We start from the raw sequence: 60,948 nt of genomic DNA on the forward strand, positions 1-60,948 counted from the left end.
CCTAGCACGTTTTTTCCAGACGTGACAGCCCCCCCACCCCCACCCCACCCCCCGCCAACACAAACAGTCATACACACAGACGCAAACACACACACACACACACACACACACACACACACACACACACACACACATGCTTGCACTCTCTACTCTGAGGAATTTTCCCTCATTTCTCACAGCTGGTTTTCCATGATTGCTATCATCGGTGAGGTCTCCACTCGCAGTTGTAGTGGTGAAGGAACATATGGAAGTCCTCTCAGCAGCAGGCATGTCCTGGAACTAAACAAATGTTGACGTCCCCAATGTCACTGACCCTTTGGGCTTGTGTGTGTGTGTGTGTGTGTAACAGTTGTGTACTGTCAGTCAGCGTGTTACTGAAAGAGATTGTGTGCATGTGAGACATGTGTGTGTGCTCAACACGGGTAGAAGCATTTGAGACGTGTGTTTATATAGGTGTCATGAAGCAGAATTTGTGTATGTGTTATTCTCAGCTTTGTCCTCGCAGGGAGTGTTATTAGGGTGTAAGAGGGCCATGATCGACCTCATAAATCCTCTTGCCCAATCAGTAGCCTTGAATTCATATTGCATAAGTCTTATGTAATCTGATCACTTGGTTAAATCATGTAGCCCTCTTTATTTTTTGTTCTTTATTGATGTTTGTTGCAGTCTCTCTTGACATCTGATTATGCCATCACGGATATGTACTACTTTGTTTGTTTCTGAAAAGCCATTCATACCAAATACAACCAACAGCCATTAGTTATCTTATGACTTTAACACACATTAAGTGTGATGAGGAACTCTGCAACAATAGCCCATCTAGTGACACCTGTATCACGCCACCTCTTGCTTTCGCAGTGTTTTGCGGCCAAGAGGACTTCCTGTATTTGTCATACGTGCATTTCCCTTGACTCTGCTATTAAGCAAATATCCCTCCATTGTCTATGCTGTGCTCTGTGATGGCCTTGTCTTTTTTAAGTTGGTTAAATAGTTAAAAACCAGTGTTGCCTTGTGAAGTTATCAACACAGTTCTGTGTCTCTGTCCCACCCACCTCCATCCTTTGTCTGTCTCCCTTGCAGGTTAATTTAGCGTATGCCTATGAAACCAAGGATGCTCTATGTCTAGTTTTGACCATAATGAACGGTGGCGATCTGAAGTTCCACATCTACAACATGGGCAACTCTGGCTTTGATGAGCAGCGCGCCATCTTCTATGCCGCCGAGATCTGCTGCGGCCTGGATGACCTGCACAGGGAGCGGATAGTCTACAGGTGTGTGTGTGTGTGTGTGTTTGTGTGTGTGTGTGTGAGAGAGAGATGGATTGATGAAGAGTTTTACATGCCGACAACCTATAGTGAGGGATCCGACTGTGTCGGTGTGTGGATCTGGCCTCATTGTAATCTGTCTTATACTGGGCCCACCCTAAAAGAGAACAGCATCTCAGAGTCTTTCTCTTCTTCCTCTCTGTCCCTCTGCCAGTGGCGACACGTTATACCACGTAGACACTGTAAAGATGGTGAACAACAGTGCTCCGTGTGATACTAGACACTGTATAAAGGTGGTGGCCAACAGTGCTCCGCGTGTATTTTTAGCATGAGCAGTAAGCACATGATGGCCATTGCCATTTCTGCAAGGCGTTCATTAGAGCTGAGCTCTCCTGGTTGTTTATCGTTTCGTCCTACTGGTCGTCACGGTAGCTGGGCCCCATACAGTCAAAGTAATGTAAACATTCTCCCTCTTCATCTGCTTCAGCTTAACCTCTCTCTGTCTTTCTCTCTCTCTCTCTCTCTCTCTCTCTCTCTGGCTCTTTGCAGAGGGAGTCGCAGCACATGCATTAATGTATGACTCGTCAGATCAATATGTGATCTAGTTTGACCCTATGTGCTTGAATATGCACACATTTTTTGTGCCAAGAATATAAGACTGGATGTCTGTTTTTATTTAAACAATATCTTTACGAATGTTTCAGTGAAGCAAAAAATTGCATTACCTAAGTTGCTTTAATTATTATCCTTCATAATATGTATGAATAGAACTGAAATACTGAAACCGAACTATATTGCTTTAATTCACCTGCAGAGATTTGAAGCCTGAGAATATTCTACTAGATGATCGTGGTAAGATCTCCTTTCATTAAACCTGCATGGCATTTTCATCTTGCTGTCAAAACAGTTATTTTAAAAGGAGAACCTTTTTACATGTTTTTGTTCAGCAGTTATCCACAGGTTTGCAGAGGTTTTTTCCCTCTGTATAAACTTACAAAAGCTGCTCTTAGACAGTATGAACCTAAGGAAAGCTGTTGTTTCTGCTTCTGCAATGTGAGCAGCTCTAATCTCGTCATCGCCATCTGCCTGTCTGTCTCACCTGTGTGGGTGCCCTCCTCTCTCTCCCGCTCCAGGGCACATTCGGATTTCCGACCTGGGACTGGCTGTCCAGTTTCCGGAGGCTGAGACGATAAGGGGCAGAGTTGGCACAGTGGGTTACATGGGTAAGGTTCCCCCAATCTCACACCGTGGGTTACATGGGTAATGTTCCCCCCATCTCACATAGTGGGTTACATGGGTAAGGTTCCCCCCATCTCACACAGTGGGTTACATGGGTAAGGTTCCCCCCATCTCACACAGTGGGTTACATGGGTAAGGTTCCCCCCATCTCACACAGTGGGTTACATGGGTAAGGTTCCCCTATCTCACACAGTGGGTTACATGGGTAAGGTTCCCCTATCTCACACAGTGGGTTACATGGGTAAGGTTCCCCTATCTCACACAGTGGGTAACATGGGTAAGGTTCCCCTATCTCACACAGTGGGTAACATGGGTAAGGTTCCCCCAATCTCACACAGTTGGTTACATGGGTAAGGTTCCCGCATCTCACACAGTGGGTTACATGGGTAAGGTTCCCCCCATCTCACACAGTGGGTTACATGGGTAAGGTCCTCCCCATCTCACACAGTGGGTTACATGGGTAAGGTTCCCCCCATCTCACATAGTGGGTTACATGGGTAAGGTTCCCCCCATCTCAGACAGTGAGTTACATGGGTAAGGTTCCCCCCATCTCAAACAATGGGTTACATGGGTAAGGTTCCCCCTTTTTCACACAGTGAGCTAGGAATTACACTCAACATGGCTTCCTGCGAGGTTTGTCTAATAGATGTTAACTTAAATAGGCATGTGATCGTTCGTCTCAAAGAAAAAGAAAAAATAATGTAATGTAACATGTATTTGCTACATAAGACAAGTGTACTGGACTAAACAGTGACGTATCCCTCATTTTATATTTGGAGGCATTGATCGTTACTACTGTAGAATACTACTTAGCATCTTTGTGTGAAAGGACATGGAAGAAGGACGACCAGTGAAGGGGGAGCTGAAGAAAGCTTTCATAGAGCGTTAGCCTAGCACTGTCCATTGATACTCAGCATTTACCTTGCACTGTAACACCTAGCTGTTTAAGCTTAGTGTTGGTATAAGTGTTTATCTCCATTAGTCTTGCATGGTACTGACATTTGACCTCTGACCTTTGGGCAGCCCCAGAAGTGATCCAGAACGAGAGCTACACATTCAGTCCGGACTGGTGGGGGCTGGGCTGCCTGATCTTTGAGATGATCCAGGGCCAGTCGCCTTTCCGCCGCCGCAAGGAGCGTGTGAAGCGTGAGGAGGTGGACCGGCGCGTGCGCGAGGACCAGGAGGAGTACTCGGACAAGTTCGCAGAGGAGGCGAAGGACATCTGCCGAAAGGTGAGGCTCTCAGGGTTCACCTTCCTGATGCTGTTCTTCCTCTGCTTACTTGATGTAATTCTTTAAATATCACAACACACCGGCCCCAACACCACTAGACCACCATACGTCTTATTGGATTTCATACAATGAAGGCCACTTAGCTAGCATACTTCACCCTGTGCCACATGCATGATGCTGGTCAAAAGGAAAACAGATACTGGAAAGCCAATGTTATGTCCTGTCCGTGTGTCTTATCTAGTTTGCCTTCGTTGAGAGGCTGTAATATCAGTGCCGAGCGGCCAAGAAGTGGTCTAAATGACCTCAGTGTTCTCAAACTAAATGTGGGCTTGGGGTCAATGTACAACGCCATGTGAAAAATGGTATAAAAGCCACTAACTCTTTGCACGGGATTAGAATCTTGTCCAAAACACGATCGTGTGCCAGTGAAAACAACAAAAATTGACTGTTGAATTGTCAGACCACAAGAGAGCTAAATTTAACTTTGGTTCCCAAAACATATCAAGTATTTTGTTGTTATGAAAAACCCCAGTGACCCTCCTCTTCACAAACAAATAACATGCCAGCATACCAAACTAATCCTCGTATCAGTGTAGCCTATCTGTGACCTTACCGTCATATGTGACAGATGACCATAAAGCACTCTTTGAAGTAAAAGTGGTGTTTTTTTTCCCCATTTTTTTCAATCTCACAGTGTGGATCATAGACTAGCCAAATTCCACAACTAACATACACACACACCCTCACATACACATCAAACTGATCATGGATCATCATGTGATTCTAGGAGTTGAAGTACTATGCATGTGGTTGGTAAAAGCGGAGACAAGAATGTGTCTGTGGGACCCAGAACTCATTCACATTTTCCCTGACTTGAGACTAACATTCTATTGCAGTAGTCAACTTTGATGAAAGAACACTTTTTGGGTGAGCGCAAAACGGAGGAATGCTGAACGTGAAGCCACAAAGATGAGTTTGAACGGCCCCATGGGTATCCCCCAGAGATTAGAGAGATTTACACTTTGTTTATAAAAAGAGATCTGTGAGTGAGTGCAGGAACAAACCCCATGACAAACGAGAGAAGGGATGAGTGCAAACGAGCCTAAGTCACCCCTCAGGCCCTTTCTGAAAAAATTACTGCAGGACTGGGGAGGAGGGGTGTTTTTCATGTGGTGGGGGTTAGGGTTAATGGCTCAGTACTGTGCTCTGCGTGACGGCATGGAATATTGTGACCTCTGGTTCAGCACAACTAAAGTCTCCCATTGGGATGGCCTTTGACTTTGTAGCGATTCTACAAACTATCTTAAGATTGATATCATCCCTGACTTAGAATAGAATAACTCTAGAGAGAGAAAGTGTGTGTGTGTGTGTGTGTGTGTGTGTGTGTGTGTGTGTGTGTGTGTAAGAGAGAGAGAGATAGAGAGAGAGATAATTCATTATTAATGAATGAAAGGTAAATCATTATTTCATGTAGAATCTTGGTGTTCTTTCGTGTAGAATCTTTGTGTTGGTTCGTGTAGAATCTTGCCAAATGATGTGAGCTACCACCTCCTTAAATAGAACCAGTCAAAAGTAGTTATTGATTTTTGCAATGATTCAATGGCAAACTAAGGCAGGAAAAGTTTCTAGAAATGATTGTGGAAACTAAAATAAATGACTGAGGTCTGCCTCTCCACAAGTCATTTCTAAAACGTTGCTTCAGAATTATTTTGCAGTTAATGAAAGCTATGTTATTAGATGAACATACCTGTGGAGATATCTGTAGCAAATCAAATAGTTTAATAGTTTGCCTTTATCTTCAAAGTTATCTAGAATAATTCTCTTTTAGTCATCAAAATGTATACCTTTCTCCTGAAGTTCCTGTTTACTTCTATGATCAATCATGGTTGCGTCACTATGTGAGAAACGTTGCTTCAAATGCTTCCACTGATGCCAATAACAGTGGCGTGTTCTAATGCTTAAAGCTGTTTTCACACTTAAAAAAGGCTTTGGAAGATGACACTGCTTTGTTGTCCAAATGACATCATCATGCGCAACATCCTGTCTCAGACATCCTCAACAATGGAATGCGAGCCAGCATGTTCCCCCTTCCGTGAGAGTTTCCAGCGCTGGAACGGGTCATAAATTGCATCCTTGCCGAATGTATAGCTCCATTGCTGCTGCGTTTACGTTGATATCACATCATCGCATAAATCAGCTTTTTGGTCTTTCCTGAACTCAACAACATTTATGAAGTACTGGTCTGGGTGTGGCGTCTAAAAAAGAAAAAACTCACAGATTAGCACAGTCCCCTGCATGTCATCTCTAGCATCACCACACCATATAAGGGTATCCAAGAATAAACAAACAAAACAAACCCAAATAAACAACAGAAGAAACCAATATGGGTTGCGTGCATAGACCTGTGATATTACCATAGTACACTGACAGGGACAGAGCTGCCTGGCAATAAAGTGGGGCTGTTTGTAGTTAGGGGGGCTGAGCAAGGTCTGGTAGTCTCAGAAGAGATTTATACGGCCTCTTAATTGGAACTAGCGAGGGGAGTCGGCCCAGAAGGGTCTTAGGAGCGCTAGAGTCCACATAAAGCTGTCAAAAGGGGACTGGGATTAGAATCACACGAGAGCAACTGTATTTTACCTCAGGAGCCAGATATTCTATACTGGCTGTAGCACTCCGCTGACTAGCTGTAGCACTCTCTGTTGTGCCCCTGTAGTTTTGATTGTGGCCCTTATTTTCTATCTCTCTCTCTCTAAGATAGTAGCAATGCATTGATCATTTGAGTGTAAATGTAAAAATAAAAAACACAAAACACTCGGTAAGTACTCCACATTTGTGAGGGAAGCAAAACAAAGCTTTTCCTCCTTCATTTATAAGGAAATCCCAGGAAAAAATCACTGTGCTGCTCTTCTCTGAATTAATTTAGTGTTATCTTTGTCTTTGTTGACTCGTTGGGTTTCAGAACATCTGCTCAGCCAGGGAAGCCACTGTAGACGGCCAACAAGGCTGCACTCCAACAATACCCAGTCATCTGAGAAGTGAAACTAATTTGCTCATGTGTGGAGGTCTGTGCTATCCAGCGTACTTCCTGTTTTGATCAGTGTATGTGTGTGTGTGTTTTCTTTTCTCATTGCAGCTGCTGGCGAAGGACCCCAAGGAGCGTCTGGGTTGTCAGGGTGGGGGTGGGGCAGAGGTGAAAAGGCATGCCATTTTCAGGAACATCAACTTCAAGAGGCTGGAGGCCGGCATGCTGGACCCGCCCTTCTGCCCTGATGTGAGCCAGTCAACTGAACACTCACTCACTCACTCACTCACTCACTCACTCACTCACTCACTCACTCACTCACTCACTCACTCACTCACTCACTCACTCACTCACTCACTCACTCACTCACTCACTCACTCACACTCTCGCTCTCTCTCTCTCTCTCTCTCTCTCTCTCTCTCTCTCTCTCTCTCTGTCTGATTTATGTTATCACTGGAAATGTACTATCCACCATCACCTTCAAACAAACAATACATTAGAAAAAAATAAATGTAAGTTAAGGGAGAAATTACGGTAGCCTTTAAAAGTGCTATGACACCTGCTTCCTGGAAGTACTTTTGTGGATGAATTTGGGGACTGAGAACTTTTGCTAATTCATGGTTTGTTTTCTTCACAGCCCAGAGCAGTCTACTGCAAGGATGTTCTGGACATTGAACAGTTCTCCACTGTCAAAGGAGTCAACCTTGACCCCACGGACGATGACTTCTATCACAAGTTTGTCACGGGGAGTGTCTCCATCCCCTGGCAGAATGAGGTATTGCAGCTGTGAGAGAAATCAATTTAAGAAATAGATCACACACACACACACACACACACACACACACACACGCACGCACAATAAACTCCCAGAAACCAACACACACATTGGATGAAGTCCCTCTTGCATGGCTCAAACATTGTTTACATTTTGGGTACAATTTAACTACAAAGTGTAACTGAAAACAAACAAGTGTATACATACGTACAGACATGACTGTATTTGTGTGTGTGTGTGTGTTTATTCGGGTATCCCTGGCAGATGATTGAGATGGAATGCTTCAAAGAGATCAACGTGTATGAGCTGGATGGTGTCCTGTGCTCCGACCTGGACGTGAACAGGCCCAACCCGCCACCGAAGAGAGGCTTCTTCTACCGCCTGTTCAGAAGAGAGGCAAGTGCTAGCGCCGCACCGGCCACAGTGCGTGGGGGAGGGGGTTAAGGTATTTCTCCTTCTGTTTTCTCTCTCCTCCAGCCATCTTCTCCTCTCACTCATCCAGTCCATCATGCATGCCCGTGTGTCACCATGGCGAAGAAACCCCATATCCCCCCTAACCGCGACATCATACATGCTAACCTGTCTCGATCCATGTGTCCTTTTTAGTCTCTCAGTGCTTTTCACAAGTGAGTCTGTCGCGTCTAAACAAAGACCACGAGATAGCCTAAAAATGGAGACATGGAACCAGCAAATGTAGAAGTCTTCAGCAGGATTTATTGCAATATTTAAAGAGCAATAAAGAGAAGGATTCTAGAAAGGTTCTGACAAAATGAACCCGCGCTACATATTTAAAACCTAATCTGACACTCCCACTACAGCCCTGACTGGCTGACCCTTTAACCCAATCAAAATGCTCACCTCTAACCTGACTCCATGCACTCAGAAAGCTTCTAAACTGAGTCTAATGACCCACCCCTTTTTCCTCATTTGAAGCCGTCTTGTGTGTGTGATTAACCCTCAAACTAATTAAATGAATTATCTAACATTTCTTCTTACTCCTATTAAAATATCCCACAAGTCTCATGAACTGTCTCTCTGCTCCAGCGCGGTCTGCCGTCTACACACCACAGCCGCACAGCGCCCTGTAAGGATCATATGGGCATCTTGCGACAAGCGTTTCATCAATATGAAACAACAATGGGGAATCAATCTCTCGTTCTTTCATTCTTGACTCATCTCTGCCTAATCTTGCCTTGTATGTTTTCTTTTTCTGTGGTAATCATGTAACCATCTGGTTGTTGGTAACCAACTGAGTTTGTCCCTGAATATGCGTTAAGCAGTGTGCTAACAAGACGCTGTGAGCAATTCGACCCTGTATCTGCGTTAAGCAGTGTGCTTACAAGACGCTGCAGAGCAGATAAACTCTTCGATGGTGGTGTGGGGAGGTTGTGGACAGACGATCAGCTGCCTCCTCCACTGACTGTCTATCTCTCTGCCCGCAGGTGTGTTTTAAAAGTGGCTACAATGAGGAGGAGGAGGAGCCCTCGCGACTTTAAACCACTCCCTTTGCCCTTGCTCCACCCCATTGGTCAGCTGCCAGTCTGAACGCAGATCTTACAAACTCCATGAATGTTAAACTAACTGTATTTATGAATTGTAACAAAAGTGTATTATAATTAAAGAAAAAAGTATGAGTTTAAAGATTTTGTACATTTGTACTTGAATTATGTCTAGATGTATATTTTCACTAAAGGTTGTATTGTACAAAAAGCCATATAAGTACCACTTGAATGCATACATAGCATTGTTTTCTTTTATCACTTTGGAATGAGTATGAACATGTGTATTTAAGGAGATTTTTTTTTATAAAGCACAGTATGGTATTCATTGACTTTTTTTTAATTTTCCAAGGTAGCATCTGGCCTTTTGTTTGTATGGCCTTTTTTGTCTGTACTGCTTTTAGTTATTGTATAGTTTTCTTCTGACATTTGCCTGCATCAAGCTGCAAGTTGATTTGCCAATTAAGCCCAGTCGGGCCAGCTGTAATGTATCAAAAATGGCCAGTTAGGGCAAATAGATTTTAAGGGAGTAAATGCATTTCCCTGCTACCTTCTTGTAGGTCATAGAGTTAGTATTTGGTCCTTCTACATTCTTGTAGGTCATAGAGTTAGTATTCGGTCATCTGGGTCAAAGAGCTCTTTTAAGTAGACGTTTACTGCAAGTAACAAAAGATTGAAATCTAATTTTCTGTCTTCTCTTCTCTTTTTTTTTTTTCAAAGCTTGCATTGTTACATTCATTTTCATTTGTAGGACGCACAGGTGACTTATACTCTTGCTAGTTCAGACATACCCCAAGTCACTTTTAAAGTGTGTGACTAGAGAGATAACATGCCTCAGTTTTCAAGGACCATTGCCAGTATCTTTCCATTCTGGTAGTTCAGATACTTTTTTTTTTTAATGCGAGGAAGAGTGTGATGTTGCATGGCTGGCAAATCTAGACTTATATTCGGATGTAAGGTCAATGCACGTAATTTGACAACCATGCACATTGCAACAATATAACTGTTGTCCATGGACACTGCACAGAGAAACATTAGGTAGTGTACATCCTCTTTCCAACATTCCAAATATCCACAGGTTACTTACGATGAGTGTCTTTTCTGTATGTGCGGTTGCTAGTCCAGAAACTGACCCAAGAATGTTCATGCCTTAAATTAAAACCTGGAGATCTGTCATTGAGTAGATCTCCCCTGTGCATATTCTCTCCCTGACTGAAAAGAACCATGGTGTTGCTTATTTACAGGCCATTGTGTATTGATTGTGGTTGTTATGCATGACACAGACATCAGAGATAGAATATAGAATTTCAACAAGACTTGCAATCTCATCCCGCATATTAGCCCACTCATGCTATGCACTCTTAGTTCCACAACATGTCTGGACTACCTGATATCAATATTTGGTAAACTTTTTGAAGTAGTGCTGCATTAATATCCCTCCATGAGAGACAAATGAGTTTCCTGACTGAGGGAGGTATTTGAGGAAGTCATGTGACCCTGTTGTATTTACTGATCCAAGCTACTCATAGGGCAAACTTGACCTTACATACCCTATACATTCCCTCAGAATGTCCATCACCAACTTTCTTTTTTTTGTTCATTTTATAGCCTGTTTTAAATCAGGGGCTGAATAGCTGTGCATACTCCAAATGCCATCTCTTAGACATCACCTATCAGCACATCCTCTGCCAGGTCTTTCATTGTCCTTCTTCCTTTCGTAGGTTCCTTATCTTTTCTTCTGTCAGTCTCATAATACTGGCTGAGTTGTGTGAATTGAGTGATGTGGGATAAAGGCCTGTATCAGTGAGCTAACAGATTATATATTTACCATGACTGAGGCAGAGCAACTCCTGTACCTGTTGTTATGATCTGCAGAATACAAACTTATCTGAAAAGTTAGCCTTATTATTGAACCGGTAGACAGGAAACATCACAATGTTTTGTATGTAGTGTCTCATAATCAAGTAAATCTACCATCCCCATACCTGACCATTCACTACGTGTTAAGTGCTTCAAATGTTAGTTTGAAGGTGAACTCAAATTTTTTAAGCTTCTTCTTCAGGAACTAATGCTGACTTAGTTATCACTCACGATTATGATGGGCCGGCTCACACGAAATCTTAACTTACTTGGATAAAGCGTTGTTTTTGTTTTGTTTTTTCCTTGAAATGTCAATGTATTATAATTTTAATGCTGTGAAAAATCTGAAACTTTTATAACATTTTCTTTCTCTAGTTTAATCATGTGTGCATGTTGTACTGTATTAATGTCAACCAACTTGGGATGGCTTGCCCCTTACAGTGGGGGGTTCTTTGCTGTCCCGCTTGTAAATAAAACCTGGGGAATGACAGAGACAACTGGTCTGGAGTAAGCTGTTGAACCTGTCATTGAGGACGCACGTCTTCTCCCTCGGAGTCTTCACTGGACTCCCAACTCTCATTCAAAGGCCACATGTGCATTTGTTTCTGTGAAAATCTCTACGTGCTTTCACAATGTTCATAGGATTTTTTTGCTTATGAGAGGGGCACTGTGTGATTGCCTGAGGGAAAAATATATAAAAGAAAAACAATTTAAAAAACAACAATTTCATCTGAACTCCACAAAGAGACGCAATTGAGCTTTAAGATCCAACCATTGTGGTGTACAGCATTCCATATTTACACCTATTTAGTACTAAACGCTGCTCTATACTGCTGCTCAGTTGCTTTCCCCTCTACTGTCTGCAGGGTGGCCTGACTTGCCTGTCAAACATTACTCTGCTTCCATTATTATATCTTCAGAATGCCGTAGTACAACCTTCTGTCCTTTACTTCCTTGCATTTAAGGTCACAATACACAAGCATAGCATTGCAAAGATTAGAATAGGTCTCAGGTTTTTTTTTATGTTCGTTTTCTTTACTTCCATTAAAGTCAAATGCATCATCAAAGGGAATAATATCATCACTGTTTAAAAAGTTTAGCATATAGCACATACAAGTTTAACCTTTTAAACATATGTGCCAATTATCAACCTCTGTACTCTTCATAGCTTTGTTTTTCCCTTCCAACAAACTACATGAGCTTATTCCTATGTCCCCACACTTTGTCAGCAAGGAAGTCTGGCTTTATACCTGTTTGAATGTGTGCACAAAGTGTATTTTAATGTCTGTTAAAATAATGAAGATCATGATAATAAAAAAGTTGAATTTATCAAGCATGTATTGGTTGTACAATTCAGGTTCCTTGTCTGTAAACAATTATCTGGTGCCAACATGTCAGAACTGTTGGTTGATACCCATATCTACACAAGGAAAGCGGTTGGATTTTTATTTTGTAGTTGTACAGTAATGTCTCAACCACTGCAGTCAATGTAATTCTTGTTCTATCACTGGGTGTTGTACCATATCTGACATTTGTAATTATTAAATAATACACTGCCGTTTGTACAAAAGGAAAAGAAGAATACTGTGTCTTTATTTTCAATTCTAAATAACCTCAAATTGATCCGAAATGTACTGTAGACATGTTGTAAATGACTATTACAGCCAAAAATGGTTCACTTTGAATGGAAAATCCACATAGGCTTACAAGGCTCGTTCTCTGCCTCCATCCCTCCAGTGTTTCAAAGGTGCATTATGTTAGCTAATGCTAATTATCATCTTTCAAAGGTTTTATCATTACAAATTCATTGTCCAATTAAGTTTGTGTGGCTGGAAACTGTTGCACTTTTTGAGGAATCTTCTTTGGGCTACTTGAATATGTGGAGCATCAGCGCTTATTGTCTAAATTGGACAACAAAGAAAAAGCTTTTTTAAAAACACATCAGTCTATTGTCGTTCTAAGAAATGAAGGCTGTTTCATTAAAGAAACTGGCAAGAAAGTGAAGATATCTTCCAGAGGTGTGCATCTCATCCTTCACAGAACAGTTGACGTCGGCTTTAATCAGGATACATAGAGAAGCGGGAGGCCTCAGAGCATCACTGTTCCGGTGAATAAGAATATCTGAATCTCTAGTTTGAGATCTAGATGCCTTACAGGTATTCAGTTGGCAGTTGTGTTAAATAGTAGCCATGAAATATCAGTCTAATCATCATCAGAATGCTTGCTTTTAAAAAAAAAAAAAAAAAAGCCATTTCTGAGACTGGCATATACAACACCAAATCAGAAAAAAAGTTGGGACGGTATGGAAAATGCAAATAAAAAAAGAAAGCAATGATTTATAAATTTACCTTGACTTGTATTTCATTGCAGACAGTATAAACTACATTAACATGTTTTGTCTGGTCAACTTCATTTGGTTTGTAAATATACAAACACATTCCCAAAAAAGTTGGGACAGGGGCAATTTAGAGGTAGTAATGAGGAAGAATGATTAAATATTGATGTGATTTGAAACAAGTGATGTCAGCAGGTCATTGCAATCATGATTTGGTACAAAAGCAGCATCCAGGAAAGGCCTAATCCTTTAGGAGCAAAGATGGCCCGAGGATCGCCAGTTTGCAAACAAATGAGGGAGCAAATAACTTAATTGTTTAAAAACAATGTTTCTCAAAGAAAGATAGGGAGGGATTGGCTTTTTTACCCCCACGGTGCATAACATAATTAAAAGAATCAAGGAATCTGGAGGAATTTCAGTGCGTAAAGGGCAAGGGAACAAGCCTAAGATGTATAACCGTGATCTCCCATCCCACACACGGCACTACATTAAGAACCGTCATTCATCTAAAAGCGATATAACCACATTGCCTCAGAATTACTTTGGCAAACCTTTGTCAAGCACTAAAATACGCAGTTACATCCACAAAGGCCAGTTAAAACTTGTCAAAAGGAAGCCTTATGTTAACCATGTCCAGAAGTGCCGTCGACTTCTCTGGGCTCTGAGGCATCTGGGATGGACCATCACACAGTGGAAACGTGTATTGTGGTCAGACAAATCAGTATTTCAGGTTTTTTCTGGGGGAAATGGACACTCCAGACCAAAGAAGAAAATGACAATAAACTTGAACTTGAACTTGAACCATCCAGACTGTTACCAGCAACAAGTCTCAAAGCCAGGGTCTGTCATGGTATGGGGTTGTGTCAGTGCCCTTGGCAAAGATAACTTACACTTCCATGATGGCACCAATAATGCCAAAATGTACATAGAGATTTTGGAGCAACATGTGCTCCCTTTAAGATGACTTCCATAAGCCCATGCATATTTCAAAAAGACAATGCAAAACCACATTCTGCACACATTTCAAAGGCATGGCTGTGGAAGAAGGGTTTGCCGGTGCTGGACTAGCCTGCCTTCAGTCCTGACTTGTCCCCAATAGAGAATGTGTGAATCACAAAATGCGACAACGAAGACCCTGTACCATTGCACTTGTTTGCAGGAAGAATGGGACAAAGATACACCTCCAACACTTTCTCACTTGGTGTGGTCAGTCCCTAAACGTCTTTTAAGTGATGTGAAAAGGGATGGCAACACTATACAGTATAAATGCTTTACTGTCCCAACTTTTTTGAATCGTAATTGAATTGAGTGCTTATTTTGAAAACACAATAAAATTCATTAGGTAAAATATCAAATAATGTGCCGTTGTATTGTTGTTTTCAATGTAATACAGATCAAAAAGAATTTACAAATCAATATCTTTTTCTGATTTGGGGTTGTAAAAGGAAAAGACTAAACTGGACAAAACAAAACATACTGGGAGCTGGAGGAAAATTATTTAAAATATGTTGCAGACAGACAAGTCTAAGTTGAGGTGTTTGGATCACAGAGATGAAACTTGACAAAGCACAGAACAAATTCATAAATGCCAGAGGAGTGCTTAACACCATCTCTCAAGCACGTCAGAGGAAATATGAATATCAATATGTCTGGGGGTGCTTCGGTGCTGGTGAAATATTTGTAAATAGAAGGCCATAATTCTATTTGACAATAACTCCATGACCATGGCATACCATGTGGACAGCATTTGACTACAGCCCATTTTATCCTACAACAGATCCAAAGCATTGCTCCAAATTATGCTAGACCTATTCAGTGAAGAACCTGTGAAGCTGTAATTCCTGCAAATGGAGGATTCTTTGATGTAAGCAAACTTCCATGGCTATTTAAAGCAAGCTTTTGTTACTTTCCAATGGTAGGTCAGTGTAGGCCCAATATTAGATTATATTTAGGGCTGATGACCATCGAGGTGGCTAATATCATGTCCTCACCTACAAAACAATGACATTATATAACAGTACACTTTGTTTTGTCCAAAAACATATAGACAAAACCACTGAGTTGTGTCACACCCATGCTCTTATTATGTGATTTGGACACCCTTCACTTGGAAAGAAATAACAGTGTGGGAGAATTTACAGTCTACTGCGTTTAGCCTCTTGAGTCCACAGATCTCGCGCAATCAACTCCAATGCTTTCCCGTGGTTTGGTCAGAGCTCTTAAAAGACAGACATGCTATACATTTATGATAAAGGCTGACCAGCAGCGACATGGTGACGATAAAAAGCAAAAGCAAAAGCCCTGAACCCGTGTCTTAGCGCTCCAATCCTCTTCAAGCAAGGAAGATTCACGTTTCCATTGCTCATTAGAGCTGTCAATCAAACTGGCCTATTCTCTGATTGGTTGTAGTTTGTGGGTCGGCCTCCCAAGCTGTCACAACACTTCCTAGTGAGGCTGATGGTGTGCATCATCAAAGATGGCTTTCAGAGTTGGATGGTTCATCGTTAACGACCAGTTTATTAAGTGAGGCTTTAGCAGACAAATAAAAAGTCCTAGTGTTTATAGAAGACGGGAGCAGTGGACGGAAGCCGTCGCAAGCAGTGTCCATCACCTGCGACGCGCTACGGCCGCCTGCTTCCTTGCAGTATTTCTATCGTCACTACAGCTCATGCTAGCGGGATAGCTAGCTCATTTGTAAATATTAGCCAGCTAGCTAACGTAAGCGACATCTGATCCCGTTAAAATGGCCACCATGGAGAAATTGATGAAGGCCTTTGAGTCTCTCAAGTCATTCCAGCAACAACAGGGACCACCGTCAGCTGAAGAGCTAGTTCAAAAACAGTAAGTGAACCAACCGCCTAATGCTGTTTAATTTGAGGCCAGATAGCACTTGACTGGCTGCAGTTGTGGGGCAGGCTCAGAGACTATTAGCTTGAGAGGAAACTGCCTGTCAAAGGCAATATTCTCTTTAAGAGGTGTTCATCCCGTGTAGTCCTTTTGTCATGTGATCCTTATGAAGACGTTCCAGCCATTTGCAGCTAACAACCCACAAGTTTCTGATGTTTATCTGAATACATTTTCTGAAAACGTTTTTTTTTTTATGGGCCAAGGTTAGCTAACGTAACTGTTAGTTAGCTCCATTACAGCTTGGCTAACTAACTGTGGTATACGATGCACTTTTCGCACCCTTTTGGTTCAGTCTTAGTAACGTTTGCCGATCAGCTGCTGCAGAGTTGCACTTGCCATTGAACATGTGAACTTTGTGTCCGTAGTAAGAATTTCTGACGCACATAGCTTCTTAATTGAAAAATGACGTAATGCATCGGTTCGGTCAGCTCTGCGGTTTATCTGATAGCCAGCATGTATCTAAGTAACGTTGTCTGGCCAATGTGTTATGCCAGTCCCATGTCATCTGTACTTGTGGATGAATTTCACAACTAAACGGTCTTGATCAGACAGCAGGCAAGTTATTAGGGCCTGAGCTGCTGTAGGCAGCGAAGACCTATTGTTATTGTATGGTTTATTATTAGGGCCTGAGCTGCTGTAGGCAGCGAAGACCTATTGTATCCCTTAGTTTATTATTATTTTTGTTCTGTGCGAAACCTCCTGGAAAACTCACCGAATTTGGGAGGGACCAACTTACACGAATTCTAAGAACTTTTGCGTTCAAAGAATTTCGGGGCGGGGCAAAATGGCTCTGTAGCGCCCCCTAGAACCCCCTACAACACTGCAAATACCCCTATGCATTGGGGTTAGTTTGGCATAGCAAAAAAATGATTCTGCAAACTTTTTTGTCATGCCCAGACGCACCAAAAAGTGTATTGACGAAATGGTGGCAGGTCAACAGGAAGTCGGCAATTTTGAGCGGAACGTGCGTTTTTACCTCTTTTTGGCCCTTTTCACACCTCGCATCTGTAGGCCGTAAGGTGAACACGGTTTTCGTTTCAGCCCGTTCCACTCACTGGCATCTACACAATCTTTAGCTTATAAAAAAGAACGAGTCGTGGTTAGTTACCAAAAAAAAGTTCGTCGCTGATTTTCCAGTCGATTGTCTATATGGCTTTGTTTCATGCAGAACTAGAGACTTCAGAGCGTAATAAGATTTTTGTCGGGAGCCGTGCCACGGTTCGACACGTGATCATGCTACACCAATGAGAAGGCTGCATTTGTCAACAGAATGGAAAAATGGCGGCTCCCGTGTGGTTAGAAACATCGTTAAAGATAGAGGAAAACATCCGAACATCCTCAAAAGTGGGCTAAATTAATTCTAATTAGTGCTGTATAGATAGCCGCGTCCAAGAATAACAATGAGGCAAATATACGATAATGTTATTTTTATGTTAAGTCATTGACATCAAGTTTAACATACATGGGAATACCCATTACTGTGGATCTTACATGGACTGTGAACACCCACCGAAGAAATCAAGGCAAAGACTGTACTTCCTACATCAGCTGAGGAAGTTCAGCACCATCAGCTGTGTGTCCTGACAGCATCACTTGGTATGGGAACTGTACAGCCTGTGACTGCAGCACCGAATCATCAGAGCATCTCTCCATATTCTGCAGGAGACCTACAAGAAAATACCTACCTACCAGCGCCCAAGGTATTGTAAAGGATTCCTAACATCCTGACCATGGACTTTTCAAAACACTGAGGTCAGGCAAACGTCTCTGCTGCTACAAGACCAGAACAGAGAGACTGAGGAGGAGCTTCTTTCCTCAAGCATTCCTTATCCTGAACACACACAATGACTATAAAACATCAATTACACCTTTTTTCACACACTGCTCTTTAAACTCCCTCTTGCTATTTATGAAAAATATTTCTTGATCTTTCTTTCTTCACACTCGCACAGAAAAAACAGTAGTATTTTTATGCATGTGACAAATAAACCTCCATGTATCAATAAAAGGCAGTAATTGTAAATACCAATGACCATCTGTTTGTTCATTCATTCATTCATTCTTCCACAAATGAAAACAACACTAATGAACCATAAAAACACTCTTTATGAAACATGAAATATGATATATAAAACTGTACAAAACTGAATAAGAAATAACAGATTAGGGACACTCAGTCCTCACTGTTAGTGTCAGTGTCAGGACAGTTATCTTCCAGTTCCTACAGCAACGACATAGGTCAACTATGCAACACAATCCTGCAGAAAAACATCTGTCTGTCTCACAGGCACCTTTGCAGCCACAGTGTATCACATGCAAAACACTGTCAGGGGCCGGATTTCTAGTCATCCAGGTGACATGCAAGTTCCCATTCTCTATTTGCCAACCATATCCAGCAGGTGATGGAGCACTTATATTATGTTTGAGACAGGACCTCATTATTGCAGCCTGGTAGTTTGCCCTTTTGCAGTGCTGATGGAGGGCATCAGTGGTAGGGGGAATGGATAATTCTGGCAAGGCTGATGATGTCATACAGAAAGCCTTGAACCTAGCTTTATTTACATTATCAGCTGCCGACTGATCATATAAGTGGCATACATACTGGCAAAGAAATGCAAATGTTGACTGCTCCAAGTTTAAGTTAGTACCTAAACTTTTAAAAGCCTTTAGGTACTCATCTTTCTCACATGCAACAGAAAATGTCTTTTTTTTCTCCTTTGCCATTAAAGGCACTTGTGGAGTCACACCCAGAAAATGTTTGAATTCCGATCAAGGCTGAAAACACACTGGTTCCAAGAGCTGATGACACCTTGGTAATGTCAATGATACATGTCCTGTTGCCAGTCCCTGTAAAAAAAACATATAAAGTGCATGGCAAATCTGTCTGCACACTTACAGCAATGACTGCCACATCTGTATATGCCAGACAGTGTAGCGGGTTGAAACGGTTACAGGGTTCACCTTACAGCCTATATGAGGATGTGCATGTGTGTGAGTGTGAGTGTGCACACACTGGGCACCTTCACGAGGCTTCTCTCCAGTCTTCTCTTCCACACACACACACACACAAACAGAGTTGAAGACCTTGTAAATGTTTTCCCACATAGTATGTTTTTGCATATGAAAATGCCAGTGAAAATGCCTTTAAATATTGTAAACATATAAAAGGTCAGGCACATTTATGTGGACCTTCCCTGCCATGTACTATCAGGTGATGTTTTAAAGACCCAGCTTGTTTAGAAGTTTTTCCACATTGGCATGAGTATCAACATATGCATTTGAGAAGGGCAAACTTCAAACTTCAGAATTCAAGCATTTACATGGCTTTTCTTCACTGTGCAACCGCTGATGGCATTTCAGACTTGATGTCCTAGTGTAGTGTTTCTCAACCACTGGGCCGTTGCACTTATCCTTATTACTACTGTATTTTGTGCTGTGTCTTACTGATATAATGTATTTAACCCTTATTTAATGTTAATCACAATTACAAACGAGGGTCTGACAGGGCTTACAATTAGGTGTGAGTGCTCCAGATCAATGAGGAAAAGTCAACCCCCTCCCTGGATTTCTAAAGTTGGGATGATTATTGTATTTCTGTGATGACTTCTTACAATGTTGCATGGAATTGTTTGTGTATCATCTAAGCCTATGATTTCTCATAGTTAAGATCACCTTAGCTGACGTAGGAAGTACAGTCTTTGCCTTGATTTCTTCGGTGTGCTGGGTGTTCACAGTCCATGTAAGATCGTCAGTAATGTGTATGCCCATGTATGTCAAACTTGATCTAAATGACTTAACATAAAAATAACATTATCGTATATTTGCCTCATTGTTCTTCTTGGACGCGGCTATGTATACAGCACTAATTAGAATTAATTTAGCCCAATTTTGAGGATGTTCAAGTGTTTTCCTCTATCTTTAACGATGTTTCTAACCGCACGGGAGCCGCCATTTTTCCATTCTGTTGTCAAAAAGCAGCCTTCTCATTGGTGTAGCATGATCACGTGTCGAACCGTGGCACGGCTCCCGACAAAAATCTTATTACGCTCTGAAGTCTCTAGTTCTGCATAAAACAAAGCCATATAGACAATCGACTGGAAAATCAGCGACGAACTTTTTTTTGGTAACTAACCACGACTCGTTCTTTTTTATAAGCTAAAGATTGTGTAGATGCCAGTGAGTGGAACGGGATTCATTTTCTAAAGCACTTTTCGTGCTTCACCTTGCGGCCTACTGATCGAACTCCTCCTACAGATTTCATGGGAATGACTTCAAACTTGGTCAGGATACTCTTCAGCCATGGGGGATGAAATTGTATTACCAGATTTTTGAATTTCTCAAAGATGTGGGCGTGGCACACCCTCAAACTTTTACGACTCGCCGATGCTCGCCACAAAACGCAAAGTCACTTATAATTCCAGCCTGCATTGTCCGATCCTCACCAAACATCATAGGGTTGAAGCTGGACCCGGCCTGAACGCAGACATATGCCCATAATGCCACACGCCTATAGCGCCACCTGTTGGTGGTTGGAATCGTCACTCTGTTCCCACACCTCGCATCTGATCGAACTCCTCCTACAGATTTCATGGGAATGACTTCAAACTTGGTCAGAATACTCTTCAGCCATGGGGGATGAAATTGTATTACCAGATTTTTGAATTTCTCAAAGATGTGGGCGTGGCAGACCCTCAAACTTTTACGACTCGCCGATGCTCGCCACAAAACGCAAAGTCACTTATAATTCCAGCCTGCATTGTCCGATCCTCACCAAACATCATAGGGTTGAAGCTGGACCCGGCCTGAACGCAGACATATGCCCATAATGCCACACGCCTATAGCGCCACCTGTTGGTGGTTGGAATCGTCCACTGTTCCCACACCTCGCATCTGATCGAACTCCTCCTACAGATTTAATGGGAATGACTTCAAACTTGGTCAGGATACTCTTCAGCCATGGGGGATGAAATTGTATTACCAGATTTTTCAATTTCTCAAAGGTGTGGGCGTGGCAGACCCTCAAACTTTTACGACTCGCCAGTACTCGCCAAAACCACAAAGTCACTTACAAATCCTACCTGCATTGTCCGATCGTGACCAAACTGCATAGGGTGGACGCTGGACCCGGCCTGAACGCTTACGTATGCCCATAAGGCCACTCGCCTCTAGCGCCACCTGTTGGTGGTTGGAAACATTGCACATTCTCCGATCCTGACCAAACTTCATAGGGTGGACGCTGGACCCGTTCTGAACTCAGATATACGCCCATAATGTCAATCGCCTATAGCGCCACCTGTTGGTGGTTGGAAACATTGCACATTGTCCGATCCTGACCAAACTTCATAAGGTGGACGCTGGACCCAGCCTGAACGCATACATATGCCCATAAGGCCACTCCCCTATAGCGCCACCTGTTGGTGGTTGGAAACATTGCACATTTTCTGATCCTGACCAAACTTCATAGGGTGAACGCTGGACCCGGCCTGAACGCATACATATGCCCATAATGCCACTCACCTATAGCGCCACCTGCTGGTGGATGGAAACATTGCACATTCTCCGATCCTGACCAAACTTCATAGGGTGGACCCTGGACCCGTTCTGAACTCAGATATATGCCCATAATGTCAATCGCCTATAGCGCCACCTTTTGCTGGTATGAACGTCACTTTCTTTATTCTTTGCGCTGTATTGTTGTGATGTGCCGATGTACGTGGCATTCTCACGGCTCACTCCACGCTTGACGGACGGCTGTGCGGTGCACGTCTGCCATCGACCAGCGCCGTGCTCAGGCCCGCTCATCACTGCTTGCAGTTTTAATTCTTCTTTTTATCTTGATCAAACTTCCTGGAAAACTCACCAAATTTGGCAGGGACAAAATAACACAAATTCTAAGAACTTTTGCGTTGATGGAATTTATGGGCGGGGCAAAATGGCTCTGTAGCGCCCCCTAGAACCCCCTAGAACACTGCAAATACCCCTATGCATTGGGGTTAGTTTGGCATAGCAAAAAAAGGAATCTGCCAACTTTTTTGTCATGCCCAGATGCACCAAAAAGTGTATTGACGAAATGGTGGCAGGTCAACAGGAAGTTGGCAATTTTGAGTGGAACGTGCGTTTTGACTGCGTTTTGGCCTGTTTACATACCTCGCATCTGATCGAACTCCTCCTACAGATTTCATGCGAATGACTTCAAACTTGGTCAGAATATACTTCAGCCATGGGGGATGAAATTGTATTACCAGATTTTTGAATTTCTCAAAGGTGTGGGCGTGGCAGACCCTCAAACTTTTACGACTCGCCGATGCTCGCCGCAAAACGCAAAGTCACTCATAATTCCAGCCTGCATTGTCCGATCCTCACCAAACATCATAGGGTTGAAGCTGGACCCGGCCTGAACGCAGACATATGCCCATAATGCCACACGCCTATAGCGCCACCTGTTGGTGGTTGGAATCGTTACTGTGTTCCCACACCTTGCATCTGATCGAACTCCTCCTACAAATTTCATGGGAATGACTTCAAACTTGGTCAGGATAGTCTTCAGCCATGGGGGATGAAATTGTATTACCAGATTTTTGAATTTCTCAAAGGTCTGGGCGTGGCAGACCCTCAAACTTTTACGACTCGCCAGTGCTCGCCAAAACCACAAAGTCACTCATAAATCCTACCTGCATTGTCCAATCCTCACCAAACCGCATAGGGTGGACGCTGGACCCGGCCTGAATGCATACATATGCCCATTATGCCACTCCCCTATAGCGCCACCTGTTGGTGGTTGGAAACATTGCACATTCTCCGATCCTGACCAAACTTCATAGGGTGGATGCTGGACCCGGCCTGAACGCATACATATGCCCATAATGCCACTCACCTATAGCGCCACCTGCTGGTGGATGGAAACATTGCACATTCTCCGATCCTGACCAAACTTCATAGGGTGGATGCTGGACCCAGCCTGAACACATACATATGCCCATAATGCCACTCACCTATAGCGCCACCTGCTGGTGGATGGAAACATTGCACATTCTCCGATCCTGACCAAACTTCATAGGGTGGACGCTGGACCCGTTCTGAACTCAGATATATGCCCATAATGTCAATCGCCTATAGCGCCACCTGTTGGTGGTATGAAACGTCACTTTCTTTATTTTTTGCGCTGTACTGTTGTGATGTGCCGACGTACGTGGCATTCTCACGGCTCGCTCCACGCTTGACGGACGGCTCTGCGGTGCACGTCTGCCATCGACCAGCGCCGTGCTCAGGCCCGCTCATCACTGCTTGCAGTTTTAATTTAACATTAGGATTGTTGCAGTGGCATAATGAACATGTGATGAAGGACTCAACAAGTGCAAAGAGAAAATTGCCCTTGAAACGAATGTCATTTATATTGGTTGGTCCCACTGCAAAACTCAATGTTATCCTCATGGTCAATCTTAATTTCCCCCTAAATCATGCCAGAACGCTTAGTGTGCAGTGAGACATTTTTCATTTGGATACACACACCTTTAGTGTTCATGAAATGTCTCCTTGCCCTGTTAATTAGTGATTATTCGTAATAAGGAATAACTTTGGACATCATTCAATGTTTTCAGTGGGTTAAAGTGGTATATTCCAGGGCCATTTCACTGGTTTAGGGGAGAGGTTCATATTTAATATGTAAAATTAAGAAGTTCTGTATGGTAGTGTAGGGTCTAATGAATATGCCTGTTGTAGATGCAACGTAATCATTCTATAGCTATAATGGAAATATGACTGTGTGGAAAATAATGCTAACTATGTGGGCTATTCCTCACCCGCTATTTCTTTTTTTAAGGGCAGATGTTGTACGAATTTAAGGACAATAAAACCCTGCTCTTACGAAATGCCAAAGAACTTTTTTATGGAATTCATATGTAGTCATATGTAACATCTGCACACATTTCCTTCATTCATTTTGCACTCTTGGTCTAGCCCAGTGTACATGCTTTGACAGCATGGTTGCTCAGTAGCACCTGCCCATACCATTCCTCCTGAATGCTGTGTGTTGATAAAGGGAGCCCCAAGGCTAAACCACTTTTTGCACTGTTTATAAATTTCACTTCCACAATGTTACTGAATGGGAATGTCATTGCCTGCATGGTTTGTATATCCCCCAGAGTGGTATTTGTGTTTGCATTATACAAACAACTGATGTGAAGCAATGGGGTTGTCAAGACAAAGCACATCATTCTCTCATCTACTAATTTTATTATAATTAGTAAGTCATTTTAAGTTTTTAAGTATCATTCACCTTTCCAGGTACCAATGTTTGTTTTTTTGTCAAAATCCAAGTCAAATATCCTTTTGTGTTTCTGTAGGAAAAAAGATCTTGCTACCACCAAAAAGGACCGGGTGACCCACTGTCTGACGATATGTGAAAACATTGTGGCACAGTCTCTAAGGTATGCCATTTAACCTAGAGAAATGGTCAGTGAGTTAGAGCAATTAAGATTGTTCTGTGATTATATGCTGTCTCTGTTACTGTCTCAGTGAGTAGAAAATAAAGGCAGTATTTATTTGAATATTTGTCCAGTTATTGTACAGTAGTAAGCACCTTGAATAAATATATCATAGTAAGTGTTGATCAGTAACACAGGGCTAATTAATAAGGTTATATCAACAGTGATGAGAAGTTCTTTGGGGTTAGTTCAGTGATTGTGGGACGCGGGCTAGACAGTAACACCTACAGTATTTGTGAAATGACAGGAACCCCCATTTGCTCTCTCTCTTGTCCCCTATTGTACTGGGATCAGAACCTCACCAGAGTTCCAGAAGCTGCTGGGCATTGCCATGGAGATGTTCCTGCTGTGCACCGATGATAAGGAGTCTGATGTCAGGATGGTGGCGGACGAGTGCCTCAATAAAATCATCAAAGTGAGAGAAAGCTACATTCAGTGCCAGTCTTCTACAATTTAGACAGGATTGCAATGTTAATGAAGTTGCATCAAATTGTTTGATCTGCAGTCACAACCTGTTTAAAATTAGGATTAGATTTAATTATGACGTATAGTCCGTGGTGACATAGTACGCTGCTGGAGAGTGAAGCACAGACAGAGTGCTTGGGCACTGCTTCATGTTTTCAGCTTCCCTGCCTTATTAATCTGTTTTGAAAGAGTCTGTGACTCTGGTACCAATGTGTGACATTTCCCACATCTCTTAGGCATTGATGGACTCCAACTTGCCCAGGCTGCAGCTGGAGCTCTACAAAGAAATTAAGAAGGTAAAATAATCGCCAGCAAAGCAATCAACCTTAGCTGTGGAATGACCCATACGAAATAGGATTGTGGTCTGATGTGGTCGTTTTCACTTTGCTCAAATCCCAAACAGCTGTTGAAAAACCGAAAAGATAATATCTATTTCAACTACAAATACAGGCCAAACTAAATGGGGAATGCTTTCTGCAACATAATTTTCAGAAAGGAATCCTTCTACATTCTCATTGTGTTTTCCTTAATAGACACAATATATTTTGCTCAACGAACATCATCTGTCATTATTGCAGCTGCTCAGTGTGTTAGTATGTTGATGTCTCTGGTGATTAAGTGCATCAGACTGGTAAATCCTCTCTGTCTCTCTTACAGAATGGTGCCCCCCGTAGTCTGCGAGCTGCCTTGTGGAGGTTCGCTGAGCTGGCCCATCTCATTCGGCCGCAGAAGTGCAGGTGTGTGCCCTCTGTATGCTCTGAGTGGGGCCATGAAGGCCTCCTGCAGAGATGCTGAGATCTGGTGGGGCTGTTTGGTAAATTTTTTCCTCCAAGTCTGTATCTGTTCTAACTTTCTTTCCTTCCTTTTTCTGCCTTGGTGCCCATCTACCCCACTCTGGCTCCTGTAGACCCTATCTCGTCAACCTCCTCCCCTGTTTGACACGCATCGCTAAGCGCCAGGAGGAGGCGGTGCAGGAGACCCTGGCCTCCGCTATCCCCAAGATAATGTCTGCCCTGGGTCAGTTTGCCAACGACGGAGAGATCAAGGTGAGGCTGGCTTGCTGTGTTTACAGTGTTTGGGTTATCTGAAGGATTGCAGTTGGACATCCAGCTCCTTCTCAAGCAAGACACTTGTGTCCAATTAGTCCTGAGAGCACCTACTCCCTTTCATCACTGCCCTTACCGCACTTCATCTTTGTGTGTGTGTGTGTGTGTGTGTGTGTTGGGGGGGGGGGGGGGGGGGGGGGGGGGGGGGGGGGCGTGTCACTGAAAGGCATTTAGTGTAAAGGGGTTTGACTGCTTACAGGACTTAAGCTTCAATGCTGTCTTTGTCTTTCAGTTACGTTCACTTGATTCCCAAGTATGGCCATATTAACACCCAGCCCTAAATCACAGATTGGGCCCCACACACACACACAGAGATTACGCGGCATTCATTTAACCGTACCCTTCAACATGTGACGTGCCGTGCGGGCCGTGTAATATCTGCTTATTACATGATTTGCTGTGAAGCATGCCGTACAGGCAGCTGATGCTGTGACACTTCATGCTACACTGCCCGTGGTGTCTCCAGGGTCTGTTGTGCAGCTTTACTCCAGCAGCCCAGAGGGTTACATCATGCACTAAATATGGATGATGATGATGATGATGATGTTTGCCAGTGTGTTTAAATTAACCATGACTTGGCTGCCCCTTCCTTTTATACACACACACACACACACACACACACACACACACACACACACACACACACTCAAACACACACTCACACACACACACACACTCACACTCACACTCACACTCACACTCACACTCACTCACACTCACACTCACACTCACACTCACACTCACACTCACACTCACACTCACACTCACACTCACACTCACACTCACACTCACACCCACACACGCAAACATGGAAACACGTATGGACTCTGGAGAGGCAACAACCCCCTTTTCCTCCTCCCTGAGTGGAGCTGTGTTTTGGTCTCTGAATTTCTCCATCACACATGCACAAACACATATGCTCCCACCCCCCTCACACACTCAGGGGACTGCAGGTTGAGTACTGTTGTCAGGCTGCTCCACTCCACTCCTCTGAAGCTCTTGCCTGTACACTTGTGCCCCTCTGTTGTACAGAAGAGTTCTCACAGACAGGGCTCGATGTGCCTTATTTTAGATTGCAGGCAACTTCACGCTGTGATTTTGATGAAATCACCATGACACGTGTACAACCATGTACATTAAGTTCTTTATTGGGAGTTTGTAACTGTTTGCTATATTAAACTTAGATATTATGCTGAATTCAGTTTCTTTTCAGTTTATTTATTTATTTCATGTACATCTTTATTAAGTATATATGAACACGTTCATTCAGGTTGTTAATTGTAAATAATGGAGGGGTGGGGTAGTGCATCCATACACAATAAAACTGCTTTCTATCAGGTATTAACAAAAACAACAATAACAATGATATTTGCTAATATATTAATAACAAAGCTAATGTTTGATAAACTCTCTCTCTCTCCCCCTGTGTGTGTGTGTTTACACCTCAGGTGTTGCTGAAGGCGTTTGTAGCTAATCTTAAGTCCAGCTCGCCAACCATCCGCAGAACCGCAGCCAGCTGTGCCGTCAGCGTGTGTCAGCACTCACGCAGAACACATTACTTCTACACCTGGCTCCTGAATGTGCTGCTGGGTAGGACACACACATACACAGACACTTACAGACAGACAGACACTCACACTTTTTCTCTGCAATTAAATCAAACTCAACAGACATGGCTTGTCTAGCACACATTATTGTATTCATTTTATTGAAAAAATTACTTGTTTTAAAGACCTATCATTTAATTAAGGCTTTCACTATCACTATCTCTCTCTCTCTCTCTCGCTCTCTCTCTCTCTCTCTCTCTCTCTCTCTCAGGCCTGGTGGTGCCCTTGGACGAAGAGCGGCCCAATCACCTGATCCTGGGCGTGCTGCTCACCCTGCGCTACCTGATGCCTCTGCTCCAGCAGCAGGTTCCCAACACCAGCCTCAAGGGCAGCTTCGGCGTCATGCGCAAGGAGGCCGACATCTCCCCGTCCCCGGAGCAGCTGATCCAGGTACAGCGTCACCATCCCTGCAACATCGCAGGCTACATTGAACGCCGCTCTAGGGGTCCACATACTGAACAGTGACACTGCAGAATGGTCTTCCACTGATCTAAGTCTGCTTCTATGCTGTAGACTAGAGCATCCATGTGAGGTTTTCAGAGTGCGCTGGGTGAAGTGTGTTTTTAATGTTAGATTAGGCTTTCTTCAGGTTGGGATTGACATTTCAGCGTATCTGTTGAATGCAGTTGTTACGTTAGAACCTCATTTAAGCATGTCAGGTGTTTGCTGGGTATGTGTGTTGAGAGCAAGGCAGTAATGGTGTTAGATTGGACCTGAGTCTCCTGTCCCGCCCCCGCCTCCTCCCGCAGGTGTACGAGCTGACGCTGCACTACACGCAGCACTGCGACCATAACGTGGTGACCGCCTCGCTGGAGCTGCTGCAGCAGGTGTTCCGCACGCCGCCCCCCGAGCTGCTGCACGCGCTCATCACACCCGGCACCCTGCCCCGCCCCACCGTCGTCCGCCAGGAGGTGGAGGGCCGAGCCCGCAGCGGCAGCATCGTGGAGCTCATCGGTAAACACAACGCCACGCCAACTGCGTTTACCCACAAGCCCCTCTCTGTCTCATGTACTCATCCTGCTTCTTCACTTTACCTACTGCTGCACTAGTTCAGTTTACCACTTACACTCGATTCATTCTGACACTCTCCTTGACTTCCCCTTGTCTGATCTGGTGCTCTGTGAATGCTCACACCTTGCAAGCCCTTTAACAAAGCTTTTTCTCCTGCGGGCTGCAAGGGCTTCTTTTCTTTTCTTGCCTTTTATTTCCTGTTTCCTCTCTGCCTGCAGCTGGCGGAGGCTCGTCGTGGAGCCCGCTCCTCCTCAGGAAGCAGAAAGGTGACTTCCTGTGCTACTCCCTAACTCCCCCCCCCACCTGCTTTCTCAGTGCTTTATTCCTCCTTTAATTCTTGATCTTTCCGCTTTCTCTGGTTATGTCTCTGGTTATATCGTAGACGAGATTAGAAATGGTAAATGGGAAAGACATGAAGAGGCCTCTGTCTCGTTTGTCCATTCTGTTGTCTTGACCTACTGGCTTTAAGTTGACAGCGTTGCATTAGCATGTATTTGACTCTATTTCACTCCACCCCTCAGGAAAAGTGCTTTCAGGAGAGGAGGAGGGGTTAGAGGATGACTCCGAAACGAGAGCAGAGGTCACCAGCTCCTTCGCAGGTGAGGAAGAGAACTGCTGCCAGCTCTTAATTTGCACGGCTCTTGATTCATGCACCACATGCCAAACCACTCAGTACAGATCATCCAGGATCATTGCTACAAACCCCTGCAAATTCACCTTTTAAACTTCCTCATTTGCTTTCTCTAGGCAGCGAGTCTGGCAGCGAGGTGTTGGGGCCGTCGGCAGACATCATCACGCAGCAGCCCCGCTCCTCCCAGCGTGCCCTGCAGCCGGGCGACTCGGTAGAGTTGAGCGCCACCTCCGAGCAGGGCGCGGGCACCAGCAGCGGAGCTGGCAGCGACAGCGGGCCTGACGAGGCCGAGGACGACCACGAGGACGAGGACATGCTGAGCCGCAGCTCCAGCGGCGGAGGGGGAGGCGGCGGTGGCGTCCCCACGGCAACGGTGGCAACCAGCGAGGAGTCTGTGATGGATGGCAACTCCAGACAGGACCCGCAGCAGCTGCAGCAGGGACCCTCTGTGGCCCCGAGTGACAGCTCCCAGACCACCACGGAGGGGCCTGACTCGGCCGCCACGCCCTCGGAGTGCCCCGAGCTCGTAAGTGTGCCTCGGGTCAGCCCTAGCCTGAGCCCCAGCCCGAACCCGCCCTCTCCGACCTCCACCGAGGGGCCTGACGCCTCCACACACTCCGACAGCTCTTCCTCCACCAGCGAGGCATCTTCGGCCTACCGGCCATCCTCTTCTTCCTCTTCCTCTTCTTCTTCTTCCTCCTGTTCTGTGGCCTCGCTGGCCAGCGGGAGTGACCAGGTCAGCAGGCGGCTTCAGAAGAGTTAGCTTTTTTCTTTTTTCGTTTTTTTCTTCGTTTGTTTTTCTTTTTTGTTGTTTAATAGGGAGAGGGAGGGTGGCTTTTGGTGTCTTCCCTCCCAGTCGTCGTCTTTCGCTATTGGTCCAAGGACCCATCCTTATTCTTTTGGACCTCCCCTTTCTTGCACGTTCTCTGATTGGCTGTTTATTGAGATGAAAAAAAAAAAAAAAAAAACGGTGTCAACCTTTTCAAGTCTCTCTCCCCTCATAGATGTAGAACCTATGACCCCCCCCCTACCACTCCCAACTTGGACGTTGTCATCTTCGACTCATTTCTTTCCTCCCTCTACTAGAGATCCGTGGGCTCCAAAACCTCTTCCTCCTCTCCTGTTAAGAAGGCACGCATGGACAGTGTCATCCCCCCAGCACCCACGTCGTGTCTGCATTACTGATCTTTCTCTTTCTGATATCAACATTTTTTTTTTTTCTTTCTTCAGTTCATTTTGAAGGTGCCTGAAAGCATGTTAGCTTGCTTATGAAGAGCCCTGAACAACCCCATCCCAGCTCCTGCCCCATCTGTCTTGCCCTTATTCCAACATGCCCTGAACTGCCTAGAGGAAGGCCTGCTTACCAGTGCCAAGTTTACTCCATTTCCATCCAGATTTAGCACAGGAAAAATGATATGAAGTCAATGAAAATGTGAACACAATCTTCGCAATGATCATTATCTTCTTATTAATTACTATATTTATTAACAAAACTTCAGTTTAACTGGAACATAAGTTCAGTCCTACAGTACAGTGGGAAGTACATATTAGTTGAAAGGCACACTGAATGAAATTCTTCCCATACAAAAAACACATGTGTGTGGGCCTTTCCTTAGGCAAAACAAGTAGTGTTCCTGGGCATTGTTTCTTTATCACTGGCGATAAGTGGTAATGAAGGATCAGTTATAGTTTAACGAATGTTTGTTGTCCTTGTCACTTTGTGTACATGCATGCATACATGCATATATTTCTGCCTGTGTCTGAATTTGTCAGTGTAAATAATATAATATTGTGTGTGTGTGTGTGTGTGTGTGTGTGTGTGTGTGTGTGTGTGTGTGTGTGTGTGTGTGTGTGTGTGTGTGTGTGTGTGTGTGTGTGTGTGTGAAAGGTTCTGGATGGCAGCGAGAGTCAGTATTCAGGGATGCAGATTGGAACACTACAGGATGAGGAAGAGGAGGGAGGAGCCTCTGCCCCAGATGAGCCAATGGAACCCTTCGCCCAGTCGGTGTTAGGTATGTGTCCCCACCAATCAGCTATGAGTATGAACAGCATTGGATTAACAAGACATATTAGAACCTTGCCCATACCTACTTCATACTGTTGCCATAGCTTAATGTTGGCTCAGTGTTTGCAAAGCCTAGACGAGAGATCTGATATGCATAGTATATCTGTTTGCACTGCGACTTTAATCCCTTCATTGTGTCCACTGTGGACTGATAAAAACCTATTCGATAGATATGTAGCTACCTTTCTTAGATCTTCCACTCACCAGGGCAGATAAGTGACATTTATGAACTGACACCATCTGGGTCATGTCTCTGTTTAACTGGGCCGCTAGCTGCTAAACTTCTCTTGCATAAGACACTGTGAAAACCAATTGCAAGCAAACAACTTGGCAGATGTAGCCACTTCAGAGAGGGAATGGGCTCTCATGTCTGTCCCCCCCTCTGTCCTGCTCCTGCTGCTGAAGCCTTGAGCAAGCCCCACCTGCTGGAGGGGAAAGGGCATAACAGGCAGGCGTCTGACAGCAGTGTGGACCGCTTCTTACCAAAGGATGAGCCTCTGGAGCCTGCTGACCCAGAAATCAAGGTCAGTCACACAGACTCTTTAACAAACGCAGGTGCATACAGAGTCACAGACACGCACACGCACACGCACACGCACACGCACACGCACACGCACACGCACACACACGCACACGCACACACACACACAAATGGTCACATCTGCTGAGGTCCTTTCTTGAGATGTAACATACAGTCAGTCCTATAATGAAACCCCCCAGAGAAGGTATTATTTGAGCCTGACAGTGTTTTCTTTTTGCCCTGCAGCCGTCCAGGATAAAAGGCGAGATTGGACACTACACCGACCTGAAGGAGCCTCTGGTTCACTGCGTGCGCCTCCTGGCAGCCTCCTTCTTGCTCACTGGGCAGAAAGATGGTGAGGAGAAGCAGCTGCAGCTAGACTCTACAGGCCTATTCAATTATATCCTGCTCTTAAGCAAAATAGCCACTCACGTTGTCCAAACATGAAATCTCTGATATGAATGTGGAAATGTATTAAGAGCCTTATGTCACCAAGATATGTATGACATATGATGCACCTTAAGGGCTTTTCTATGTGATTCAGAACAAAAACATTATTCTAGATTCTGCTTTGCAGAACTATTGGCACATATCTCTGGTGTGGCGGCTGGTAGCTGTGGTTTGTGTGTGTTCTAACTGTTGTGTATTGGCTGTGCTGCAGGTGTGGTGCCCGACCGAGAGGTGCGTGTCAGTGTGAAGGCCCTGGCGGTGAGCTGTGTGGGGGCGGCCGCAGCTCTCCACCCGGAGGCCTTCTTCAACACGCTCTACCTGGAGCCGCTGGACGGCCAAGCCCCGGGTGGTGAGCACACACACACACACACACATACACACATATACACACACAGGCACATACACACACAGGCACACAAACACTAGCACACGCACACGCACACACACACACACACACACACACACACACACAGGCACATACACACATAGGCACGCACACACACGCACACGCACACGCACACGCACACATACACATACACAATGGGCCTCATTCTCGACGGCAGTTGAGAAGACTTTAAGAAGGACTTTCTTCTGAACTCCACTTCGTGGATTTAGGAAAACATTTGCCATTCTCCATAGTTTTCTCATCTGGGATTTCTTCTGAACTTCAGAAGACTTTCAGAACGCAAAATAGCAGTCGAAACTCTGCCGGAATCTTCTCAAATGCGATTCCTCAAATAACTACAAGATTACCCCGTCGGCCATCTTGTGGTTATTTGAGGAATCGCATTGAGGAATGACATTTGAAAAAACTGTCCGTGTTAAAAGGGTTAATGGTTTAATTTGTGAGAACCCGTTGGTGATTGCGTTCACGTCAACTCTACAGACATCCTCGGATTATAATAATTATAATAATAATAAATACGAGAATATTTGTATCATTAACAATTACGTTTCACATTTATAGTCATGATTCTACGAGGCATCGTGATGTCATTAAATAAATAAAAGGATTACACCAGGATGCTAATCCAGACTATTCTTTGACTTGCTTGACTTGCACTTGCAGCAGTTGCATTTCTGCACTTCTTTTTCTACCTCGTTTTTCTATTTCTTATGTAAAGTAGTAGGCTATTTATTGTTAGACTGGGTCTCTATTGCTCGTAGCTTGACTGTTCTCTCCCTTGTACGTCGCTTTGGACAAAGGCGTCTGCTAAATGACTGAATGTGAACACTGCAAATGTAAGTGAAATAAATAAATAAACACTAAACCCAATCGCGTTTAAATAGCTATAGTGGAATAGAATGGACACATATATATCCTGCAGTACGCTACCTCCATGTCTGCACCGGTAAAGTGAAATCTGCGTTTTTTGCTCGCTTTCCGCTTAGACATGACTTGCCTTACGAGGTGCTTTCCTGGATTCGGGAGATTCCGACAGCACACGTTTCCACGATTGCATGCCCTAATAAGGAGCTGGCGGGCGCGGGCATGTTTGTATGCAAATCCACTTTCACGAGAACGCGCATCAATTTAAGAAACTAATCCGGAGGAACACAGCTGAGAAGATTTCGGCTGCTTATGAACGCATTTTCAAGCGTTGTTTTTACGAAGACGCGTAAGTAACATTTCAGAAGGATTTCAGAAAATGAACGAGAATGAGGCCCAATGATGTTTACGCACAAAACACCAGTCTGTCACATTGCATTCTTCTTAGAGTACACAAAGAATGGAAGTTTAAGAATATGCACAAACCGTATGTAATACAGGGTGTCTCTCTTTGAACCTTGACATGCATCTCTTGTCTTCACAGAGCAACAGTACATCAGTGACATCCTGAAGTACGTGGAACACGGGGACCCCCAGATCCGCGGGACCACGGCCCTCCTCTGTGGGGCTCTGGTCCAGGCCATCCTGCTCAAGACACGCTTCAACGTGGAGGCCTGGCTGCCCACGGTCCACAGCGCCACTGGTGAGCCCCGACCCAGACACACACACAGACACTCATTCACAGTGTCTCTCATCAGTCGCGTACAGTGGAGTGAACACAAGTCATGATTCATGGTTGCTCTAACAACTATTAGTAGAGCTCCTCTCCTCTCCTCTTTGTGACTCACCCGTTCTCTTCCTCCTCTCCTCTCCTCTCCTCTCCTCTTTGTGACTCACCCGTTCTCTTCCTCCTCTCCTCTCCTCTCCTCTCCTCTCCTCTCCTCTCCTCTCCTCTCTGTGACTCACCCGTTCTCTTCCTTCTCTCCTCCGCAGGTAACCCCATCTCTCTGGTGGACTTAGTGCCTCTGCTGCAGAGGTGCTTGCGGGATGAGTCATCTGTGACCTGTAAGATGGCCTGTGCTGCAGTGAGGGTGAGTAGGTGCTGAAGCCCCAAAGGCTCAAAGAACAGGCTGGATAGGCTCAACTGGGAGTGGTGGCCGTAAGGGTAATCCATGTGATCTAGATATCAATAAAAAGTGATGGAACATAGTTACGATTAAATTCTTTAAGAACTGTTGTGGTTTATGCCTAAAGAACTGCTGTAGCTAGATTCTAGATTAATGACTACATCAACGGAATATACATTGTACTTGCCACATAGTTGTTGCGTGGAGGCAAGCAGTGGATATAATCCATTTCTCTCTTGCGTACAAAGCTCTCTTAAGTCCAAAGCCTACCTGTGTGCCTTATAGTTAGCCAGGCTAGCATACTTTGCATTTCTGAAATATAAATGTATTTTCTCATTGTGTCCAGCCCCCCGCCTTCCCAGGATGGCTCAACTGTGCAGTAGTCTGTTGTGAGTGACCTCGGAGGCCATGTTGTAAGAGGTGACATCTTTCTCTGTGCTTGTGTTCCAGCACTGCATCATGGCTCTGAGCAGCAGCAGCTTCAGTCAGCTGGGCCTGCAGCTGCTCATTGACCTGCTGGCCCTCAGGGACTGCTCTTACTGGCTCGTCCGCACTGAGCTGCTGGAGACCGTGGCTGAGATGGACTTCAGGTGAATATTGTATTTCTAGACATGGTTGTAGTTGTATAGAAAAATAAAACAAGAAGTTCTAAAAGGAGAAGGCTCACACAGAGTCTATACCTTTGTACCTAGATATGATGGTAGGGGCATATTATATACATACTGTATACAAACAGTTTTGGCCAGCTGTAATGTTGTAAAAATATTCTGTTTGCTGCAATTGGAATTTTGTCCTTGCCTTTCAGATTGGTTAATTTCCTTGAGCGGAGAACGGATACTTTGCACAAAGGAGAACATCATTACACTGGGGTATGTGCACACGCTTTTATAGAGGTCGTAGAGGTCACAGCAGCTACACAGAGACACACACACACACACACACACACACACACATACACACACACATCATTAGCAGTCCTTGTTTCACTCTGATAATCAGATAGGAAACCGTTGATAGTGACATTTGATATAACATACATAGCACATGTATTAGACTTTTGAGAATGTCTGTTGAACTTGTCTAAAAGCCCCTCTCTGGAGCTGAATTGGTTAGTGTTGTGACATAGTTAGCGCTTTCTAATTTTGTCCGCTCTTCTCTTCTCAGCTACTCCGACTGCAGGACAGGGTCCTCCGTGATGTCATCATCTACCTTCTGGGGGACGACGACCCCAGAGTCAGACATGTTGCTGCTGCTACTGTCAACAGGTACACAAACACATCGCAGGCATGCACAGAAAACAGCTCAACAAAATGAAGGCCAACAGCATAATGAACAATTATTGACAGAAATTGATTTGGCGTGTGTGTGCGTTTGCGTGTGTGCCTTCCAGGGTGGTGTCGCGGCTGTTTTACGACTGTGACCAGGCGCAGGCGGACCCCGTGGTGGCCATCGCTCGTGAGCAGAGCAGCGTGTACCTCCAGCTGCTGATGCACGAGACCCAGCCGCCCTCCCAGTTCACCGTCAGCACCATCACCAGGTACTCTCCCACCATCTCCCACCAGCCCTCCAGGCAGTTTGGTGTTGAATGGAAGATGAATCCCAGATCTGGAGTCTTCCATTATTTCCAAAGCACCATAGTCTATAGTAAACAGAAGTCAACACACGTATATGACTTGTGTCTTAACACTCACGTGTATGGTTGTGTATCTGCAGGACGTACAGAGGCTACAACTTGGCTCAGGGTGCGTCTGACGTGACTATAGAGAACAACCTGTCCCGGGTTATAAGCGCGGTGTCCCACGCCTTCTCCTCCTCCACCTCCAGAGCCCTCACTGTGAGTGTCACCTCCTCTCCAGTTCTTTACTCTCCTCCAGAGCTCTGCTCTAACCTTGTTTGAAGATTCTGCCACAGGAATCAATGTTGTGTCTTCTGTAGTCCCTGGATGTGACGTGCGTTAAAGTTTATCTTATGAAGGAAGTCTCCAAAGCAATCCCATATAGACTACGGTAGTGTCATTGTAGGATGTTAATGGAAATGAATACTAAGCCTTTATTGTCACTGTATAGCTTTGCATATGGAGTATGGAGTGCTGCTTCTGTTGGTGCCAAGAGGAAAATCATGTAAAAGCACAAGAATACCTTAAGGGCAATAAAAGATAATGGCTGCCTCGCGTTCAGTAAGTCTTACCTGCTGGATGATTCATGTGTTATTGCTGCTTGTGTTGTTTTGTGTAGTTTGGCTGCTGTGAGGCCCTGTGCCTGTTGAGCTCCAGCTATCCGGTGTGCAGCTGGAGCACAGGCTGGCACTGTGGCTACGTCAGCTCCACCATCAGTCACCTCAGCCGCTCCAGCCAGAACCGCAGCCGTGGCCGCTCACACAGGTACACACACACACACACACAAAACCCTTAACATCCACACACTGTGTGACAGTTGCCAACTTTCTGTTTGTTTTCAGTTTTTTGTGTGTGTAACGAGTTATATCTATGGTCTGTGCAGCCTGCCGATAGGTTGTTTCTAAGGGTGTGTAGCCTTGTGTGGTGGCTTACTCTCTCTACTGTTTATGTTTGTTCTACTTCTGCAAGCACTTTAGCCAAATGTTTGCATTCTCTGTTTCTATTTACCCTGTCAGTCTAGGTGTACAGTGCCGTGCTTGTGAAGGTTGTGTGTTTGTGTGGTTGTGTGTTGATGTGTGTTTCTATACGTGTGTATCAATTTATCCTACATTAGTTATTACTGTGCTTTCTACCCACTCTATGGTGCCTGGTTGATAAGTACTGTGAGTTTGTGGAGAGCACAGTGTGGTTGTGGCACATTTCTGTATCTAGATGGAATGTTTACACTTCATATGAACCCATAAACCCATATCGTATCTGTATGTCTTAATGTTACCTACAGTGTGTGTGTGTGTGTGTCTCTGAGTCTGTGTGTGTGAGAGTCTTTGTGTGTGAGAATCTCTGTGAGTGTGTGTGTGTGTGTGTGTGTGTGTGTGTGTGTGCTCGTTCTCTGTGTGTGCGAAGAGTAATATTAGTAAAAGTGCCTGTGCCTGCTCTCCCACCAGCCTGTCCCAGTCGAGCACTGCTGAGGAGCCCAGGAGATGCCTGACCGTGGGCATGGCCAACATGGTGCTGTCCCTGCTCTCCTCCGCCTGGTACCCCCTGGACCTCTCTGCCCACCAGGACGCCCTGCTGCTGGCTGGGAACCTGCTGGCAGGTGAGATGCTCATCTCCAGTGATCACACACATCACACCACTGCACTGGGGGGAAGCCTGTGTTTCACTACAGACAATCCGTCATGGCCAAGATTTTCCCACTTTTTTACCAGGCCTATTATCAGTCTTTTACATTATATGAACTGAATTTAATCATTTGTAATTGTTTTTTTTGCACAATTCTACCCTTTTGAAGTATAATCAGCTGAACTTGATGTATGAACCACACCGTAACAGTATGTTAAACAGTTGTAGCCCTTAAAACCTTCAGTCACGGGTGCTGGGACCCATTGGCACACTGGTGTGCTCGTAGAGAGCCGTGCCACTTTTGTCACGTAGAGTCTTGTAGAGAGCGACGCCTGTCTCACCAACTCTCTTCCTGCGCTGTGCCCGTCTCTACAGCCGCCTCCCCGAAGTGCATGAAGAGCCCGTGGAGCGGCGAGGAGGAGACCAACGCCGCCGTGGCCAAGCCCGAGGAGCCCTGGCCCGCGCTCGGCGACCGCTCGCTCATCGGCATGGTGGAGCAGCTCTTCTCCCACCTCCTCAAGGTGCTCAACATCTGTGCCCACGTGCTGGACGACACAGCCCCCGGACCCGCCGTCAAGGTACCTGACCATGCAGTCTTCAGAGGGTCCGATACATACCGCAGGTCTTAACTAGGACGCGTTGAGTGATTTGAGTTGATAGTTCTATGAACAGGAAACAAAGGTTGATAGGGGTTGGGGTCGAGGCAGAATGTCAGTATAGAGAGACAAGCCCAATGTATGACACATATAAGTAGACATATATTCGACACAATATACAGCCGCGGAAAAAATTAAGAGACCACTTTGAAAAAAGTATCAGTTTTTCTTTTTTTACTATTTATTGGTATGTGTTTGAGTAAAATTAACACTTTTGTTTCATTCTATAAACTACTGACAACATTTCTACTGAATTTCAAATAAAAATACTGTCATTTAGAGCATTTTTTGCAGAAAAATGACAATTGGTCAAAATAACAAAAAAGATGCGTTTTTTCCAGATATTGATTTCTGATCTCTTCCTAAGTTAAAGCATTAGTATTGTGTAGTTTAAGAATCTATATGAACTTGTTTTCTTTGCATTATTCGAAATCTGAAAACATTCCATTTATTTTGCTATTTTGACCAATTGTCATCTTTTCTGCAAATAAATGCTCTAAATGACAATATTTTTATTTGAAATTTGGTAGAAATGTTGTCAGTAATTTATAGAATAAAACTAAAATGTTAACTTTACTTTAACTCATACCAATAAATAGTAAAACCAGAGAAACTGATAATTTAGAAACTGACTTAATTTTTTCCGCGGCTGTATTTACCAGTCATCACGGCTTCACCATCCTGTTGTTGATGTGGGTTTGTGTTTCTTCCCTCAGGCCTCGCTGCCCTCCCTGGCCAACCCTCCGTCTCTGAGTCCCATCCGCAGGAAGGGCAAAGACAAAGACATGGCCGAGCCCAGCATCGCCCCCATGAGCCCCAAGAAGGGAGGAGACTCCAACACAGGTACAGCTCATCCTCCTCCTCCTCCTCCTCCTCCTCCTCCTCCTCCTCATCATCGTCATCATAATCTAAGCTGTTGTTGTCATGGAAAAAAACAGAGACATGAAAATATGGACACAACTGTCCAGCTGACACGATTTTCAGACTGTTCTTCCTCCTTGTGTAGTGCATGTTGTCTGTGATTCGTCCCTCTCTGCTCTGTGTCGTCAGGCCGGCCAGCAGACAGTACGGCGACGGCCCCCGTCAACAAGTCCACCACCCTGGGCAGTTTCTACCACCTCCCTCCATACTTGAAGCTTTACGATGTCCTGAGGGCCACTTATGCCAACTATAAAGTGAGTATCAGGGATAGATGTACAGATAGGTTAACAGTTGCGTCTACTACAGCCAATGGAGGAAGCATTACAGCCATGGTTATTTAGTGTCTCAGACTTAAGCGCCGATGTGATGTACTTTGCCTCTCAGTTCACGTCACCAGATATGAGCTGCCCAAAGGGGTCAGAGCCCCCCCCCCCCCCCCCCCCCCCCCCCCCTCTGTGGAACTGCTTGTGCACTCTGTCTTGCATTTCTCATTGAAACATATGGATCAGTGTATCTGTCCTGCATGTGTACATGTTGGCCCTGTTTTTGTTCCAAGGTAACACTGGACCTCCACAGCGCTAATGAGAAGTTTGGCGGTTTCCTGCGCTCCACACTGGACGTGCTCTCTCAGCTACTGGAGCTGGCCACTCTGCACGACATCGGAAAAGTAAGAGAGGCAGAACGACTCAGGGCTGTTTTCTGACTGTCTGTCTACCTCGGCTCTTCCTCCTCCCTCTGCTTCTGAGTCAACCATCCTTTCTCACTTCCTCTCTCCTTTTTTTCTTCTTCACCAGTGTGTGGAGGAAGTCCTAGGTTATCTGAAATCCTGCTTCTCCAGAGAGCCAACCCTAGCCACTGTCTGCGTGCAACAGGTGAGACTGACCCGGTCCCTAACCCGATCCCTAACCCAGCCAGGTTTGACAGCCACTCACCAGTTTTTAACTGACATTTATTGGGTCCGAGTGAAGAGGTCCTACCACCTTTTTTGCAGCATTGTTGTAGATTTTACATTTTTTATCCAAAACCACACAAGCGCAGTAATCATTCCAAACAATCCCCCCATCTTCACTTTCCCTCCTGTCTTCATCTGCTGTCTTGCTTCCCCCTCAGCTACTGAAGACCTTATTCGGGACCAATCTGGCCTCCCAGTACGAGGGGGCGGCCTCACACCCGTGCCGCTCCCAGGGGAAGGCCCTGCGTCTGGGCTCGTCCAGCCTGCGGCCCGGCCTCTACCACTACTGCTTCATGGCGCCCTACACCCACTTCACCCAGGCGCTGGCCGACGCCAGCCTCAGGAACATGGTGCAGGCTGAGCAGGAGCAGGACCCCTCAGGGTATGCATGCACAGACTCAGCCACACACACACACACAGACACCACACACACACACACACAACAACAACACACGTACATGGCTGTACACATAAACATTTACATGTTACTCAAAAATGGTCGTTCAGCATTCAAAACAAGTGAAACAACACAGACACATGCTCAAAGAGACACTTACACACACACACACACACACACACACACACAGACACACACACACACACTCACATGCAGTCATTTTCATGGACATACACATTTCATGTATACTGATCTGCCACCCTCCCCTACTTGATCTTGGTGTTGCCTCCGTAGGTGGTTCGATGTCATGCAGAAGGTATCTAGTCAGATGAGGTCCAGCATCACCAATGTCACACGCCACAGAGGAGACAAGGTACGCCGGCTTTCCAGTGCTCTCGCTTTAGGACTGGACATCTGTGGAGGCAAAGAAGAATGCTGAATGCTGCTTTATGCACTATGTGTTATGAAGGTTCTAATTTATAGCTGACTGGAAACCTTAATACCTTAGAATGCAAACTTTAAAGAGTAGGAGAGAAATGTTGTTGTTTAGTCACAAGTGGCTCAATCAGTGGCAACCAGTACACAAATATTGTACGTTTTGTGGAACCTTTCCATGTTTAGAATGTCATCCACAACCACATCCGGCTGTTTGAGCCGCTTGTGATCAAGGCCCTGAAGCAGTACACCACCAGCACCTCTGTGGCGCTGCAGAGGCAGGTCCTGGACCTGCTGGCCCAGTTGGTGCAGCTCCGGGTTAACTACTGCCTGCTGGACTCGGACCAGGTGAGAGACGCCACCCAGAGTTAAATGTGCTGCTGGACGTGTCAGTTGTTTTAGCAAGTCTATAAAGCACTGCAAACAATCCGTGATGTTCCCTCTTCATGCAGTTATTGACATTAACGTACACGATCCCATTGTCCCTGATTGATGTACTGCTTATTGTCTCTCCCTCTATCCCTCTCTTGCCTATTTCAGGTGTTCATTGGCTTTGTGCTCAAGCAATTTGAGTACATCGAATTGGGCCAGTTCAGGTGAGACCCTCCACACCGTTGCAGAAACACGTAGGATACAGAGACACTTGAGTACACGCACACACACACACATATCTCTAAACTGGTCTGGTTTTTCCCTCCCAGGGATTCAGAGGCGATCGTACCCAATATTTTCTTCTTCCTGGTGCTTCTGTCGTATGAGCGCTACCACTCCAAACAGATCATCAGCATCCCAAAGATCATCCAGCTGTGTGATGGCATCATGGCCAGTGGGAGGAAGGCAGTCACCCACGGTACACACACACACACACACACACACACACACACACACACACACACACACACACACACACACATACACACTGGTGTTCTCTAAAGGGGCACACTGGAGTAAACTCTAGGTAGGTGGCCACAGACTGACTGTGTTGGGTTTCAATTTGGTTAAACTACTGTGTGACGTCTATTGTATCCAGTGAAGATCCACACCATAATCTGGAGTAATATACAGGCTACCTTGTTTTTTTCCTACTTTGGTGATTTCTTGACCGTCTGCGCTAAACCACCATGGGTAACACAACCACCGCAAATTCCTTTTCCTGAACTGAACGTGCTTTTGCCTCTCTCCCTTTGCCGGCCTGTGCGTCCTCAGCCATCCCTGCCCTGCAGCCTATCGTCCACGACCTGTTTGTGCTGCGGGGCTCAAACAAGGCAGACGCCGGGAAAGAACTGGAGACCCAGAAGGAGGTGGTGGTGTCCATGCTGCTTCGCCTGATACAGTACCATCAGGTAACCGCTCACTTAAACTGGTTTGGTTATTGCAAAGTGAGATGTTTTTTATATACATGTGATATTTTATATACATTATATATATAAATATATATATGTATATATGTGATGGTGTTTAATTTGTGTTTGTTGGGTAGGTGCTGGAGATGTTCATCCTGGTGCTGCAGCAGTGTCATAAAGAGAATGAGGACAAGTGGAAGAGGCTCTCTCGCCAAATCGCCGACATTATCCTGCCCATGATCGGCAAGCAGCAGGTAGCTCCTGCTCAGTCTCTTAGATTGTCCCGCAGTGTTGCACTCATCTGAAGTCAATGTAATTTAGTTTATTTCCAGACTGACTGTGAGAGACATAAATGTAACGGTGACTTGTTTGTGTGCTAGATGCATCTGGATTCTCCCGAGGCGCTGGGCGTTCTGAACACCCTGTTTGAGACGGTGGCGCCATCCTCACTCAGGCCCGTCGACATGCTGCTCAAGAGCATGTTTGTCACTCCGGCCACCATGGTCAGTCTGCATCCGTACACACACACCCACACACACACCCACACACACACACCCACACACCCACACACACACCCACACACACACACACACACACTCACATTTGTTATGTATTTACCACAAATCTCCTATACCAAGTGAGCTGTTAGTATGATTTCTGTCTCTGTCCCTCTCTGTCTATGTCCCTGTCCCTGTCTGTCTCTGTCTTTGTCCATGTCTCTGACTCTGTCTCTGTCTGTCTCTGTCTGTCTCTGACTAGGCCTCTGTCTCTGACTCTGTCTCTGACTCTGTCACTGTCTGTCCCGGTCTCTGACTCTGACTCTCTCTGTCTGTCCCTGTCTCTGTCCCTGTCCCTGTCCCTGTCCCTGACTCTGTCTCTGTCTCTGTCTCTGTCTCTGTCTCTGTCCCTGACCCTTGTGTTGGTGCCACAGGCCTCTGTGGGGACAGTGCAGCTGTGGGTGTCTGGGATCCTGGCCGTGCTACGTGTCCTCATCTCCCAGTCCACAGAGGACATTGTGCTGTCCCGCGTGCAGGAGCTGTCCCTGTCCCCCTACCTGCTGTCCTGCCCCACCATCCGCCGCCTTCACAGCGAAGTTGCCGCACAGGCCCCACCCCCGCCGCAACCACCCGTCTCCCAGGAGACCAACGGCGAGCCCCAGCGCTTCCCACCCGAGGAAACCTTCGCAAGGTGAGCTGGCACTGCTTTAGTGAGGGACACAGCCTTACTGGCACTGCTTTAGTGAGGGACACAGCCTTACTGGCACTGCTTTAGTGAGGGACACAGCCTTGCTGGCACTGCTTTAGTGAGGGACACAGCCTTACTGGCACTGCTTTAGTGAGGGACACAGCCTTAATGGCACTGCTTTAGTGAGGGACACAGCCTTACTGGCACTGCTTTAGTGAGGGACACAGCCTTACTGGCACTGCTTTAGTGAGGGACACAGCCTTGCTGGCAGCTGCTTTTTCTCTGTTCCAGTCCCTTTTTTCTCTATTTTTTTTTTTGTATCTCCCTCTGTCCCACTCCCTCTCTCTCTGTCCCACTCTCTCTCTTTCTCTCTCTCTCAATTCAATTATGTTATGTTTACATAAAATGTACAATTGCAATTAACATAAATAAATAAAAACAAACAATAATTTAAAGATGGTAACAATGTGGTATATATACTGGTAAGTGCTTTATTGTCTATGTAAAAGGCTCCCTCCCCCTCTTTTGAGGTAGTTGTATTTCTATTTATGTCTAATGTGTAAGTATCTCTCTCTCTCTCTCTCTCTCTCTCTCTCGCTCAGGTTCCTGCTGCAGCTGGTGGGCGTGCTACTCGAGGACATCTCCAGTAAGCAGGTGAAGGTGGACATGAGTGAGCAGCAGCACACCTTCTACTGCCAACAGCTGGGCACGCTGCTGATGTGCCTCATCCACATCTTTAAGTCTGGTGAGCTGAACACCATCTCTAGCGCTGGTGGCCACACACACACACACACACACACACACACAGCTTGTTATATGACAATTCATAATCATTCATCTGTAGATTAAAATTGATATTTGCTCAACACTGTACACACAACTAGTGCAGTTAAATAAACAGAGAGTGAGACTTTTTTAACTTGTGGCTCTCCTCTCCCGCTCGTTTCTATAAGGAATGTTCCGGCGCATCACTGCAGCCGCCACCAAGCTGCTGAAGGCCGAGGAGCCGGGCGTGTCGGGCTCGGGTCCCGGGGTGGAGGAGGGCTGCTTCTACAGCCTGGAGGATCTGAACGCGCTGGTGCTGCGCCTCATCACCACCCACCCTCCCCTGGTGCTGCTCTGGTGCCAGGTGCTGCTCATCATCAACTACACCAACTACACCTGGTGGTCTGAGGTGCACCAGACGCCCAGGTGAGCCGCGGGAGGAGGCGCGAGGGCGCCTGTAAAAGGGGAACGCCCCGCTTAATGCTTGGGTTGTTTTTTCCATGGTATGTTTGTGAATGAAGCGCTGAGAAGCAGAGGACTGTTGAGATGGTAAAGGATGGGGAATAGAAGATTGAGATGCCTTGAATGTGGCGTTTGTGATCCGATTTCTGGCCAAAGCATCTAAATAAAGAGACATCTGCAGCCACGGTGTGCACATTTTAGTTGCTGTTTACATGCTAATTACAGTGACTAGAGTACACGACAGCTAATGGGTGCCTTGTGAAATGGAGCGTCTCGGTGTACTCCGTGACGCAGTCCATTTGTCAGCTCAGGCTGTGGTTTAGTGTCTGGTGTTTGAACCCCGCTAATGAGTGTGGTGTTCCTTCCTTCCTCAGGAGACCCAGCATGTCCAGCACCAAACACTCGTCTGGGGAGGGGGATGAGGACCGGCAGGAGGGCCGCCTGGCCATGTGCAACAGAGAGATCGTCCGCCGGGGGGCGCTCATCCTCTTCTGTGACTATGTGGTGAGACCCCTCAACCCAAACTGCCAGCCTCAGCCTGGCGCCATACAATATTCACCCGTCGCTGCTTTAAAGATAATAGTTTAAAACTAAATTAAAACTTCTGTATGTATGTCTGTCTTTCTCTCTCTCTCTCTCCCCCTTCTCTCTTTCCTGTCTCTCAGTGCCAGAACCTGCACGACTCAGAACACCTGACGTGGCTGACGGTGAATCACGTGCAGGACCTGATCCGCCTTTCTCATGAGCCTCCGGTGCAGGACTTTATCAGCGCCGTCCACCGCAACTCTGCTGCCAGTGGCCTCTTTATCCAGGCCATCCAGTCCCGCTGTGATAATCTAGCCAGCGTGAGTCTCTCTCACACACACACACACACACACACACAAACACACAAACACACAAACACACAAACACACACACAAACAAAAAAAACACACCACACACCAAACACACACACACAAACAAAACACACAAACACACAAACACACACACACACACACACACACACAAACACACACACAAACAAAAAAAACACACCACACACCAAACACACACACACAAACAAAACACACAAACACACACACACAGACACACACAAACCAAAAGATAAAACAACCTGAGTAGACGACTGTTGAGCATAACCACCATCCATGAATTATGTATCTTGCCAAATCCAACCCTTAAATACAGAATAAATTATTAATAATGATAATACTGATAATAATAAATAATACATAATTTCTCTCTCTCCCTGTCCAGCCCACTATGCTGAAGAAGACTCTGCAGTGCCTGGAGGGAATGCACCTGAGCCAGTCGGGGGCGCTGCTCCTGCTCTACGTGGACAAGCTGCTGAACACGCCCTTCAGAGTGCTGGCGCGCATGGTGGACACGCTGGCCTGCCGTCGCGTGGAGATGTTGCTCGCCGAGACGCTGCAGGTCAGCCACGGCTCTACGGCTTCCACTTCACACACACTCTTTCATCAAAGGGGTTCAGAGCCTGAAAGAGAAAATGAGAGAAAATGGCTGATCAGTATTTTTGAAACATTTCTTAAAAGAATGGTAAAGGGTTGAGTTGAAAGGACTTGTCTCTCTGCGTTCCCCCTTCAGAACAGTATAGCTCAGCTGCCTGTGGAGGAGTTGGACCGGATCCAGGAGTATCTGCAGAGCAGTGGGCTGGCCCAGAGGTGCTCAGCTTTTCATATTTTCTTTTTACTGTAGTTTGTTTGTGTTCTTTTGTGTTTGTTTTCTGTGAAATGCATTCACCATGATATCCTTGCTCCGAAGATTAAGGTGCCTTTGACAACATTGTCTGAGAAAAGCAGTCTTTGTTGTTGTCATTGATATATACTGAGCTGAGTCTTCATGCCCTTGCAGGCACCAGAGGTTCTATTCCCTGCTGGACAGGTTCAGAGCCACTGTCGCCGAGGATACCACTAGCCCCGCCCCTCCTGTCAGCTCACACCCACTGGATGGGGAGCCACCTCCTCCCCCAGAGAGCGTTGTCGCCAATAAGGTTAGGTTTGTTTCTGGATCAGTATTTACGATCTACAAGATACTTGGTCATATCCAAATGATCGGAGTTGAATTGATCTCTATTTTCTGTTTTTGTCTCAGGAGTGGTATGTGACGCTGGTGAAGTCTCAGTGTTGTGTCAGTAGTGAGGGAGCCCTGTATGAGACCACAGACCTACTGACCAAACTACCACAGGAGGACCTCAGGGCCATAATGGCGTGCAAGGTACGTGCTTGTGTGAATGTGGGTGAGGATTGAGCACTAAACACCACTGCATAGTGCACACACCACACACCACACACCACACACCACACACCCAGACATTTACATGCGTCTATGCTCTGGTCTCAATAAATGTCTCTCACTCTTCTTCTGTGTTGTGTTTTCTCTCTCTATCTCTCTCTCTCTCTCTCTCTCTCTATCTCTCGCTCTTTCTCTCTCTCTCCCTCTCCCCCTCTTCCACCCTTCTTCAGGAATTTAACCTGGCCCTGCTGGCTCCCTGTCTGAGTGTCGGGGTGCAGAGACTGACTCAAGGTCAGGGTGCGGTCCTATTGGACACCGCTCTCCAGATTACCATGGAACGCCTGTCCGCCACCAGTCAGCTCCTCCCCACCCCCCACCACTCCTTCCTGCCCCCCAGTGATGCTGAGGCGGAGCCTAAGGACTACTGGGAAAAACTTGGCGATGTCTATAGTGAGCTCTAAAGCCCTTTTCTTAACACCAGTCTGTTCACTATTAATTAACTTCGTCATTAATCTTGTACTGTATGCATTTTTTATTGTTTAAGTTCTACATTTTTAAATATGTTTCGGATGAACTATCACTTGGAATAAATGTGTCTGCAAAATACTTAACCATCATGTTTTAGAAAAGAATAGAATCGAATAGGCTCCCCCTGGTAAGGCAGACTTGAGCTGGACTTCCTGTTAGTCAAATTTCAGTTCAGTTCAGGTAGATTAAGCAGTCCAGGAGTTCAGCTATTGTGCTGTTCAACAAAAGGCCTCATTTATCAACGTTTACAGCATGGAACAGCACTTTTTAAATAGGTGCCAGATTTGGATAAGATATAGCTAAGATATATTGTGAAAAGACAATGTATTACAGTTTTATCTAGTAATCAGCTCAATTTTTATTCTGACCTCTCATGAATTCCTTTTGTGTGTGTCTGTGTGTGTCTGTGTGTGTGTGTGTGTGTGTGTGTGTGTGTGTGTGTGTGTGTGTGTGTGTGTGTGTGTCTGTGTCTGTGTGTCTGTGTGTCTGTGTGTCTGTGTGTCTGTGTGTGTGTGTGTGTGTGTGTGTGTGTCTGTGTGTCTGTGTGTGTGTGACAGGCGAGCCGGGCCTCTATCAGACGGTGCTGAGCCTGTGTGGGGCTCTGAGTCAGTACCTGCTCTCTCTGCCAAAGCTGCCCTCCTCCCTGCACATCACCCCAGACAGAGAGGCCCTGGTGGCCTCCTTCACCACACTCACCATAGAGGTCAGCACACCACACCACACCAAACCACCACACCACACTCCACCCCACACCACACCACCCCACAATCACCATAGAGGTCAGCACTCCACCCCACACCACACCACCCCACACTCACCATAGAGGTCAGCACTCCACACCACACCACATCAGACCACACATTACGCCACACCACACCTTACATCACACCACACCTCACACCACAGCACACCACACCACACTCACCATAGAGGTCAGCACACCACACTCACCACCACACACCCCACCCCAACCCACCACACAGCACACCACACCACACCACACCACCCAACACCACCCCACCCCACACCACACACCACACCACAACACCCCACACCACCCAACACCACCACACCACACCACAACACATTACCCCACCACCGCACAACATCACCCCACCACCACACAACACAACACCACAGCACATCACCCCACCACCGCCCAACACCACCTCACCACACAACACAACTCACCACACCACACCCCCTGACACCACCACACCCTCAGACACCACACCACACCACACCTTACACCACACCACCCCACACTCACCATAGAGATCAGCACTTCACCCCACACCACACCACCCCACACTTACCATAGAGGTCAGCACTCCGCACCACACCACATCAGACCACACATTACACCACACCACACCTTACATCACACCACACCTCACACCACAGCACAGCACACCACACCACACTCACCATAGAGGTCAGCACACCACACTCACCACCACACACCCCACCCCAACCCACCCCAACCCACCACACCACACCACACCACACCACAACACCTCACACCATCCAACACCACCCCACTCCACTCTACCCCACCACACCACAACACATTACCCCACCACCGCACAACATCACCCCACCACCACACAACACCACACCACAACACATCACCCCACCACCGCCCAACACCACCTCACCACACAACTCACCACACCACACCCTCTGACACCACACCACACACCACACAACGAGTTGACCTCAGCACTGGTATAATAGATATGAATGTGCAGCCAGGGCTTATCTAAGTTAGCTTTGTGCCTTCTCATTCCAACTCTCTCTTCCTCTCTCTGTCTCTCTCCCCCCTCTCTATATCTCTCCCTCCCTCACTCTCTCTCTTCCTCTCTCTGCCCCCTCCCCTCTCTCTTTCTCTCCCCTCTCTCTCTCTCCCTCTCTGTCTCTGCTAGGTGGTGGTGTGGCGCGTGCTGCAGGACCAGCTGCCTGTGAGTGTGCACCTGCAGTCGGCCCTGTCCTGCGTGTGTCTGGCTCTGCAGCAGCCGGCCGTGTGGAGCCTGCTGGCCTCGGGCCCCTACCTCAGCCAGGCCATCTCCATCATCCACTGCGTACGCCTGCTCATCCACGCAGGTGAGGGAGGGAGGGAGGGGTAAAGATGTGAGGAACAGAACAGGAAAATTTGACTTACCAAGAATTTTTAAAAAGAACCTAAATTAGTGTGGCCAGACTAAAAACAAGTAAATTTGTCTTTATTCTGACTACTTGTAAGTGGTGATCAAACTTGCTCAGAACCAGTAATAAAATCTTAGTAACCAGTTATAATGCCTGAGTAAGGACTAAAACGCTTGAAGCAAGTGAAATGTTCTAACATAAAGAAATATCTTGTCTGACAAAAAAAACTAAATCATATATTGCCTTAAGATATTTCATCTTATTAAGTTTTACATTTTTGTAGTGTAGAGGAAGGAGTACAGAGGTGGTGTGTGTGAAGATGTTTGGGTTGGGATGTAGTGAAATCCTAGCCTGACGATGTCATACTCATAGTCAGAATATGAGTCTGATACTGCTCCATTGAGCTGTGATTATGGGGCGTGTTTCAACGAACCAGGAAAAAAATGCCTCTTAGCTCAATTGGATACCTAGAACCAATCAGAGCAACATAGTATTACCATCTCCTACATTAAACTTTTACCAGATCACGTAGGAAGGACGGCAAAAACATCTTTTTGATCGGCAAATGCCTTGATCGCGTTTCTCTGTTCCTCTTTCAAAATGAATGCGCTGTCAATATCTGTGAGATATGCATGCTCATCAATATACTAATTAGCAGCAAGGCTAGCTAGCTTCTATGTGTTTCAATGGATTTTTGGTCTAAATGTTAGCAGTAACCTAACATTAATGGTCTAGAGCTTCAGTTAAGACCTACAATATTCTGCAACATTCGTGTAGCACATACAGAACTAACCGAGTCAATGTAGACATAAAAAAGACGTGTGGATAGCTTAATTCACATCAAATATTTCCCACTAACAGGCTCCCGAGACGCCGCCATCTTGGTACGATTTCGAATGTACCATTAATTCAACTCAAGCGTTGGTGACGTAGTTGATTACGTTAAGGTTGATCATCTGTCCATCATCATGTAAAGCCCACCCTGACAATTTCATTGGTTAGATACATTTTCTGAGATCTGATCATTTCTCCCCAGCGGACTAGTGCCAGACCGAACTTCCAGACCTCAAATGTTGTGGGTGGGGCTAAGTACGGTCTAGTCAAATCCCAGAGAGAGGGCTAGATATTGGGAGAGTAGGGGAGGGGAGGGGAGGCGGCTGGTGAATTGGATGCGGAGATGGAGGACTATCTTGATTTGAAAGCATTATGGTTCCAAGGAGACTGTTCTGATGACTTTAGGCGCTGAGATGTAGAGGAATTAAAGAGGAAGCCACAGGTCTTGGGTAACACATCATGTTTTGTGTGTGTGTTTGTGTGTGTGTGTGTGTGTGTGTACAGTCGCTGTGGGGCCTGGCGACCAGCTGCTGCGTTCCGAGAGGAAGAGGTCTCGCTCTGAGTCTGGGGAAGATGAAGTGGACTCAGTCAAAGACAGTGAGTTAGACAAGACATTGAATATCCCCCACAATATTCTACAGACTTGAGCTTTCCTTAAAACAGCTTGCCTTGGGTAGAGTCTGCCACCAACAATAATTGCAATGTTTTATTGAGACCCTTCAATTACATGACTGGGATCATAGTAATTTGTAAACATTTTCTGTGCGTGTGTGCGTGTGTGTACACGTGTCTGTTTCAGATGTGAGCAAGCAGCGGGCATGTGAGGTGATGGTGGAGTTGGTGGAGGGCTTGCAGACTGCTCTCTACCTGGGCCACCCCAGGAACAGCTCTCTCCCAGCATTCCTCACTCCCACCCTGCGCAACATCATCATCAGCCTCGCCAGGCTGCCGCTGGTCAACAGCTACACCCGTGTGCCACCACTGGTGAGCTGCTACTGCGCTAATGTGTCTGAGTGCAAGAGCATATTTGCTTGTGTGTGTGTGTGTGTGTGTGTGGTTTCTAGTCAGAGCTTCTCGTAACAGTGTGGACTGATAGGGTTAGGTGTGAGTGTGTGTGTGTGTGTGTGTGTGTTGGTGGTGTGTGTTTGATGTTTGTGTGTGTATGAGCTAATGTTTCTGTTCAGAGCTTCTCATAACGGTCTGGTCTGGTAGGTCTGGAGGTTGGGCTGGTCCCCCAGGCGCGGTGGTGAGTTTGGCACGGCGCTGCCAGAGATCCCGGTGGAGTTCCTGCAGGAGAAGGACATCTTCAGGGAGTTCCTGTACCTCATCAACACTCTGGGTACCACATCCACATCTCTCTGTTTCCCTTCTGCAGTGTAGATGAGTGCTTACAGTTCTGCTTCTCACAGTTTGGTGTAGCTCAACTGGTTGAGCAAGGTGCCCGTAACACTGTGGGTTTGATACCCACTGGACACACATACTGATAGAAAAAGGGCTATACTATAAGTCGATGTGATTTAAAGTGTCTATCAAATTAATAAAATGTGAATGTGAACTGTTAAACTGTTTGCATAGCTTATGCTACTGAGAGAACATCATACTGGTGCAGATCTACTGGAGTGAAGATCATTCGATAACCGTGCTGTGGTGCTCTTCTGCCTGTGTTAGGGTGGAGCAGTCGGACGCAGTTTGAGGAGACCTGGGCCACACTGCTGGGGGTGCTGGTCACCCAGCCAATCGCCATGGACCAGGAGGAGGAGACTCAGCAGGAGGTACTGGCATGCTCCCCATCGCTGGACCTGGCCTACAAAAGAGTGCTCTGTGTCCTTTCACACCCCTCTCTGGGCTTGATTGAGTTTGCCTGATGCTTTGAAAACGGGTGGCCTTCTCGCATGAATGTTCCCCGGTTCAGCATTCTAAACAGGCCCTAGTCAGTGACTCCAGAATGGGAAGGCAAACGAATGTAACTCTATTCACGGTCTCAGCTACAGTGTTCCTCTAGTTTCTAGTGGGGACACTGTGACCGGTGCCAAGGAAATGAAAATATAAAAGGTAGCTTTACTGACTGTGACCCTTTCTTCATGCGCTGAACCACTGTGTGTGTGTGTGTGTGTGTGTGTGTGTGTGTGTGTGTGTGTGTGTGTGTGTGTGTGTGTGTGTGTGTGTGTGTGTGTGTGTGTGTGTTAGGAGGATCTAGAGCGGACTCAGATCAATGTGCTTGCAGTGCAGGCCATCACCTCTCTGGTGCTGAGTGCCATGACGCTGCCTGTGGCAGGAAACCCCGCGGTCAGCTGCCTGGAGCAGCAGCCACGCAACAAGACCCTCAAAGCCCTGGATACTAGGTAACACACACACACACACACACACACACACACACACACTAGTCAAACCCTTACAATAGGACAGGCTGCAGTGCTCTTTGATCTTTACTGTGGTGGGCTTGAGAGGCCAGTCAGTAGTCAGTCGATCAGCATCAGCCCTGCAGAAACGGCCCTCAGCATATCACTGTCACTGTCACTGTCACCGTCATTGTCAGCCACCACTGAGGTTATGTGCTCCGTGTTGGTGCAGACTTGGCAAGAAGCTGAGCGTGATCCGGGGCGCGGTGGAGCGAGAGATCCAGTCCATGGTGTCCAAGAGGGACAACGTGGCCACACACTTCTTCTACCAGGCCTGGGACCCGGTGCCCTCGCTGTCCTCCTCCTCTGCTGCAGGTGAGGCCAACAACGGGATGCTTAATAGGCCATGTGGCACCCAGCAGTGGTGTTGAGTAAGGTGTTCAGTAACCGTGAGATGCCTTGTTGCTATTTCAGTTCAGTGCGGTGGTTGTGGCAACCTCTGTTTCAAAAGTGATGTTTTTAGCATAGAGGGCTACTAAGGCCAGATTAGTATCAAAGTAATACTAAATTAGTATCATGATAATGTATTATGCTGTGCTAGTATTACCTGGCATAGTGTAGTATTTCTTAGGCCTCTGGTGTAGTGTTTGGGAGGACATCTACTCTTTCTATTCCAGCGTTAACTGAAACATGAAACACCAGCAGTTCCATGTCAGTGGGATGAATATTTCTGTGGTTTGTGCTTTTCCAAATAGGCACCCTGATTAGCCACGAGAAGCTTCTCCTACAGATCAACACAGAGAGAGAGCTGGGCAACATGGACTACAAACTGGGCCAGGTGAGACTGAAAAAGACTACAATCCATGGAATCCTATAGGGCTGTAAAGCAATGCCTTTTTTGTGTTAGTGTTCCGTTAGTGTTCACCGTGTGCAGTTAAACGTCTGTCCAAATACTATGTGTAGTTTAATTAACTGTATGTGTGTATATCTGTCTCTGTCTGTTTCTTCCTTTCACCTTTTCTTTTATCCTGCAGGTTTCTATTTGTTTGCTGTTCTGTGACACTGTGACCACTGTTTCTCTGTCTGTGCGTGCCAGGTTTCCATTCATTCCGTGTGGCTGGGGAACAACATCACACCTCTGAGAGAGGAGGAGTGGGACGAGGACGAGGAGGATGAGGCAGATGCCCCAGCGCCAGCCTCAGCCCCGACCTCTCCCATCAACTCAAGGTCACACTTACTTAACACGCGCATACACACACATACTTGCATACACGCACGTACTCGCTCACATCCACATACATTCACACAGATATCCTAGACTTATCTCCCTTTTTGATAGTTTAGTAAGCCATTCGCAATCCTAAATGTCAATGCAAGGTGCATACACAGCACATTCTGCACATCTAGCTTATGAAGACAGGCAGGCCCAGCACCTCCAGCCTAACACAGCACTCTCCGTCCTCCCCTCATCAGGAAGCACCGTGCTGGGGTAGACATCCACTCCTGTTCCCAGTTCCTCCTGGAGCTCTACAGTCAGTGGATCTTGCCTGGGAGCCCCAGTAACCGCAAGACCCCTGTCATCCTCATCAGTGAGGTGGTGCGCTCGGTAAGTGTGTGTGTGTGTGTGTGTGTGTGTCTGTGTCTGTGTCTGTGCGTGTGTTTTTGTGTGTGTCTGTTTAAAGGTTTACTTTTGGGTCCTTCAAAGTGGTCAAGTTTTGCAGATAATCTAAAACTTATTTGTCTTTCTGATTCTCTTTAAAAAAATCTCATATCCATATCTTCCCTCTCTTTCTCCCACTGCCTCCTCTCTTTCTCCCACTGCCTCCTCTCTTTCTCCCTTTTTTTCCATCTGTCTGTCTGTGTCTGTCTCTGTTTCCCTCTGTCTTCTCTCTTTCTCTCTCTGTGTCCCCCTGTCTGTCTCAGCTGCTGGCAGTGTCGGACCTGTTCACTGAGAGGAATCAGTTTGACATGATGTTCTCCACCCTGATGGAGCTTCAGAGAGTCCACCCCCCTGAAGATGAGATCCTCAATCAATACCTCGTGCCAGCCATCTGCAAGGCCGCCGCCGTGCTGGGCATGGTGTGTGCGCGTTTGTGTGTGTGAGCTTGTGTGCTTGCATGGGCGTGCGTGCAAGCATGTGTGTCTCAGCTTGGTCACGCAAAGTGTTTTTTGTTACAGTGTTGAGTTAATTTCTTTGGCCCCTGGTGTACTTTTTGGGAGACCATCTCCTGAGATGTAACTGTGTTATGTCCTACTCATGTATTTCATTACATTTCAGTGAATTAAATTAATTGAGTCCTTGACTGAAGTGCTGAAGAAGTCCTCTGGCCTTTAACCCGTAGCTGCTTGGTGTCAGTCCAGATGAGTCGTCCTCTTAATGACCGTTTGGGATGGTGTGTATGTTTGCGTGTGTGCAGGATAAGGCCACGGCAGAACCAGTGTGCCGGCTGCTGGAAACGACCCTGCGGAGCACCCACCTGCCCAGCCGCATCGGAGCGCTGCACGGGGTCCTCTACGTGCTGGAGTGTGACCTGCTGGACGACACCGCCAGACAACTCATCCCCACCGTCAGCGAGTACCTGCTGTCCAACCTCCGAGCCATAGCACAGTGAGGAGCCGCTTGCTTTCTTTTTCCCTCTCTCTTTCTTTCTCTTTCTCTCTTCCCCCTTTCTTTCTCTTTCTCAGTTATGTTATACTGAAGGCACTGTGTACACACACACACACTCACACACACACACACACAGTCAGGTTCACCACTATTCATCTTCAGAGCCATCACACCGTAATCCACACAAAAACCACACATACACGCTCGCATATTATTCTCAAGATGTTTGCACAGTCAATATGACCTTTCTAAATCCACACTCTAATACCCAAGGGCCTAGACACAGTTACACACAGAAAATGCTAATATTTTCTCAGTCTATAGAGTTAGACATTAGTACACAACCTGTGGTTACACAAACTAGTTGTACAATAGTAGTGCTTCCAGGGGTTAGCAAACACATTAAGCTGTCACGCACACACATTCACGCACGCACACCAAAGAAAAATCAGTGTGGACACAGATGTCACACACACACACACACACACACACACACACACACACACACATACACCTCATTAGGCCACTCTTTTGAGGAATCAGAGATGTGAGCGGAGAGCAGGTGTCAGTCCCTAATGAAAGGACTGACACCTGCCGGGTCTTCCTCTGGGACCGCTGAGGCCCCTGGGAGCAGGCTAATGCCACAGCCTTCCCCCATGCTGGGGGGCCCTCAGGGGAGCCTCGTCCGGGGCCTCACACTGGCTACCACACCCCTGCTCGTTTGTGTGTGTCAGGCACTCCACCGGTTAGCCTGACTGAGATCTGAGGAGCCTCGCGTTCAAGGACGACTAAAGAGGAACGCCTCTCTTGAATGTCACGAGGCTTCTCAGATACGTGTCAGCATTTTTTGTTTCTTGGTCAAGCTGTTTGACCTGTGTGTGTGTGTGTGTGTGTGTGTGTGTGTGTGTGTGTGTGTGTGTGTGTGTGTGTGTGTGTGTGTGTGTGTGTGTGTGTGTGTGTGTGTGTGTGTGTGTGTTAGCTGTGTGAACCTACATAACCAGCAACACGTGTTGGTGATGTGTGCTGTGGCGTTCTACATGATGGAGAACTACCCTCTCGATGTGGGGTCAGAGTTCAACGCTGGCATCATCCAGGTGAGTGAGTTATCTGTCACTCATCATCACCAGAAGAAAAATGCTCTACACAGCATGAACAGAATCAACCATTTAATAACTAAGTGCTTTTTTATTATTTTTGTGGCATTGACATCTATAGGTAACTCATATGGTCTGTTTGTGAAACATACATATAACAATAAATCTAAGCTAACTGCCTTCTGTTTTCTGTCTTCTCCTTTTTCCTTCTTTTCATGAAATGCTATTATGGATGCTGTCTCTCTCTCATTTTCGACCTCCCTTCTGCTCTGCCATCTTCCCTGCTAGCTGTGTGGGGTAATGTTGTCAGCGAGTGAGGAGGCCACGCCGTCGGTCATCTATCACTGCGTGCTGCGGGGGCTGGAACGGCTGCTGCTGTCGGAGCAGCTGTCCCGTGTGGACGCAGAGACGCTGGTCAAACTAAGCGTGGAGCGTGTCAACATGCCCAGCCCCCACCGCGCCATGGCCGCCCTGGGCCTCATGCTCACCTGCATGTACACAGGTGACCCGGACGATGCAGGCAGGCTACGTTTCAGATAGACTTCTCCTTACTAACATCCACCGGACTACATAGAACGCTAGAGAGCAGCTAGCGAAATACCTAACACTGTAACAACAACACTGACCTGGTAGTAGAGTGAACTTATACTGCTAATGCAACAGACTGTGTGGGTACTGGTTGAGCACAGTATTGCTTCTGTTAAATATAAAATATTTAAATATTCTTAGTTGCATAACATACTTAATTTATTACTTACTTAGTTTGCTCTTTAACATATTTTGATTTGCTGTATTCCTGATAGGTCAAAGTTAGCAGCTGGCTGTCTGTAACGTAGCGTCGCTGTAGTGATACAGCCATTTACAGCTGTGATATTTTGGTTTGTTTCCAGGAAAGGAGAAGGCAAACCTTGGTCACCCCACTGATGGCGACCCAACTGCCACAGACAGTGAGACTGTCATTGTTGCTATGGAGCGTGTGTCTGTTCTCTTTGACAGGTGAACACTCCTTAAACAAGACACTTTTCCTCAAACAGATCATCTTTATCGAAATGAACAACATACTTTAACAGTTCAGCATGCAGAAGACCCAACATAAGGCAGACATGATTTTAGATGACATAAATTAAAGGACACTAACTAGTGAAAAGCTATTGTACGGCCCTTAAGCCTTGACAGACACTTGCTCAGCTGGTGCTTTGGTGTTGTTTTGACAGGATTCGTAAGGGCTTCCCTTGTGAAGCGCGTGTGGTAGCGCGGATTCTGCCCCAGTTCTTGGACGACTTCTTCCCCCCACAGGATGTCATGAACAAGGTCATTGGAGAGTTCCTGTCCAATCAGCAGCCTTACCCACAATTCATGGCAGCAGTGGTCTATAAGGTGATTGCCACTTCATTCATGAGGAATGAATCATCCATTTTCACCATATTCTTCTTCATACATGTTATACTCCGGTGTAAAGACTGACTGTGCATGTCTAATAAACAAAGGCCAATATCCTTTAATTATCAATTTGTGCTTTGTAGCCGAATGCTCAAGTAGGAAAGTCTTATGGTCAGCTGCATGTTTTGACAATATCACTGTCTGATTTGGTGCAGATGTGAACTCCCATCAAGTAGTAGGTGTTGGCTTGTTAGCGACTGAGGGCAGAGGGAATGCTTTGCCCGAGACGGACACTGCTAAACTCCTGGCCGAGAGACGGCTTGATGAAATCCCCTATGTGACCCCTCCCTTGCTTGTTCAGGTTTTCCAGACACTGCACGCCACAGGCCAGTCGTCCATGGTGCGCGACTGGGTGCTGCTGTCCCTCTCCAACTTCACCCAGCGCACCCCTGTGGCCATGGCCATGTGGAGCCTGACCTGCTTCTTCGTCAGTGCCTCCACCAGCCAGTGGATCTCGGCTCTGTATCCTTTATCATGCGGGCGCTCATTTAAACACACACACACACACACACACACACACACACACACACACACACACGCACACGCAAACACACGTAAACACACACGCAAACACACACACAAACACACACACACGCAAACACGCACACACATGCACGCGCAAACAAACATTCAATTAAATTCAATGCAATGCATGTAGTCTGTATTTACGATTAAGCACTTGTCCTTGACCTGCCGCCTTCACAGCCTGCCTCACGTTATCAGTCGCATGGGCAGGTCAGACACTGTGGATGTCAGCCTCTTCTGCCTGGTGGCCATGGATTTCTACCGGCACCAGATCGATGAAGAGCTGGACCGCCGCGCCTTCCAGTCCGTCTTCGAGATGGTGGCCTCGCCTGGCAGCCCCTACCACCAGCTGCTGTGCTGCCTGCAGAGCATCCACCAGGACACTCCGCTATGAAGCAGCCCGCCAGCCATACACCAGGACACCTCATTATGTCACAGCCTACACTACCGATAAAACACCAAGACACCACCTTATGACACCCTGTATCCACAATGTACTGGGACGCCTTTTTTGTCCAAAGGCCCATCTATGGTGCACCAGGATGCATCGTCACAAGAGCGCGGCCCTCAAAAGCGTTTTCTAGAATCACTGTGAGGTAGCCTTCCCACAATGCACAGGGACTCCTTGCCGAGTGATTGACATAGGGCAAACGAAGAAGTCGTACTAAAATCTCCTTTGTAATTCTGAACCATTATGATGGAAACCCCACATACAGTATGCCAAGGTGTTAAATCAATGGCACACCTGTGCATGAAAACACATTTCTCTACAGTCGTGTTCACAATAGTGTGGTATATAGAGACTGTCATATGTTTTGGACAGACAGCTGAACCTCTCCTTAAGATAGCTATCTGTGTTCAGCCAACAGGGTCTGACTGAGACCTTCACCTGCAGGTTTTGGCACAGGCTGCTATACTGCGACAGCCTGTTTTACTGACAAAAGGCCTTGCTAAGAAGTGGTCTACATCTCAATCCCAGGTCTTTTCCACTCCTTCAGAATCTCCCTCGCCTCCTCGTCAAAATGGCGGCTATCTCTGCTTCCCTTCCCATTTCTGTCGGAAAATTTAAAAAAATAGATGAATTCCTTTTTTTTTGCACGAACTTTGCATTGCTCTGTGGATGCACTTGAACACTGAACAGAAAATATTAATTATGAATTCATTTGTATTTATATACTCTCCTGAAAGGAGTATGCTTGAGCCATGGCGTTATTGGGGGGGGGGGGGGGGAGACAAAGGATGTAGTATATTTAACGTAAATATGTGGTCGATGCTTCTATTTTTTTGGTGCGTTTTTGTTTAAGAATGTCTTCGGAAGTAATTTCAATGATAGGGGGGTTGGAATCTTACACTGTCCTCTGTGTGAATCTCTTGTAGTTCCTTTTTTATTATTTTGGTCACTATTGTCAATACTGGACTGCCCTTGATGGAGAGTGAAATGGAAATACTCTTCTGCAAGTTTGGTAATAGCCATAATAACCATACTATTGTTTCTCTATTGATTGTATTGTCATGGTGGACAACATTTTTTTGTTGTCAAGCATGTCGCAACAAGTTGTTTGTCCATTAAGGCAACCGCCTTGCTTAGTGTGACTGTTTAAATCTCAGGACACAAAATGTGATTATTGATCCCCAAAATGACTAGAGGTTATATTTTAAAGGAGGGTGTGTTTGTGTTGTGTAAAATGTGTGAAGGATGAAACAAAACTAGAGAAATCTGTGCGGAAGGGATATGTGTTTGATGGAGAAGGGGCCATCCAGATGCCCCTTTGCTACTGATCGTCATGCATACAGCATCAAGGATGCTAACGTCTGATTGCCCACTTGTTTTCTATTAGGCCTGTGTCACTTATGCTTCGCTTATTCATTGGGCGGCAGGACTTTGTCTGGATCTGTCTGAGCACTACTGAACTGTTATTAAAAAAAATCAACAATAAATTCCATTTTATAATCTTATGT

General features: G+C 46.0%; 2 protein-coding genes across 4 annotated transcripts in view; both read left to right on the forward strand.

Annotated features, from left to right (window-relative positions):
* Window positions 1–12,228, forward strand: part of grk4 (G protein-coupled receptor kinase 4) — a 50,168-nt gene extending 37,940 nt beyond the window's left edge. Inside the window, exons 9-16 of one of the 2 annotated variants that reach the window (XM_080837381.1) lie at window positions 1,081–1,271; window positions 2,080–2,117; window positions 2,399–2,488; window positions 3,528–3,736; window positions 6,870–7,007; window positions 7,396–7,533; window positions 7,798–7,978; window positions 8,976–12,228. In XM_080837381.1, the coding sequence (XP_080693507.1) occupies window positions 1,081–1,271; window positions 2,080–2,117; window positions 2,399–2,488; window positions 3,528–3,736; window positions 6,870–7,007; window positions 7,396–7,533; window positions 7,798–7,977 (984 nt within the window). In that variant the 3' untranslated portion in view covers window position 7,978; window positions 8,976–12,228. The remainder of the gene's footprint in view (window positions 1–1,080; window positions 1,272–2,079; window positions 2,118–2,398; window positions 2,489–3,527; window positions 3,737–6,869; window positions 7,008–7,395; window positions 7,534–7,797; window positions 7,979–8,975) is intronic. The other variant, XM_080837382.1, reaches the window with a different exon arrangement.
* Window positions 12,229–15,736: 3,508 nt separating this feature from the next.
* htt (huntingtin) lies at window positions 15,737–60,166 on the forward strand. Of its 2 annotated transcripts, XM_080837373.1 has the most exons (67): window positions 15,737–16,068; window positions 24,477–24,560; window positions 24,912–25,032; window positions 25,319–25,378; window positions 25,740–25,819; window positions 25,990–26,128; window positions 27,637–27,778; window positions 28,007–28,185; window positions 28,545–28,749; window positions 29,025–29,072; window positions 29,328–29,405; window positions 29,554–29,963; window positions 31,326–31,449; window positions 31,908–32,026; window positions 32,269–32,377; window positions 32,684–32,821; window positions 34,287–34,445; window positions 34,736–34,833; window positions 35,320–35,459; window positions 35,675–35,738; window positions 36,034–36,134; window positions 36,260–36,406; window positions 36,583–36,703; window positions 37,104–37,249; window positions 37,930–38,081; window positions 38,483–38,685; window positions 39,480–39,606; window positions 39,814–39,938; window positions 40,241–40,351; window positions 40,479–40,556; window positions 40,795–41,018; window positions 41,328–41,406; window positions 41,655–41,816; window positions 42,009–42,064; window positions 42,170–42,318; window positions 42,675–42,811; window positions 42,949–43,065; window positions 43,192–43,314; window positions 43,743–43,999; window positions 44,599–44,741; window positions 44,950–45,187; window positions 45,598–45,727; window positions 45,889–46,068; window positions 46,481–46,657; window positions 46,829–46,905; window positions 47,096–47,234; window positions 47,336–47,458; window positions 47,707–47,926; window positions 48,562–48,707; window positions 49,930–50,107; window positions 51,488–51,580; window positions 51,783–51,967; window positions 52,196–52,322; window positions 52,652–52,755; window positions 53,171–53,325; window positions 53,555–53,697; window positions 54,078–54,160; window positions 54,419–54,549; window positions 54,796–54,928; window positions 55,246–55,401; window positions 55,740–55,930; window positions 56,910–57,024; window positions 57,313–57,526; window positions 57,915–58,020; window positions 58,239–58,401; window positions 58,766–58,926; window positions 59,170–60,166. In XM_080837373.1, exons 1-67 carry the CDS (start codon window positions 15,971–15,973, stop codon window positions 59,381–59,383), a joined length of 9,435 nt encoding a protein of 3,144 aa, XP_080693499.1. In that variant the 5' UTR covers window positions 15,737–15,970; the 3' UTR covers window positions 59,384–60,166. The 2 variants fall into 2 exon arrangements, with proteins under 2 accessions (XP_080693499.1, XP_080693500.1); XM_080837374.1 differs by lacking the exon at window positions 29,025–29,072.
* Window positions 60,167–60,948: the final 782 nt, after the last annotated feature.

The sequence above is a fragment of the Sprattus sprattus genome, assembly GCF_963457725.1.
Source record: "Sprattus sprattus genome assembly, chromosome: 4".
Taxonomy (NCBI): Eukaryota; Metazoa; Chordata; class Actinopteri; order Clupeiformes; family Clupeidae; genus Sprattus; species Sprattus sprattus.

Excerpts from the sequence above, each read along its gene's own strand:
- htt (XM_080837373.1), top strand. The coding sequence starts at position 15,971 with ATGGCCACCATGGAGAAATTGATGAAGGCCTTTGAGTCTCTCAAGTCA. Across the intron at positions 16,069-24,476 it reads GAAGAGCTAGTTCAAAAACA|GAAAAAAGATCTTGCTACCA; the intron begins GTAAGTGAACCA and ends GTGTTTCTGTAG. Across the intron at positions 57,025-57,312 it reads TCAACGCTGGCATCATCCAG|CTGTGTGGGGTAATGTTGTC; the intron begins GTGAGTGAGTTA and ends CTTCCCTGCTAG.